The following is a 72,089-nucleotide window of genomic DNA, read 5'->3' as shown; positions in this document are numbered from 1 at the left end:
TTGCTTCAACCTTTCATATGACAAATAGACCTTTGGCTAGAGTAATTAAAGTGTTCTGGCAATAGCTAAAAGGAGCAGTGCACTTTGAGTAGGACATATTCTGGCTACTCTGTCAACGTGAAACTTGCCATGAGCAGCTGACCAGTGTAAATCTTATACATTATATCCCTTAAATCTCCAAATGCCTCTCTGAAGTGGGCATCTGGGTCCTTTGTCTCTTCTCAAGTATTTGGAAATTCCTGTCATGAAGCTTAGACCTGATTAATCCAAAACAGCCCAGGGAAACCATGGCACTACTGAAATCAGTAGATGTCTTGACTTTCCTGAGCCACTGTTCTACCTCCATGTGTTTCACAGGCTTTCCAAAATGTTTCTATTGGAAACAGGAGTTTCCAATACTTCTCTCTCTTCTCCAATAGGATATTGTATCCTTTGTCATTCAGCTGCCATGTGTGCTTCTATGGTATTTATTTATTTATTTCCTTGCTGATTTGTTTTACACTGGGGTCCAAGTCCTTTGACTGTAGGAGCTGTTGCTGATTTACCTTGATAAAGGGTAAATCAGATCCATAGGTCATGAGTAATGTAGCGTAAGGGCCTTGTCTTTGACTTACCTGGGGAATGTAGTGCTATTTAGGTGCTAAATAATAACTATAATAAAAAAATGCACTGATTCAGCTAATGAGGTGTCCCCAAGAAGAGAATTCCACTGGAGAGGAACAGCGGATTGAAAAGCACGGCAGTTTGAACATAGCAGTATTAGGGATGATTAACTAGTACTGTAGAAGGTCGTGGCAGAAGCATAAAAAACATGCTGTGGAAAACAGAGATCCTCTTCCATAAATAAAATAGCATTGTGATCTTAAAGAAGCAGGACTTGGAAACAAGCAGACAATGTAAATAAGTAAGTAGCAGGGGGAATGTGAGAATATCAATCAAGAAATTAAGCCGACAGCATAAATAAGCAGGCAGCTGTAGCCTGGGGGGTGGATGGAAAAAGAGGAAGTCAAGCAAAGATATCAGTGGAATAGTCAAGAAGAAAGAGAATCTGTGCTGCAAAGACAAATAGTGCAATGGAAGAAGTCTGAAAAGGAATTTCATCTTAAATGAAATGTTAAGCAGGGCCGGACAACAAACAAATGAATACAAGTAAAGCATAGGTCACGGTCAAAGAAACCATAGCATCCTTGCCACTGATAGAACTAAATTAGCCTCAAAAAAGTGATTGTATCTCTAAGTCACTGGTTTTATATCTAAGAATGTTTTTAAAAACTGCACACTATATAGACTGTAAATGTGCCTAGGGATGAATGCATTATGTATATAGAACTGTCAGTTATTCTTTGCATTTCTGAAATCCTTCACTTTGAAAACCCATAAATGAACTGTAGGAGGGCCTTCTTGAAGCAGGCAGCTGTAATTTTTGTTTTTGCTTTTAAGCTGTATCATTAGCAAATACTTTTCTTTTGCAACTAATAGTCCTTGTGGGATATATTTGAATATTAAAAAAAAGGGGGAGGGGGATCAAAAGACATATTTGCAGTAAACTTGTTTTTGTCGTTTGATATATATTCTTCTGATAAAATGAACTGTCAGAATTTCTAGCTAGTTCTGTTTGGCCCAGTGAGCCCACCTTACTACTTTTCATTAACTAAAGCTGCAGAATATATCACCAGTGAGAAATTAGGAGGTGTTTGAAGAGGTGTTCTCTGTTCACAGGAAAGCATATGCATGAAAGAACAGTTTGGTACAAGTTATATATGCAGTCAAATCACGAAAAAAGTTCCTTCTGCAAGACTAACACAAAAATTTGCTGAGAATAAAGAGAAATAGGTTAAGGTGGGCTAGACTGATAGACTATCCCCCATGGCCATTGAAAGTAGTGAGCATCATTCAGAATTTATTCAAACCCTTTTATATCACTGAAGTATAGCTTCAACGGTGTTGGTTTGACCATGGGCAGCCCCATGCAGAATGAAGCCTTTGGTTCTTTCTCCCAAATGGATTTCAGCGATTTCTCCTATTAGAGTCATGTGCCATTTGCAGCTGCGCTGGAAGACTCTAAACAATGGGAGAATTAAGTGATTTCTTAGCTTTTCCTCTTGCAAAACATTATTATATTGCATTTGCTTTTGGGAAAAGCTTGATTAGGCCTAGTCTGAGCCTAAGAAATTTCATGACCTTTTGGGGCTGGGCCCTGGAGTGCTCTTGTTCAGAACACAAAGTTTGCTAATGGGTTCTGAGGGCATTTGTTATATCTTTAGTTGTTAGAGGAGTTATGTGTGTTGGAGGGTAGGTGCCTTTAATCAGCGCTCTGGAGGCTCACTGCTCCAAGGCCAGCAATCTGCTTGCTCTGTTTACTGCTTTGCATTTTGTTGTTGTTGCTGTTGTTTGTTTTTTTCTGAAGAAAACAAAGTGAAATGATCACGTTATGTGACAGTATTGAGTTTTTCAAATCAACACCAGCATACTGGTTAGGGATTTTGTTTTCTACTCTTTTTCTTTTTCATGTGGTCTTTATCTCATCAACTTATTTGGCTTGGTTAGAAAATCCTCTGTTCTTCTACTTTGACTTTAGTTTCATTCTCCAGAGAATGCGAATCTCAGTGCTAGCCAGTGCAGCACAACTTTATTTTTTTTGGCTGCTTCATGCAAACTGTATCCCCAAATACAGACACAAAACAAAGCAGGAGATGGAATATGACATAAATTACAGAAAACAATCGCTCGGAGATAACATTTGGAGGGAATACGTGCAAGCAATCAATCACGAAACTCAGAGGTAAGCTCTCTGGGACACAGTCTTTTTTGTGCTTAGAAATGTATTCACATAAAAGCAAAGTCCTTGTCCACAGTGGGATTTCTAGGCCTACTGCAATACAAATAATAATAATAAATAAGGTGTTTTAATTCACTGCAATTCCAAACAAACTCTGTAGAGAATTATATAACAGCAGAAGATAAACAACTTAAAAGGAAAGCTACTGTATATTTGATTCTGCTTGCTCACAGCTGTGATAAGAGCTATTACCAATTTAGACTGGCGTATCAAAGAGGAGAATCAGGTATATCAATAAGTAACTGGGAAAGAAAAACATCACTATCTATTAATTAGCACCTATCAATTCTACACAGAAGACTTTGTTTGCTGAAGAGGCAGCCTTAGGGCCTGGCCTTGTCGCTCATCCTTTTTAGTTTTTAGATACTATTTATTTGCTTTACTTGAAGGATGTTCTTAAGGTCCAGATTTGCCAAAGGATTTCTTCAGTATCAAACGCAGCTTTTTCCTATTTCCTGTTCTTTTTTACCACCTCCTTAAGACTGAACAAGCAGGTTCTTCTTCCCCGTGACTTCCAGCTGCGGTGGTTGAACCAAGGGGCCTGAACAGAGACCTCTGCAGACACCACTACAGAGGAGGAAAGGTTGCCCTATGTGTTTGCTAGAGCAGCTGCAGGCAGACAGACTTACGGGTCAGTTCTGTGCAGGATAATATTTCGGTCCTTGTTGTCTTTAGTCCAATAGATTCTTCCTAACAAAATATGTTTTGTGTCAAACCGTTGGTTTTGTAGAAAACATTAACCAGCATCTTTCCCCTTCCGTTGAGCAAAATGAAGCTTCTTTGCATCCAATCCAATGGAGAATTTGTTTTAACCTTAAATGAGCACTTTTTAAGACTCCTCCTCATTGTAGTCCAGTCACTGTAAGATATGAGCTTTTTTAATAAAAATACAGTCAATTCGCCTTCAATGTTGCTAGCAAACAAAGATTGACTGTTTTTAATGTACATTTCAATTTACAGTGCTTTTGGAGGCCATAAGGGAAATATATAGTCCTAACCGCTTAGCTGAAAGTCGTTGTTATGTCAATACAAAATCATTATAATAAAAAACTCCTGTCGGCTTTGAACTTAAAAAAAAATCTAGAAATAATTTAATACGTATTTTATATAAATCCATAGCTTACCTCAGTAGGAAGTGGTATTATGGTTAGCTGCGTTGTCATTATTGCAAACTTATGATCATAATCATCGCACCCCTGCAGAAAGAATTCTGAAAGGCTCCACAGCCCCTCATTGCTAACAGGGCAGTTAGCACAGGGGCTTTAGATCAAGGTAATTGATATAGTTAAGGTATTGTTGAACTAGCAAGGACTGGGATGGAGCAGTCACTCTGTACACCTGAGCTTTCCACCCAGACAGAAATGTATTGAATCCTCTGACAAAGCAGTGACTCCTAGAGCAGTACAGGTGGGAAGGGACCCTGCAGGTCATCTGGTCAGATTCCCTGCACAAAGCAGGGCCAGCTAAATCAGAATCACCCAGAAATTGAGGTGAGGTTGATTGACCTGTAGTTCTCCAGATTCTCCTTTTGGCTATTCTTGAAAATGAGTGTGAATGTTGCCTTTTCCAGTCACTGGGAACCTCCCCTGATCACCAGGATCTTTTGAAGATGATAGAGAGAAGTCTTGCCATGACACTAATCAGCTCCCTCTGCACCTCGGATGAATCTCATCTGGTCCCACAGTCATATGTATGCCCACTTGGCTTAAGCAGCCCCTAACTCTGTGTGGTCCACACTCTTAAGCAGTGTCTTAACTCTCTTTTATCCCCTTCCTCTACTATGTATAATGGTTCGTTCCCTCATATTCTGCCACTAGGCTCAGGGACATAAGGGGACTGCGAGCAAGCCTTACAAGTGAGAACCGAGCCAAGAGAAGCACTGAGTACCTCAGGCTATTCTCTGCCCTCTGTCATTAGATCTCCCACCAGCAGTGGGCCTATAGAAACCTTTCTTGCTGCCTGTCACATCTTTAGCTAGTTTTGACTCCAGCTGAGGTGTGGCTTTCTTAACTCTATTCCTGCATGCTTGGGTGATATCTCTGTATTCTTGCCATGTAGCCTGTCCTCACTTTTACCTTCTGCAAACTTCCTTTTTGTGTTTGAACTCAGTCAGGAGTTCCCTGTTCATCCATGCTCCAAGGAACCATGATCTGGGATGAAAGTTCAGCACTCCACAGAACTTAATTACCTGGGGAAAAAAAAAAAAAAAAAAAAAAAAAAAAAAAAAAAAGAGTTTGGCATAGCTCCACATGGAGAAACTCAGTATTGCACTGGGGATGATGTCAGGCCAAAAAGCCTCCTGCTTCTGGGGGTGGACAGCTTATGCCTATTACTCTAGGAGGTTTCTGGCAAGGTGCCTAACCCCAAAAAAGAGAAGTCAGCCAGGTTTGGGAGATGGTGTGTGACAGGGTAGCGTGCAGTTTTCAAGCTGACTGGATCAGGTGATGTAGGAGGAGGGTGATGATGAGCTGCCAGTTAAGGAGTATAACAGGAGATTTCTAATATCTTTGAAAAGTGGGCAGATGGGTTTTACTTTCCAGTAAGGAGAGGCTGAATCAAAAAGCTGAGAGAACAAAATCCCCTATATTGCAGAACTCTTGTTGAAGCCGGAAACAGGCTCTTTTAGTAAGGAACTCAAAGAGATTAGGGAATTTTGAAGGCAGCATCCATCTCTCTCTGGATTCAGCTCCACACCTGACAAACATTTCTGCTATGATAGTGAACATCTGACCTTTCCCTTCCCATTTCTCCTACAACTGCAGTGTTCAGTCTGCTCATTAACAGTGGCTAGGTATTAACCTCAGGATAATCCAAGAGAAAAGCACAGTGAAAGCTGTAGCTTCTGTTGTTGTTCTCTTCTCTGTTGTAGGCTACATGGAACCGAGCAGGTACTGTGTTCCTCTGCCCAGGAGAGTTCCTATGCAGGCAACCCACACTGCTAGTATAATCCTTTTGAAAACACCACTGTGAATACACCAGCAAGCTTTTGGTTGACCAGGTAATGTCTGTGAGTAAGATGGTGTAGATCTTTAGCCTGACGTGGTATAACCAGAAAACAAAGAACGTCTTCCCATCTCCTTTCTTCTTTGCTTTGCACAGACACTCACTTAAAACTTGTGGCACAGTAAAAAGCATGGATTTGAATGGGAAGGCACTGGCAGGAGCATGCTGACCTCTGTTAGACCCCCTTGGGCACTGACTGCTCACTGCGGCTGTTGCAAGCACAGCTGCCACTTGTTCGGATGCTGTTGACATCCTACTGTTGCCAGTAGAGAGAATTTGTAGGAAACAGCGTTTCGCCATTCCAGTAGCACCTTGAGAAACTTCCTGAGAGCTGTGCTTAAACACAAATTGGAGTTAGCTCTGACTCCCAGAATATACCAGCACTTTTTGAATGACAGCTAGAGTAGAGGCTTGCAACTCTCTTAAATGAAGCAAAACTAGATAGTAGCAGTGACTGTTCACATAGCTTCACAGGCAATTACTTGTAATCCTGGAAACACTAAGCTATCTAAGAAATTGTTAAGTTGGATCTTGCCAGAATACAGAGACGTTTGGTTCTTTCTATCCCTGACTCTGGGAGAAATGCTGTTTTCTCTTCTGCCTTTCTCATAACAGTTTGGTTTGCAGACAACAAAATCTGCCTCCAAAATAAAAATAATTTCCCCCAACACTTCTAAGATCTTTTCCCTACTCCTTATTTTAAATCATGTTTAATTTGCAAGTTGGTTTAAAACCTGGAACCTCGCTGCTGTCTCCGGGAGGCTGTATCAAGGTGTGCCAGTACATCACTGTAAGTAAGCTAGTTGCTGGCACACTACTGTACAGCTCCCAGACATACTGATATGACTTGAAAAAAGCTCTGGAAGCCAGTTTCTATCATTTTACAAGGTTCTTCAATAAATGATCAAGTACAGTCATGTGCTCTCCAGTAATTTGATATTCATCTTTAGGCAGTAATATTTGTCATGAGCCACCAGTTTCATCTTCTGCAGCAACAAAGGCAGGAGGCAGAAGAGCTGCATGGATATTTCTTATCCTTCCTGATACAGAAATGTATTTCTTCTCCTACCTTTTCTATATCCTACAGTCACCTTCCACATTGATTTTGCCAGCTCAAACGAAGTAAGGAGGGCTAGTTCAGGTCATTGAGAAATAGCTAGTCTGCTGAAGTTGCTGTGTGATTCAGGAGATGACATTTTTCTCTATGCTGCTAAAAAATGCCATCTTTCAATAAGATGGAAAGCAAGCTCTTGAGCATATATTGTCATTAGAGATCTGATTGGGCTTGTGCAAGAGAAAGTCCCAATACATTCCCATTTAGGGGACTTCCTGTGAAAAGAAATTCAGGAAAAGAAATTTGCAAAAACATGCATCAAGATTTTTGTATTAATTTGTTTCCAGTGTGTTCCTCACCTGTTTGTATTTACTGTTTTTTCCACAGGCTTTTGTAGGAAATGGAATCAAAACGGTAGTGGTTTATTTGATCAAATTTGACTAAACAATAGTCATTCATTTAGCTTATTCATTTGTCAAGCTATAAGGGGAAAAAGTCCTGAATAATAATGTGTTAAACAAACTGAAGATATTTTGAATTGCCAAAATCCTACAGATAAACTGATTTTGTGATTTCTGCAACAGAATTCCTTCCCTCCCCTCCTACCATTCCCTTGTGACTTCAAATGTAAAATATGTTTTCCAATTCCTGTCAGGTGAACTTGGGTAATATTAATGTGTGTCACTACACAACTGTCTCACATGTGGCTGGATGCATGAACAGCGATGCCTCCAAACAAATTTGGGGGGATGGGGAGAGGTTGTTCTTTAATTCTCAGGACTATATGAGATGATCAGAAGAAAAGATGTTAAATTTCTGAAATCAGCCTGAAGATAGAGGGTGATCTTCTTCTAGTGCCTGTTAGAATTTACCACGCTTGTAGTGATTCTGTTAAATCACCCAAGCAAGGGATGCCCAACTCCCAGGGCTCAACCAAATGCTTCAGAAATGCTATCAGTGCATTCCAGATATACCTAATCCTTCTCATCATTTCTCACATGAGCAGTCTCACTGACTTCAGCTGGACTTCTCCCAGGCCTTATTTCAGGAATGGTATCTAAGTGTGCCTATCATAGCGCAGCCTCTTGCACCTTCATTAGCTGCTCAGCACTTCCTTTAAACACCTATGTCCTTGTTGCTTATTTTGGCCTTTCCTCCTATCCCTCCCTAATGAAGTGTAGGCCAGAGCAAGAAGGGAAAATGAAAGAGCCTCTTGTTGTACTAAGAGTGGTTTGGGATAAAAGGTGCTGAAGAAATGTGGACTCGAGATCATTATCACATAGCTCTAACAGCCAAGAATTCTCAACCGCTGATTCAGTTGAGCCTCTCAGCTGAATGTGGCCGTGATCGCCTGCTGTCCATCTGAGACCAGACCACTCCACCTATTCAGCTTCTCTGTCTCCCCCCTTTTTTTTTTTTTTGCCTATGAAAATAAAGCACAAGTTTTGCTTGCATTTTGCATCAACAAAAATAATTCTTTCACAGTTAGGGAAGTGCTTCTTTGCGTACCAAACATGGCAGCGTATGTTAAATTAAAAGGAGGAGGAAAAAGAACATAAGAAGATTTCATGCCATAAGGTAAATTTGAGGTGTTTAGCTTCCTGCAGGAAGTTTTGTAGCAGAAGCCTTTCTAGGTGCTCACTTCTGTTACTAAACTCATGTTTTTGCATGTGCTTATGTGGTTGAGCTCTCCAGGTTTTGCTAGAAACATGACCCTGTGTAGCTGGCAAAAGCTACATTAGCCCTAGGGGATAAGAGCAGACTTCCTTAGAGATCCTTTCTTAGAAGACCGATCAATGAATTTTTCAGAGATATGTTTTAAGATTTAAAAATAATAGTTGAGCTTGCTTCTTTCTGCAAGGGGTATCAGAATATTAGAGTGCTAGAGTTCCCATTGGGAAAGTGGCTATCTAGCTGTGTTAGCTCTATGGTGGTTAAGTCTCTTAATCTCTTGTTTCTTGGAGTGTCACTGTTATTTTTTTATTTTTATTTTTTAAAGCTTGACAAAACTCTTTGTGCTCAGCTATTAATACACTACACCCTAGGCGCTACTGGACACCAGCACCTGCAGGTACATTTCCACTGGGTACTCTGTCCAACTTCCCACCTAAATGCAGCTGTTTAAGGTAAATAGGCATCTACAGAGTCAGTTCCCCATGTAGAAGCTCATCAGCAGAATCAAGAGAAAGCCTGGAGGTGGTCTCATTAAAAACAAATGGTGAGTGCTATAGAGGGGCAACTAGTGATTAAAGCAGAGCACAGAATGCAATAAAATTAAGTTATTACGATGAGAGCTTTATTCTTTCCTGTGAATGGTAAGGAAAGGACATATCTCAGCTCCAACATCAGAGAGCTCCTTGATCATTCCATCATGCATCAGAAAGCTCCTTGATCAGCCCTGTGATTGGTACATCAGTGCTCAATTGTCATTTCTGTGAATGTTTTCTTGTTAATTTTCATTTTACTGTACAGAAGAATCAGAGAGACAACAATTACAGCAAGGGTCCTCTGAGGTTAGGCATATTAATGCAAAGGAGCATCAAAGCACAAGGTCATTTTGCTATGACCAAGGCTAATGGTCTCTGTTTTGGAGACCCACGTCACTCGGCTTTGCTGCAGCCTTGCCATACCTCTCCCTTTCCCCAGCTGCCTGTGCTGGCAACTCCTGGGCATAACACAAAGTGGAATTTGGCCTTGTACCTATTCCTGCAAGGCTGTTTTTGTTGTTGTTGTGGTGGTTGTTATCCTTTTGTACCTGAGATGTTCAGAAAAAATGCTGATATCTTGGCAAATATCTGGACATCTTTGCTGTTAAGCGAGCAGTGATTAATGTGCTTTTTTGTTTTTTCTGATTAAATTAAAACATGTATTCTAACATGTCCTGGAGACATTTGTAATTGTCCTTGTGTAGCCCAGCTTATCAGGATGCAGTAGCAGGTGTTGTTAGCTCAGCCAGCCAGGATTTTTAAACCTGTATGCCAGCTTCTCTGCTGAAGGCCAAGGCCCAGATGCCACAGCCCTTTGCTGCTAAGCAGGTTTTCTACAAGCAGATCTGTTGCCTTCAGTGGAGGCTGGGTGACTTCTAAGGACTACAGCAAAGCCCTCTTCCAAGCAGCCCCTCACATGCCATCTTGCAGGGGTCTATTCACATTAACCTGCTTGGCTGCATGGGAGATTGGGGAAGTTGGCTTTTTTCAAGATTCCTCAGGATCTGTGAGTACTTGAAACAAACTTACTGGCCTTATCTTAAATAGAGGTTTTTGCTAGTTTATCTCAAAGTGTGTCTCAGTGGAGGCCAGGAGCAGCTTTAATGTGGGAAGAAAGCACAGTTTCTGGAGGAGTCCGTTCTATGCTGTCCTCTTTGCCTGCTGATGCACCTCCAACAGACTAACTGTAAGTGTCCCCCTCCAGCAGTATTGCCCTTCCCATCAGACAGGCCTCATCTTACAGAAGCAACTGAACCCTCCAGGGAACAGATCATCTGTCTGCTGACCAAACTCTTTATATGGAGTTGGGGTGAGCTTTGTGCTGATTAAGTTGCCTCCCTGGTGGATTTTAGGCAAGTACTGCACAACATTCCTGGTATTAGCCCCTTTCTGGCTAAAGCAGTGGGAGCACCTAACCCTCTGAACAGATGGTTTACAGATTTGGAGGTTATCCTTCTCATTCTAGAGCAAAGTCAAGATAAATTTCCTCTGTGCTTTTGTTATCTTTATGCAGGAAAAAAGAATAAACCTATTGATACCATCTGCAGAACTGCAGGAGTTGTACATGGAGGCTCAAGATTTTTGTGTCTGCCATTTTGTAATCATTTTTCTTTAAGAAAGGTTAGATCCATGGAGGTGCTGGCAAAACTACCTGGATGTTTGAAAAATGAGTATCAGAGAGAAACTCTACAAGGCAGGACAGTGTTTGCCTCGATGTCTTCGAAAGCAGGAAAGAGAAATGTGTATATTTGCATTGTTGTACTGTTGCAACAACAACTTGTTAAGTTCTTCTTGCATAGAGTGAAGAACTAACAGTCCTGAAATATGATACTCAGTTGTAGGTTTGGGGGGAGGAGGTGGGGGAGAGAGGAGGGATTGCACTTGTTAATTTGTGTTAATTTATATCACTTAAATTTCCTTTGCCCACCATCCCTGAAGTCACACTAAGTCATCAGTTATGTTTTGGAAATGTAAATCTATCTGTTGTTCTGAAATGCCCATAGATAGGGATCTGGTAGAAGCTCTGTTAAGGCATTCATCAAAGAGCATCACATAAGCTGTGTGGCTGATCACCGTAATGGACATTCAGGGTTACCATTGATTCAGAAGCAGATGTGCAACAGACAACTGAGATTTTTATCAAAGCTCTTGTGGGCAGTGAGTTACCATGGCAGTTGCAGTCAGATAAAACACGGTGGGATCTTTGAGGAGTCTATTATAATTTTGCAATTCTATGGGGAATATTGTCCAAAAACTCAAAGCACTCCATTATGTTTCACTGCACTATTGTAAGATTGGTAAACATGATTAGATCCTTTATTAGATTGGCAAAATGAGACACAGAAGTGATATGATTCCCCCACTGTGACAGTATACCAGTGGTATTGACTCAGTTTTCTTTTCTGTCACGTAAACCTGACACAGTACAGCAAGGCAACTGTAGCATATGTGCTTATCCCTTCGTGTATTTTTGCAGTTTCAGGTGCAGCTGTGTTTTTCCAGTGAGGTCTGTTCCTGGTCTCTCAGAGATCTACTGCTTTAGTGAGTGTTTTATGTATTTTACTTAACGTATTTAGAAAGAGTGTTCACTTAGCAGTCCTTAAAAAAAACCTTACTACACAGTTCAGGGTCTTCATTAATGTTTCTATACTATCAGTGCTTTATCTGCCTCCCCACTACTTGAGTCGTTACCTCCATCCATTGACTCCCACAGAGTGAATTCATGGCTCAGACCGTATCTTCTCCCTCCCCCATATCCTCGTCTGTTATGGCCCTGATGTTGTACTCTCCAGTGTCCAAAACACAGTTCCTTTTGATTACAGAGTTGCAGCAGCAGTCCTCCTGGGAGCTTCATACAGACAGGTAGGGGCCAGAGCTTTCTCTTCAGATGAGTACTTTTATTAAAAATTACTCCCATAGGCTGATAGTTATTATTATTCTTTTTAATCCTGCTATTATCTCCCTTAGGCCAGTCAAACTGAGAAGAGACAAACTTTAATCTGCAATTGCTTTTACACTTGCTTGTGTTTCACACATGCTGGGAGGTGCTAGGCTTCGGCATGTTCTCTCCTGGTGTGCTGCTTCATTACATTCCTGAGGTTCTTTTTGCAGTTGATTTTCTCCTTCTAAAGGTGATCTGCTCTCCAAAGGGGAAAACAACTCTTTTTTCTTAATCCTCTCTTCCTTTCTTGTGTTGCTCTACCTTGGGCAATGCATAAGATTATCTGGGGCTGTATGTTAGCTGTGTATTTCCAGAGGAAAGCGTTTTGGATAAGGAAGGCACCAAAACAGCCATGTTTAGCTTTAAAGCCAGGCATTCAGCTTTTTCTGAAAAGAGCTGGTTGCATTATTCTACATTTGAGCTCATACCAGCCCTAAGATCCTGTCTAATCTACAGAGACAGAAAGTTCAGCTTGGTTGGGAAGCTCAACAGTGGTCCTTCAAAGGAAGTCTCATTGATCCACCTTCCAATGCCAGCCCACTAAGACAATGTCTCAATCTGCAGGCCAGCTACAGCTATAGATTTGGATCCAGCAACTGTTAAGGTATAAATACAAGCTGAATCTGAAATCATGTATAACTGCAGACTTTCAATTTAACCCAATAGTCTGCTCTCTTGGAGCATGATTATATAAGCTCTGGCAATGGGAATATGCGTCTGTGTATATTGTGGGCCCAGAGCTTAGAAACTGCGAAGAAAGCTCTTTGCTTCATGCTCTTTTTCAGAGGAGGATGGAGAAGGGAGCAATCAATATATTAAGGAGCTTTCTAGCTGTTTAATTAAAAGACCTTTTACTAAAAAGATTTCATCCCTTGGAACCTAGGCTACCCAATTCCTTATCATTTCTTCAGTTACCAACTCCTCTTCCCCCATGTGTAAAAATGTGCCGTTGTCATGCACTAACCTTGCAGTAGAGCAGACTGCAGCTTGCTGACATGAAGCAAAGCACAAGGAACAGAGTACCACCACACAGCAAGGTCTAACAGAGCTGAATAAATGTTTGTGCACCCCCTTCTTGAGATTCCTGACTCTTCCCTGCTAGTAGTCCCATAAGGAGGGAGACACTTCTGCCTCAGCCTTCCATTTCCTCCATTAACATCCTACAAACTCAGATCCCTCATTCCCAAATCTCTTTCCCTCTTTGCTGTTTCATTGCTGTGCATGCCTGGACACACACACTCCCCCCCTCCCCACCTGAATGCCTGCATCTTGCTGTGAAGCTCTAGCTACCCTTTGCTAGAGCTGGAGTTCCCACTAGTCCACACAAACTTAAACATGAGCTATACATGCAATTAACTGACTGCATCAAGAGCTAACTGCCACAAAGAACTGACTCTGTGGGCTGTATTCCAAGACTAAGTGAATTTCTTAGCTTTCAAGCCAAACCAGTGTGTATAAATTCATAAAGCTATTATCCCCAGCTAAAACCAGGAAAGTTTCAATCCTTTACATGTTTTTAGTCCACTCTTTCCCCGTGTGACTACCTGAGCTAACACACCAGGAAAACAGTGCTGGCACAGTATTCATTCTGCTCTTCCAGCCCTGCTGCCTTGTATGTAATGGCATCCCTCATCCAGAGGTGCTCTCTGAAAGTCACAGCACCGAGCAAACCCGCCCACCTGCCCTGCTTCTTCCTCTTGTGGCATCCAGCTAACATAGATACCTTGTCTTGTCCAGTCTAGGTCCACTTAGCCATAATTTCTCATCTCGCTCATTACTGTTTTATGAGATCCTGGAGGCTGACCTTCTGGCCACATGAGTTTCAGAGTATGCTAAAGGCTTCCTGCTCAAACCTTCCCCCAATCTGTTCTTTCTCAGTCCTTATTCTTACAAGGGACTTCTGCAGGAACCCCTTTCTTCTCAGTGCTTTGTTTCACAGTCCTCTATCCCAAGTGTCAAATATTCTATTGTAGATCTTGCTGTTTCACCTATTAAATTGAGCAGCATAAGTCAGTTTTTAAGAGTAATTTCAAATGCACCTTAAATCAGCCCTAGTGATTCTTCCCTATCATGTGGCCTCTGTTAGGTGTTTTCTGAGAAGGGAAAAACCATCACTTTTGCCCCTTTTTTGGACTTCTGGCTTTTGTGGCAGCACAATATTTGACTCCCTTGCTCTTTCTCTTGCTCTGAAACAGTTTATCAAATCTCCTTCAACAATTACTGTCTGCTGCTCTATTATTCACTTTCACTAGCTTGGTTCTTTCCTATCAATCAGCTGCCTTTTCCTTTTCTAGCTTGTGTTCTGTCAACATTAAAGTCTCCCTCCTTGAACTGCAGTCCTAGAGTAAATGCAGACTTTTAACCCTTCCCACGAGTGCCCAGCACTCAGGACCTTAATGTCAATGTCAATTAATTTCCTATCTCCTCAGTTCAGCTTCAGCTGTTAGAGTTCTCCATCATCTGCTCTCTCGTTTTCTCTGTTTGCTAGTGTAGGATTCCTAAAATGATAAAATGGTCTTCTTCCTTGCCACTGCAAAGATCTTTCAAAAAAATTTCATTCACATTTTGCTGTGTGCTTGAACTAAAGCAAAGCCTACTTTAGCATCTCACTGATTTCCATGTGCTTTGAATGAACCCCTGTCAATGGACTCCCTGTGCTGTGAATATATCCTCCCTCTATGTAGCTGGTTACAAGTTAGATTATGGGGAGGTTGTTTTGCCACTGAAAGAGAAGGTTGTCCATTAGTTACAAATGAGGAACTGGATTTTGTTCCTAGATGTGCTCTGGCCTGCAGCAAGTTCTTGTCTTCTTTCCCTTTGAATCTGTGAGTCTCTGTCTCCATCCTCCCTCCTCTTAGTTTCACTGTCTGCAGTGCTAGTATCAAGGGGTGTATTCACCTTAGAGCCTTCGTATGTTTACATTTTAAAAGCTCTGAGAGAAATAGGTTTTCTTAAGCAAGAAGAAAAATTTTGGTTTTATCATAGTTATTAATAAAAGCAATTAATTTGGTCTGTGCTTTAAAAAAATTGCAAGACCTTTGGTAGGTCATGCTTAGAAATACAGGTCTTAGTGAAGTGATAAAATTCAAAGGGAAATGAGAAATATTTTCTGCTTCTTACATGAAGTGTGAAAAAAATAAGAAATTTGCTAAAACTTTACTGGGTTATAAAAAGAAATGCATTGGGGCTATTTTTGTCATATTAATGATATTCAGCCTCAGAAGAACATGTGAAATATATTTTTTTTTTTTTGTCTTCTTGGAAAAAATCATTTTAATTCAAGAAAACAGTGTTTATGAAAATCATATTTTGTACAACCCCAAGCCCTCATTCACATAACCATTCTTATAGTGCCTGGCCACCAATGGCAGCAGTCTGGGAGTATCATTATGAAACTGGTGTGAGCAAGTGGAGAAATGGACTCCTACATTCTGCATGTTAGTGTCTGACCGTATTGCTGATATGGAGGGAACTGGAAAGGGAGTAATTATATCAGTGCCTCCTATGTGCTAGAATCAAAGCAATTTAATTGGCTTCCTCTGAAGTCTCCTGATTCACAAGGCAAGGTGCTCCTCCTCTTTTGGGCTTCTATCATGCTTCTCTTCTCTAATCTCTTCCAGAGTTACATTTCTGTAAAAAACATTTCCATTTCTCCTGCTTATTTTAGTTAAGTGGAAAGTCTCCTTAATGATGGTTTTCAGATTCAAAAACTCCTCAGCTAGGTCAGCATTTTTAGAATGCCAGCTCTCATTCATTATATTGCTACTAGTTAAATCCTTAATTTTAAACAATAAAAGTCTTGTAATGGTTCTCGCTTTTCTTTAGTTTCTCAGAGCTGAATTTTTCCTCTCATCATAGTCTCCACCCCAGCTTCAACCCATTTATCAATTCATGTCTCACTTCTTCCAGAATAGCTTTTCAGATATATATTTTTAGATGAGAGCTGTTCCATCTTTCCAAAATGATCACTTCAACCTCAGCTACTGGAGCTCAGACATACAATATTTAAATTATTATTTATAGTACAGGAACATGTGGAGGCTTTCATTAAAGATAAGGCATTAGGCATGTGCCTAGATGAGTGAAGGCAGTGAATGATAGTCCCTGCTCTGAGCAGTTTGCTCTTTTAGATCAGGGTGGGAGAATTTAAGGAGAAATTTGACCCCTAATACACATATTAGCATCACCCAGTGCTGGTTACAGTTGCCAAGTCTTGTAAGAGTTACTCAGCTCTGCCTTCCCCACCAGTACCACCCTATCTCAGTAAGGAAGGAAGATCAGACAGCAGAGAAACAAGGGAACTGACTGCCGTGAGAGCACAGCCACCCATGGAAGCTCTGATGGACACATCCGTCCGTGCTGTGCAGTGAGATGCAGTAAGGGGATCCCCAAAGGCTGTGGTGGTGGTCATTTAGCTCTGTGGCCTTGTGAAGAAATACCACCTTGAGATAGCAGATTATGTATATAAGCATGTGTAGATGACCTGATTCCAGGTCTTCTTCAGTCATTGCTAGCGATCCCTTTTCTCCAGGGTGTCATAATTCTTTGGATTTCTCAGCTAGTACCAACTTATGATCTGTCAGCATTTATATTGTGTCCGATGTATTTCTGTAGTGAAAGAAATCTTTCTGCTTGGATTGCCATTTATAGCTTCACTTTTTTTAACTAAACGGTGTAAATTAATTCTGTGGGACTTGCTGAATTCCCTCTCCCTTGAGTAAGTGCTAAAATTTCTCACCCCTTTCTGAGTGTTTGTAAAACCAAACATACACAGTCTAATTGGTTTAGGGCCAATCTTTTAATTGCTTTACCATTGCAATGTGGGACTGAATGCTTTAGCAGTCTTGGGGACTGACTGACAGCTTCATAACATGGGATTTGGCTGGAGAGGGGTTATCACCCTCTACAGTCATGATCTGAACCTCTTGGAGTAGGTAGGATGTTGAGGCCAATTTCTGTTGGGCAAGCATTTGGTAAAGAGCTTCTGAAACTCTTGCGCTCCTGCTGAAATGTCCAAGTAAAATGGTCTTCCAAGCTGTGCTTTTACAGAACTGAACACTGTAACAGATAAATGAAGATTAACACCAGTGTTCATTTGTTTTCTCCACTCGCAGTTGCCCAAAATCAGGCCATGTTACCTGACCTAACAGGAAGGAACACAAATCTGTGCTGATTTGGGGAAGGGGATTGTTTGTGGATTGCTCAGAATTAGGATTGCTAAACAAAACCCATACCTGTATGCAGGACATTTCCAATCTCAAAGTGCCTCTAATTAATTCAGGGCTTTTTGCCCTGGACTGTAGATCATAAAGTCTTTTTTAGCCTTTCAGAGGCAGCACTGTTTTAGCCTTCTGTTTGTGCTGATTAGTATCAAGTCAGAATAATTCTTTTTTCCCCCAGAGAAATCCCCTGTGTTTTGCTCATAAATAAAAAAGAAAAGGAAGAAACATTCTTGATGGTATTTTTGCGATTTGACTTTGCTATCAGAATAGAACTGCACACATACAGCACTTGTCTTCCCTAAAACTTACATTTTGAAAGTTCTTTGAAGATGTAAATTACAGATCTTTCATATGAAAAGTTAATGAAGGACTCTAAACAAAATAAAATAGAAATGATGACATGAAAGAGCCTTCTTATGGCTTCAATAACAAGATAAACAGTTTAATATTCCACATATTGTGTTAAAAATAACAGCTGGGCTCTATGGAGATGGATCCCCCCTAACTCAGGTTGCATTAGTTTTCGCATTAGCAGAGGACGGTTAAGGAGAGTGATGATCCTCCCTTAATTGTCACCTTCTTTTGGCCCCCAGAAACACTGAAAGCAGGCAGCACCTGCTAAGTTTTAGTAGACACCGCAAGTACTTTAACAAATAGAGTAGTAAAGTGCCATTACCACCAACACTTCAGTAGCCTTCGAAGTGATAAGACATATCCTGTATTGACAGCATAGAATTTTAATGAGCAATAGCTATTTCAGACTGTATTGATTGTTCTTTTTTTCTCTTCCTCCAATTCAGGCAAGAGGAAACAAAACCAGCATTTCAATAAAAGGAGACTTTTTCCAATGATTCATATTTCATGAACACTTGTGAGTGAGCATGTCCTGTGAAATAACCAATTAATTCAGCCATGTTAAGACTCTGGCTGAAAACTGAAAGCGATTCCATTTCATTTGCAGAACCCCAGCAAAGCATAAGGCTCAAATTCTCCTACTGTTTAAATTGTTCCCAAACAGCATTTTGATCAGCATCCCTTGGTTCACTGTGCTTTTTACTTTCTCAGCTTTTCTGACAGCTTCTTCCGTGTGTATTGTTCTAAGTGACTATTGTACTGTGTTCTTCACAGCTCAGGGTGCTTCAAGATACAATGCCCGTTTTTCTGTAAGCAGTTTTTGGTGGTGATGGTTTTGACAGCATCACAGATTCAAGTTACAAGTGACCGAATGGGTGGGGGGAAGGCGTAGCCTGCAATAATGATGTGCAAATTGTGTTAATTTCATAGTGGGATCCTGCTTTTTGATAGGATTTAATGCGTAATGAGCTCCTGAGACGTTATTTTTGCTTCAAAGCTTTGCTGAGTACTAGATCCTATTAAATTCTTGCAGTGAACACACCAAAAAATACTTTGAGCTAATTTTAATAATTTTTAATTGAAGGAATATTTTTATTCCAATTTGAATTTTCAAGCAGTTTAAAAGTTAACACATTCTCAAAGTATTCATCAGTCTTTCCCTTCCATAATGTCTTTTTTTTTAAGCAGCCCTTGGCTTTTGGGGGGCTTTATTTTGTCCTGGATTTGTGTTTCAGACCAACAGAAAAAGATGTTTTTTGTTATTTATTTCTTTTAAATTGCCTGCATGCTGCTGTTTGGTCTCAATTCTTTTTATTGCTGTTTTATAGTCTGCCATCTTTTCTTTTTTCCTAAAAACAAATTACAACAACAAAATCCAAATTTCCCTGCTAGTCCTTTCTTGTATCATAGCAGGAGCTAGATTTCTGTGTGTCATGCTCAGTAACGTATGTATTTCCTTGTTAGTAGCATTATTGCATTACATTAAATCTTATTGACTCCAACAGAGATTGGCATCCCAGTTTGCAAGGCAGCCAGTAGGAAAACAAATATCATAATCTAAGTATGTAAGTAAGAAATGTGTTCTACTTCTTTCTTCAGGAAGGGAACATAGACACAGAAGGATTGAGTGACCTGGGTCAAAACCTTCTTAAAGATCTGGGATTGGTTCTCTTATCCATCGTTTCTCTGTTTGATTTATCTTCTCAACCTTATTCCTGTTCTCCAAAAGCACATGAAAAGCTGGAGGACAGCTGGCAGTCGTGTGGCAAATAAAATACAGCTGTGTCGTTTGTCTCTTATGCAACTCTACTCATTTTAAGCATGAGATATTGACTAAGAAATTATTGTTAGAGTAAGAGCTGTGCTGAAAGTAAACCCTGACTAAACAACCTCTGCGCCTGTGGCCCTCCTACATGATGACCTGCCAAGCTAAGGCAGGCATGAAGAGGTCCTGAGTCACACAACTATATCTGCAACAGGATTTGGGGCTGTAGAGCTGAGTATTTCCGAAGCTGGTGTTCGTGGTCACAGCTTGTCCACAACTTTCTTGTGAGTCTCACCAGAGAATCTGCAGCCACACTCTTTGGTGACAGAGGTGTGGTGTGGTCCTGCTCTTGTCTGGGCTTCCAGACTTACCTGTGAGGACCAAAGTCTTTGTGTTTGCACCTGGGCTGGGCACTCAGGGCTCTGCTCCTGGTGCAGTCTGCATGGGGAATGACAATGGCCTTTCTAAGTCAGGCAGTCTTTCTCTGTCCCTCTCCATGTTCATGCTTAGGAATCAGAGACAAACGAGCTTTAAGATGTTTAGGGTGACCTTGGGGAGGCCCTAACTACAATGCAAAATTGTAAATGGCAAATGCAGTAAGCAGATTAAGAGCCTGGCACTTTGGCAAATCTCAAGACCTATTCTTATGTTGCTATTTTTCCCCCATGGCAAATTTACAGATTTCAAAATGACTTTGCTGTGGCAGTAACTTGAAAATTATAGTGAGTGAGTGTTCCCTTTTAAATAATGGATTATAAAGCAAAGATTAATTTTTGCTCAATTTTCACACTAATTCTGTGCCTTGCTGCCAGCAGAAGCACAAAGAAGGACATGAATTCACAGTGGCTTTCTTCTCTTTCAAAGTCTGAACATGTTTTTATTGGATAGGACCGTTTGTAATGAAGTCCTGTCATTCACATCTGGCTACCTATCTACCCACAAGACTTTGACATCTCTGGAACATCCTTCAGTTAATGTTATCAGCTAAGATAGTCAAACTACTTCTCAACTTGCTCAACAACTGTCTAAAGGAAACCAGTCCTCCTCTTCTACAGACAGAAGGTCATATACCAACAATCCCTGTGACAGCCAACGCTCTGCAACTGCCAGGCAGCCACTTACTTTTAGGCCAGTTGAAAGGGGGAGGAAGAGAGAGAGAGAAAGAAAAAAAAGAGAGACAGACAGACAGACAACTGGGAAGAGGTGAAACTAGAAATGCTATGTCCCAGAGGCATTTATCAGCCCAAATGAAATGGAAACAGTGAAAGGGAAACACTGCTTTGCTTTTCTCAAAATTGTATTTCCAGTTGAATGAGTCGAAAAGAAAATATCCTTTCCTTTCCCTGTGATTTTGAGAGATCTGTTTGCTAAGTCTGCAGGCTTAGTAGGAGAGACAAGGAGTATTTATTTTCAGCATATATTGGTAATTTATGAAGTTGTTGTAAATGCAAAGTTTATGGAAGCAAAATCAGGCCATGAAATAGAAAGAATTTTATTCAAATAACCTAGCTTATTAATTCTTTCTAATTCTTCACAGAGAATGAGATGAGTGAGGATGTATGTGCGGTTTACTGAATTTTAAGGAGGAGAAGATCCAGTAAAAGTAGCAACGCAGGTATATTTTAAATATAGAAAAAGGGGAGAGATAAGGGAATTTTATTAGGGTTTGAAATGTAATTGAATTTTTCTTTTCCTATTTTGCCATCAAAGATGTCAGAAAGAAGTTTACTGTTCTGGGAAAGAGACTTGCATTACTAACTAGCCTGCGTAAAGTGGCTTCACCTTCTTGTGCAGCAGGGTGTGACTGACGGGATGTAAATGCAACTCTTATCTATGACACATGAATGGGTGGTGAGGAGATTTAGAGCCTGGAGCAAGAAATAAGATGGTGCAATTGCTTTCACTGGGAATTAGTGTTCCACTGGGAGCAGAAATGGGGCAAACACATTGTTCTTTATGAGTCATTTTAGCTACTGGTTTCACTTAGTGCCTGTCAATATGCATGGCTGTGTGCTGTAATACTGTACTGCCCTGACCTCTGGAAGCCTCCAAGAGGACAAAGGGGTGGGGAAGGATCCTATTGTATGATCTGCTGTAAGAAACAGAGGAAGATAGAGATGTTGTTAAAGAGTCACAAAGTCTAAGGCCAAGATGATGTAGCTGAGTTCTTCAAGGACTTTAAGAATTTTATCATCTTAAAAACCCTTTTGAGAGGAAGTCAACATAGCCATGAACCTTCAGTATCTGCTGGCATCATGTCAGTAGGCTCTCCTTGGGCATGCCACACTTCCCAGTGATTGCTTCACACTGATACTTGAATCTGGAAAGCAAAAGCGCTTGAGGGTGAGAGTTTATTGAGTAGTAGAGTCATATGCTAGCTAACATTGATCTCACAGAGCAGTTGTAGGGAGGCTTTCACTGAGTCAGGCCTGTTCTATAAGCTACACTTGGAAAAATGCAAATGTCTTTGGAAACAGCTCTGTTCTTGGCCATCCCGGAGCCCATGCCCTGCCATTCCCCACACCTTATCCTTGAACTGTGTAATGTCTGTCTACATGTAATATTTCTCAACTGTCTTTAGGGGAGCTTCTTTTCCTCTAATTGCCACTCAGATTAGGGTACAAATAAATCCCATGTCTTTTATATCTGAGCTGTTTTCCTGACCAACTAATTGGAGCAGCTAAGCCCTAGAGTGTCAAATCAGCTGGCGATAGCAGCCACCACCCAGAACACTGGATTAAAAGGGCTAGGGCTAGGGAGGACATGAATTAACATGGTTTGAGCTGTGTAGTTGAGACAAACGACGTAAAATGAGGAAAAAAGATCACTGCAATGGCTGTGAGTGGAAGCATAAGCCTCCTTCCCATCTTGGCATTTCCTGACCTTGCATGTCTGTCTCAGCTACTTGTCTCTGCAGGGGTGAGCTGTGAACTACAGTGTCCACATGCGTGGAGCTCTGGCAGAAGGTGTATTTAAGCTGGTCGAGTGTTACAGAGAAGCAACCCTGCTCATGGAGGGTCAGTGGCTGGATGGATGACAAGGAGCAGTTTCACAAGGCAGTAATAGACTGACAAGGCAGTAATAGTCTGTGATGAGAGCATGGGACAGAGAGGTTTAAAGAAAAGCTGGCTCTACAGTTCCTAATCCAGTGGTACCTGGCAGGGGGGCTGTGACTGGGACTGTGATGGCAAGATGAGATGGGCTGCCGTTTGCGTAGATGACTTTGGTGTCTTTTTTTGGAATGCTTTTGATAGCAAAAATGGCATATGACCTTCCACATTTGAGAGCTGATGGCTCAGGAATCTCTGGCTATGCTATTGGCCATCAGTTCCTATTCTCATATTGCCAAGCTGAGGAAAGCCAGCTTTTCTAAGAAGCAATTCCCATTGTTATGTTCTGTAACACATTTGGACCCCTGAGGTATACAAGGGAGTGTCTGAATTGTAAGTATCAAAAAAAATTAATTATTCTATATTATAATTAAGACCTTTTTAATTAGCTAATTAGAATTTTTCTGGTATTACAGTGCAGCTTCTTATATAACCAGATAATTTAAAACTTTAAAGCTATTTACCTGTGTAAAAGAAATTTCTAGCATCAACAATTTTCTTTCTGTAATAAAAAGTAGCAAATAACAGTTCTACTGCTGCTGCAAGAAAGGCAGTTCACTTTAAAAGATGTCTGTCAAGTCAGACTTGTCCCTCAAAATGTATGTTTTGTAAAAGCCTTTAGAAAATTTTGGGTCAAAATGTTTTAGTGTTATTGTGAGGAAATCAATATTTCCCTGCAGCCTTTGCAGCCCCCCAAATTGTAGCATGTTGTTTGTGCAGAGGAAGCTGAAAGTGAAACTGTCTAAAAATGAGAGTGAAGTAAACTGGCCACATTTTATTATTTGGGCTGAATCACACATGGTAAACAAAGTGGCACACTTGGGAAGTCAAAAATGAAATTTTCTCTATTTGAATATCTGAAGTGGAGAAGTTGGTGGTTTGTTTTCCTTCCCTCATCCTTCTCATCTCCCTTGATGCCCCCTGACTCATACACTGTTCCAGATACTAACATGCTGCCTTGTCTCTCTTTGAAAGCATCAAAGAAGGCATGCAATATCCTCATGTGTTTTGACTTGGCCATTTAGATCACAAGGATTTATCCTCCCTGTTCTTCCATGGGTAGGGTGTAAGTATTGGCAAGAGATTTGGAAGGGAAGTCTGGGTTTTTGGTCAAAATGTGGCTGTGAAAGAGCTCATGGTGATCAAAGCAGGCAGTTTGATGCAGATGATTTAATTCAAAATAGTCAATATTCTGCATAAAATAGGACCTTCCTCATGACTCAGTCTTCTCTGCTTTTACAAAGTCTGATTATACACGGGCTCTTTGTGTCTCTTGGAATTTTTTGCTAAGAATCCTGAAGAGGAAGCAAAAAGTGATGAACAGTGATCCCCATCTAAGTTTCAGCTTGCCAAGTTTGCAATCCAGGTCTTTTTTGCAGCTGCCTAGGAGGTAACTGAACTACTGTAGGCAGAAAGTGTATAGGCAGGTTTTTCTGTTTACAGCTTTGTGACTCAAGGAGGCAAAGAAAAGGCTGGCTCCTTAAACAAGTAACAAGCAAACTCATCATTGGGCCAGCAAGCAGGAAAAGCTCCCCTTCCCTTAGTCGTTGTCCACAGCTAAGCTGTTGAGTTCTTAAGCACTGGGTATTCAACGAGGCCAACTATTGCTGAAATCAGTGAATGGCTTCCATGGTCCCCCCATCATTGGAGAGAAGAAAAAGCTTTTCATATTGCTTTGAAATGCCAGCAGTGTACATCAAGCGGCGTTGGGAATATGGGATCCATCAGATGGCAGGATGCATTTGGGACCATCAGTCAGGCAAAGATCTGGACAAACCTCCCATGTCATCATGAACTCCAGTTGTGAACTCTGGCAGGTGACATGGCTGTAGGCGAATGGCTTAAGGCTTTGGAGGGTTACAGTCCAATCTGATAATATGTGGAGGAGCAGCATATCTGGTCTGGATCTTTTGGATACTATGGCTGCAAATGGATATTTTAAGCTGCTGAAAATCAGTTTAGAAGGCAGTCATATCAGTTTGGGGAATTTGGTTGAGACTTCTGTCAAGAAAATGACCTAGCAATCTGAGAGACACATAATTTGTTCACTGGCATGGATGCAGTGGCATTATAATGTCATATGTTTGTGCGCATCAGACAGATAGAAAGGTTAAAGGTTGGTTATGAGCCAGGAAAGCATAGAGCAAAGGACCAGGAGAAAGAAAATGTTGTGCCTTACTGGCAAAGAAACTGCTCTTTCTGTGTTCTTTGTGGCTCAGACTGAAGCATCCTCCTAGATTTTTTCTTCACTAATCTAGAAACAATTCTGATTTATTTTAACCCATCTATTAAGTCATGGAGCACTGCCTGGTTGTCAGTAGGAAGTTGTGTGTGTGCCCATGTGTGCACATGCGTATGTGTGTGTAAGGATGTATTTCTAAGGAATGCTGCCTGCTTGCTTTAGTTGACATTGCAGTCAATTACTGTGTTTTCAATTATATATAAAAGGCAATGATGGCATTTTGCAGCTTTTATAGTGCCACAAATCATGGAGTCCTTCACTGTGCAAGCAGCATCGCAGCTACAGTGTATCATGGCAGCTCACAACTCTCAAATGCAAGCCAGCAGAATAACCAGTGCCTTTGGGGGCCCGCAAGGCTCCTGCTGTGGCCTGCAAGAGGAGCACCATATGGCAGGCCATCCCTCCCACACAGCTGCTCTTCTGCATGGTCCCTTCAGCCACCAGACCTTGTCCAACAAGAAGGATGGGCAGCAGAGTTACTGGACTATGCTGTGGAAGGGCACATGTTAACAGCACATTTTTGACGATTCTAGGCAGCTTGGATGAATGATGAAGGGTGACTGAGGCCAGGTGAGGAGAGTCATTCATGGGGAGGATGATGATGATATAGAGAATTACACTGAATACTGCTACTACACTGCTAATCATGAACACTTAGCCACACAATGTTTCTCTTGCCTGCCCACAATAACTTTTTGATCTAATACAAGTAGGTTGCAGAACCATTGCAAACTGAAGGCCGTCTCCCAGAATGCTCTTTCAGTTGTACATGATACAGTCACCTACCCACTGCTATATCTGGAAGGCTAACTCTAGAAAAAAAAGTGGTTTGGACTAGCAGATTAGGAGCTTTTTTGCCTGGAAACTAGATTATGTAAAGAATAGCATGAAGATATAATAGTATGTGGGCACCATAATCCCCATCAGCAGCCAGAAGATGCCACCTGCCATCCAGGCATCTGAACAAGGACTGATCACAAGGTTTTGGCGTACAGCATGTTAATGGGCATGTAAGTGACCAACAATTGTCTAATACAAGGGAAGTGGTAGAGCTGTCAAGTTTTTCCAATTGCGTTTAGTAAAAGAAACACTAGCCAAGTCGTGTTTATTCTGCTGTGCTCTGGGACGGGTCTACATGTATAATCAGCCTGCATTTTACTTGTAACAGGTTGGTGGTAACACAGCAATGAAGTTTATGAGAGTGAGGCCGTGAGAATTTGAGTGGAGCAGGAAAGAAATCAGATCATTGCCACACAGGGTGAAGAAGAACGCTTGAATTCTGGGACTCCAGTAAGTGGATGAGTGAGAAACATAAACAGAAGTTCTCAGCTAAAATGAATATATTGACTGCAGTACAAACTGGAGAAGAACTAGTGACCCTGATGACTGGGACAGATACAGCTGGGATGATCTCAGTCCACCTAGGCCATACTCTGGAGAAATATGCTCCAGAGCTACAAGCATACAGGCAAGGTGAAACCCATAGTAGTAAAGAATACTGTTAAAACAGGGAGACAGGGACAAACTTGACAGAGAGAGACCACTGAAGGTGACTATTGAAATGGGGTTGGATACCACTCAAAGCTGAGCTTTAGCTAAGGAATAGGGACCTTTAATAAGGATCCCTATTCCTTATTAATAGGGATCTGACTTTCAAAGCTTCTGACTTTCAAAGTAGAGCCTAGTTAAACCAGTACTATTAAAATCCTATGGCTGAGGCAGCCTGTGTGCCACTGACTGGGCTGTGCTTAACACTGAGCTCCAAGAACCCCCAGTGGTCAGAGATAACAGACTATGCTGGTTATGCTGAGTACTGAGATCATACAAAAAAACTAGATTGGTGTCTAAGCTGCTCTATTTGGGAAGCAAAACAAAAGATGAGGAACTGGAGTCATGTAGTGCTAGAAAACAGCTATTGGGAATAACTGCTGAATTGTTGTTGGAGGGGACTGAGGTCCTCTTTGTAATGAGCTGGGATTCAGAATTGCAGGACTGGAGGTTCTGCATGATTGTGGGACCTATAAACTCTCCTAAAAAACTGGGTGGGTTTGCAAGGAGATGTTGAAAGGGCCAGAAGGAGTCTCTGGAAAGAAAAGAAACTAGAAATAAACCCAGTTAGTCAAAAAGGCAAAGTAATCAGTGCAAATAATAATCACTTTCACTAACTGAGGTCCTTAGGGCAGACAAACCCAAAGCTCTGGAGGATGAAAGAGACCCCTGTAGACCTGCAGTATGGGGGGATCTGCCTTTGGGAAAAGAAAAGGAGTTGTGGCTGGACGGACACTTGGAAATGGCATTTGAAGCAGAAGTCAAAAAGAGTTTGGAAGGAACTGGAGAGCCTGGGAGAAGATATGATTAGGTACAACATAAAATCCACTAGTGTCTCAATACATACACACACTAGAGGTTATTAGAAGGTTAATCAATGGGGAAGACCAACAGTGCAAATTTTACTGCAGGAGATGCAAATGAATATGGAAGGCCCAAAATGTTCCTAGATTCTGGTACCTCAATTACTACTTACATTTCTATTTTGTGAGAGTGTGGGTACCCGTGAGGCACACTGTACAGGCAAAGGTAGACGGCAGGCTCCTATTCTGGAAGGAATATATCAGCTCTGCTCCTACACCCACTCCCAGTGCAAATTGCTCACTGGAGTGGGTTCAGGTTTTCTTTGTATTCAGCATCATAAGCAGGGAGAAAAATGGGCTTTGCAGCAGCCCAATTCCTTAAGCAAAACAAGTTTTCTTTAGATCTGACTAATTGTGGAGAAGCAGTACAGAAATCAAAGGACTTATCTTACCTGCACAGTGGCATACGTCCATGAGGGATCCTGAAATAGTCGGAATAACTCAGGATGATGGTGAGTTACCTTTCTGCAAGTATAAGCTTGAGATAAGTTAGCATATGGAAAGATTAATGTCTTTGCTTTAATAACAGGTCTTGATCCAAGACCGCAGAAACAATGTAAATACTGAAGCAAAGCTCAGAAAGGATTGTTGTCCACTATTAATAGCCTGGTTGATCAAGGAGTGCCAGTGCAATGACCCAGTGTGTGTAATTCCCCTGTGTGGCTGGTATTAAAGACAGATAGAAATATGCATCTGACTGGATTTCAAAGCATTAAATGCTGTAACTCCATAAACATCACCTCTTCTTGCTAAAATGCCAGAATTTATGGCTGCACTAGTAAAAGAATCTAAGTGGTTTTCAGTAATAGATCTAGCAAATGTATTTTTCTATAGCCTTCTAGCAGAGAAATGCTAGTAAAAGTTTGTTTTTACATTTTCTGAGAAATAATATAATTTCATATGAGTTTCTCATGTGTTTCATAAGTTCTTGTGGTCTGCCACATGCACATCACCTGAATGTGGGGAAACATGTAATATCATTATGTGTATCATACCCAAATTTGGGGAATTCTGAAAAACAAATGTGTCAGCAGACAAGAAGTTTTGGCTGCAATACAAGAGGAGGGATTGAAAGTCAGCAGACAAAAGGTTCAATTAGTACAACAAGAGGTAAAATGTTTAGGAGTAATACTAGGTATTGAAGGCCAGACTTCTGATAAACAGTATGTGGAATTAATTCAAAAGCTACTCAACCCCACTGCTCTGTCTAGCTAAGAGCACTGTGAGGCACATTTAATTGTATGCAGGATTTTATTCTGATGTTCACTGAAGTGAGTCATCCTCCAGCTAAGCTTTTAGAGAAAACTAGACAGTGGAAGCAGGGCACAGAAGCCCAAGAAGCCTGGTCCAGCTGAAGCAGGCTTTAACTCAAGCTCCTGAGGTGAAATACTTGGCCCCAATAAACCTCTTTGTGTGCAGTTTGCCTCTGTTAACCAGGAGGTAGGTGCAGTTTTGGGCCAAAAGAAACCACGTTACAGGCTATTGTCTGTGCGCTACAGATCTTGTTAATACTACAACAGGTATTTACCCGTGGAAAAGAAAATGGAATGTGTACTTTTAATCTGTTAATCAGAAAAACTGGATTATATCATTGGAGCAAGGCCAAAGGTACTACACACACCAGTCATGCTTCCTTTAAGTATGTTGTGTCTGATATAGCTCAAGACAGGCATGTATCTAGACCTGGACTGGCTGAGTGGACCCTAGCATTAGTGGCAAGGGAAATTATAACTGGGAAAGCAGCTCCTTCAGCCTAATGGTGGAGGTTGCTAGCTGTTGCAGCCTCATGATGTGCAGTGGCTCCTGCAGGTTTAACTGCCTCAGTCAAACGATGCCACATAAAGCAGGTGGATTACACAAGATTTACTACCGTCCATGTAAGCAAGGGCAGGAGGTAGTGGGACGGATCGACAGATCTCACTTTACTCAGTACAAGTGGCAAAAATCCCAGCAGTAAGGAAGTTAGCGCAGGTGAATAGCAAAAACTGGGATGTGGTGTTCCCATCGTAATGGCTGTACAAGGGACAGACAGCTGTGGTTCTATTCCCTTTAAGACCATGACAGGAAGGGAGGCGCGACTCCCACAGCATCACTGGTTAAATACCTCCACATCGTATGAGTGGGAATTGAAAGCCCTTCACAGATTAATGGATAAAAGAATTAGACAAACACCTACAGCAGGTTAATTGAAAAGTAGCTGAGCAATTAGGACAAAATGCTTGCAGAATGGATAAAAGATAGAAAATGGTAAATAACCAGCATAAAGAATGGCAAGTAGAGGATCAATGTATCATGAATTTCCTCGAAAGAGCAGGGGCTGTAAGTGGGATGGATCCAGCACTATGATAGATAAAGCCATTCCCACTGTTTGGGGCTAAGTTCTGAGACTATGAGGGGGTTTCATCAATCCTGGCCAGAATTTTGGAGAGGAGAAAAAAAAGCTAATCCTTATGAAAAGTGGTATTTATTTTCCAGAATCAAGTAAAGGAATTGAGTGTTAACCAGTCACCAGAACTGGATCAGCACAGAAATATGAATTTGCTGTGGTGTATAAGAATAGCTCTTCCAACAACTCTTGTTTTAGGCATAGGTATAACCAAGATTGGGAACACAGCTGGGCAGTGTTGAGAGCCGCTGGGAAGCTCTCAGCTTGTTGGGCTCTCTCTTTTCCGCCTACCCCACAATAGCAGGGTCTGCATGCAGCATAATGTTGTCTGTGTTTTGTAGCAGTGGGAACAGGATCGCTGGAGTAAGTCTATCAAGGAGACTGCCTGGGATATGCGCATCTGCCTGCTTGCTGGTTTACGCTCTCTCTGTCTAAGCAAAGCATTTCCTGCAGTCAGTATGGGTGGTCAGTATGGTAAAACCTCAGTATTCCAGATGCTGAATAACGGCATGGCCCATAGACTCCGCTGTCTGGCCTGTTGTGGCTTAAATCCCCGACATGTCAAAGTTCCTATCCAGAATTTCAGGAGTGCAGAGACTTAAAGCTGCATTAGCCCTACTCTCCTAAGCACACTATTCCTTGCTGTGGCTGTTACAGAACAGGGTCTCACCCGACAGTTCAAAGGTCCCCACATTTGGTTTCCTCTGCTCTTCCCTCCATTTTGCAGAGTCTCAACCACTTTATTTTGAAAGGACCTTACTTAACAAGAGACTGTCCTCTTTCCTGAGAGGCCAGCGTGCAGCTAATGAGTGGTGTAGACTTACCCACGCTCTGTTGTTCTTGACACATTTAATCATGCTGTGATTACCATTACACAAATCCCTTCCTCCCATCTACTGTTCTCTGAATTACATCCAATATACCCTCATCTGTCAGCGCAGCTTGAGATTCTCTTTGCTTTCTCCCTCTTTGACCCTCTCCCCTTTGCCTTCTACCCTTTTGCCCAGGCAAGCGATCCAGTAGCTCCAAACACAGAAACGGTCTCATTATGGTGGAGGGTCTCTTACTCATTAATTTTTTCCTATCTGAGAGACTAGTTTCTCCTCCCGTGAACTAGAATCCCCTGAGTAAAAGCAAGCTAAAAAAGGTCTGTCAGCAGCCTTTTCTGTTCTGCCCTCCTGGTGCAGGTTGAAAGTGAGAAGAAAAGGGGGAAAGATTAAAAAAAAAAAAAAAAAAAAAGAGGCAGAAATCTTCAAAAAAGAAGACTGTTCCAGTGCCCAAACAATCAATCTGACAATAGAAGATAATGATTCCACCTCTGCTCCCTCCTCCTGCAGGATGGGAATGTTTAAAACCAGCATCTGCTAGAGGTGGTAAAAGACCCAAGTGATCCGTCTCAGCTCTGAACATGGAGCCTTGGTGATGAGCTGAATAGCTTGTTGCTCACGTTGCAAACAAAGACTTAGCAGAGGGCAAAGGTAAAGCCAACTGGGACCTTCTTCTAATCAAGCACATGCTGTGAGCTCATGGTATTAATCCAGCAGTCAGTGACATCAAGGCAGGAGGCCTGCATGACCCTGAGCCTGTCCGACAGTGGCTTGCACTACCTAGTAGCACACATTCCATTTAATAAACTCCGTTGATATATTTAATAAGAACACCGCACGCTTCCACAGTTTCATGTGTGACCTCTCTGTGGTTGCTACCAAAAACACAAAGCAGGAGAGTCAAGGATCATTAGCTGACGAGACAAAACTGCCCCTTCCCTTGCTCTTCTTTTTGCCTTGTGAATATCAGCTGCTTGGGAGGTAGTGATTGCTTGTAATTCTTCCTGTGTCCATTACTGAAGATACAGGTTTGTATGAGAGCTCAGGAAGAAATTAAATGTAAGTCCCTGAAGTCTGGCCGTCATGCAGTGCCCACTGCTGCCTTCAGACTCATCATACCAGTGCTCATCTTCTGCACAGAGGCTGTGCTGATGGGCTCCTGGGAACCTACAGGGGCTCGATCATGGTATCATCAGGTCCCATTCTTCTCTGTGGAGAGAAATGAATATTTTCAGGCACCAGTGCCCAGAGGAAGTCTGTTAGCACCCTCCAAGCCTCCCTTTGAGGCCCCCAGCCATGCTGCAAACCAGGAGAGGTTCGACCCTGTTAAAGGTCATGGGCTCATGTGCTTCATCGGGGGAAAAAAAGATGGATTTGGACCTCTGTAAGGCTTTCCTAGGCAAGCTAATGAAAAGCTTGTAGGAAAAACATCTGTTTTAAAACCTGAAGATAAAAAAGTCTATTTGGTGAATTTTTTGTTGGATTTAGGTTTTTTTCCCCCCTTTGGTTTGGGCGGAGCTCAGGCTTGGCTGTAGAAACAGTGTCAGTTGTCAGACAAGACTCCTAGTTGGTTTGTTTGCTTATTTCTAGCTTTCAACATCCTCAAAGGCATCTAATGGTTCAGAACATACTGAATATCTGCACTTCCAGAAATCAAGCCTTGAGTAGAACTCCCCTGAAAGCAGGACACCGGGAAGCTGAGATGAGTTTTAGAGGGTAAGTAGTTGTCGTTTTTCACTTCTCGAGGATTCTTTAGAGGGCCAAGCAGATGGCTGGAAGACTAAGAGAAAGGAAACCTGAAGTTCTAATGGAAGCAGAGAGGGATTTTCTGTTTGGGTGGAGGGGGGTTAGTTAAATTGTCTTTTTGTTTGACAGCTTTTTCATGCCAGTGCATTTTTTATGTGAATAAAATGACTCTTCCTTCTCAACAAAGGACTGAGGAAATTGCCACACTAATTCTCTGAGCTGCCTAGCAGCTCGCAAGCATAACCAGAAGAGCAATTTGTAATGTAAAAATACAAAGATAGAACAAAAGAATAAAAGAATACACCAATCATTTCAGTGCAGAAAGCGCCTTGAAAACTTTAGGTACCTACGACTGTCTTCCTGTTGCATTTTGAGTGGAGTCAGGGGGTGCACTGAAGCCCAAGCCAGCCCTAGCGGCCCCGCAGGCCTTTTGCAAAGGCTCGGCACTGTGTTACCTTCTAGCGCAGCCTTACACGCTGCGGCATGCTGCTGGAGAGGCCCTAAATGCTCACCGCTGGAAGGTGTGTTAGCTGTAGGCCAGCTGAGCGGGGCTCCTACAGCCCGGGACTTGGAGGCACCTAGCCTCCAAGCCTGGCCAGCTGAGATATGGCAAAGGTCCCTTCATAGCCACATATCTGTACTCTGTGAAGTGGAAACAAAGCTGAAAGCCTGCGTATCTAGTGCACACCATCTGGGCCTGCCAAAATGCTTCGTTACATTAGAAAAATGTTACTAGTCTTCTATCTGGAAGTCTATCTGGAGCCCTGAGTCTTACCACAGGGCTATTCCCTTTCCTTGAGCAGACCCATACATTCAAGGAAATCCTGAGCCTACTTGAGCATGGGCTTGTCTGGAAAAGCACGCCTACACGCACACACATACCCCCTCTCTGTGTGCATGTGTGCATATATTTGCCGCATAGCTGTCCCACACAATTTCCTTGCTAGTTTGTCATAATCATTACTAAAATATGCTTATCTCATATATGCAAATAGTAGGATATTTATAAAGTTCTTTGAAATCTCCATAATTGTGCTGTAAAAAAAAAAATCTCTTTGCTTATCTCACAAAGTGTAGTAACCACAATGTTACTTTTATTGAAATCCAAAAATCACTCAGCAAAATAAGGATAGTTAAAAAACTGACAGTTTTTCATATTTTTGAAATAGAAGGGAAAGAAAAAGAGCAAACCAGGCTTTATTATTTTAAATTAGAAAGTTTAATGCTCACCAGAAAGGATATAAACTGTAAATGTATTTTAGCAGTTCCTAGAGAAAAAGTGAGAGGTTTTAATAATAATACTTTGCGCTCCTATATCATTTTCATTAGAAAAATCTCAAAGCACTTTCTACTTATTAAAGAATGGAGTGCCTATGAACACTCTTGGGATATACTGTAGAAAAGTAAAGTAACAAATATAAATCCACATTATGCTCCATGCAGTAATTACTTGGAACTTCCCAGCTATTTTGGGGATACAGCTCCCCTGCTGCATTTGAGGACTACAAGTCTCCACCTGCTCAGCACAGCCAAGCGCAGTTACGATTCAGGGAGTGCAACGTGAGTGGCTTCACTACGTATTTCTGGGTGATGGAAGCAATGCCTGGAAGGTGTTTCCCAAACTCCAAGGTGAGGAACAGAAATGAGCCACATAGGTAGGCCAGAAACGTAGCTGTGCTTGCATGGGCTCCTGCCACCTCACATTCTGCCCTTGTAGGGGCGTGTGAGGGTCTCAGTTGGTGGCAATTCCTCTGCCTGCATTGGGAAATCCTGGTTGCTCTTTGGCTTCCCGTTAATAGGTTATGTATCAGGTGTGGGAACTTTCCCTGGAAGACTCCTACTACTCATCTTGGGAAAGATCTGGAGAGGCCAGAAAAGATATCCTATATTTAGTAAGAATCATAAAATGTGTGCTAGAACAACAAAAGGAGGAAAAGAAGCTGTAAAGGTAGAGGATATTCCCTGGGCTGATGAAAAAAATAATATTAAAAAATCCCTGGTGTTTAATTTCAGAAAATACAATAGGCTGACTGAGTGCCCAGAAGAGGAGCAGAATGTTAACATTTCTTAGATAAACAGGAGCCAAACTGTCAGACGGACAGAAAAATGAGAAAGCCCATCAATACAATGGGGGAAAATAATAAATTAAAAAACAGATGGTTCAAAGATGTGATTGCATCTTCAGCTTCTGTGAGAGGGAAGAAGAGGAGTACATATGTATTACAGGCAGGCTGGGAACACAAATGCTGGAAAAATGTACGTGAACAGAAGAGGCAGACTCATCATAATGAAGTTAATTAAAATAGCAGGACCTCAAGTTATTTTAGATCTCAGTGGTCAAAACATCAGAATTCCAGGCCACATTCTTTGTTAATACAGAAAGTTTCCTATTCCATCCTTGCTCAGAAAAGGGGCTTCTTTCTTTATGTGTTTGATGGTGAGTCAAGGCAGATGGGAATTATTCTGAACTTGGAGAAAACAAAGAAGCACAAATTAATGGGTTACAGGCAGATAGGCAACTTAAAGCACTTTGCTAAGATACATTTTAGTCCTATGCTTATTCTACATATATATTTTTTCTTTAGTTCCGTTTAGATCAAAAGTACGCGTTCAAGCGGAGATACATATCTGTGTTTTGTACAGGTTGGAGTAGGCATTAAAAAAAAGCAACAGGCAAAAGAAAGACAAAACCAATGTAGAATGACTGATACGGTGATTTGCTTCATCTTACTCAGCACAAAATAAGTAGAACAATTCCAGCTTGCCAACTTGCAGTGATTCCACAAGTTTGATGTCAATATATATGTATTTGTACCTCTGCCAACACACACACACACGCGCGTGCGCGCACACACACACACATATATATATACACACAAGTGTGTGTGCACACCCACACACATTACAGTTTCATACAAAGGAACACCAATGAGGTGGAGTCCTCATGGCTGTAGGAAACGTAGCCAAAATCATTGTTCTGTCAAAATCAGTAGAAATTTTGCCTTTGGCTTCAGAAGTAGCAGAGTTTCACTCACACACAGATCACACAGAATGGTTGAGGTTGGAAGGGTCTCCAGAGCCCACTGCAATGTTAAAGCTTTAAACCTGTAACTGGACTTTTTCCCCCCAAGACTAGACTTACTTCTTCAACCACTTCTGAGAGAAATCTGGAAACAGTTTTACTGTGCAAAGTAATCGTGCATAAACAATTTAAGATATGATACAAATAACATATCAGCTGGAATTTGGCAGATTGATGGAGGCAGCATCCCAAAACGTACTTGTGTTTGAATACTGCCGAGGCTTTCATAACTATCAACTCTCAAGACCTCCATTTTATATCCCTTGGGAAGAGAATACTTCCTGTGCTTAAAGGTTTAGAAACAGGAGATCAGGAGATGTAGGTTCAGTTCTTGCTGTATGACTTTCAGCTGCTTTCTTAACTTCCTGCCACCTTTTTTTCCCTTGCGTATAATTAGGATAATGACACTTCTTCGTATGTCAGCAGCCTAATGCATTTATGTCTAAAATACTCAGGCAAAAGGTGCTATAGATTTCAGAGATTATTGTTTATTATCACAACAGTTATTACTGCCATTTCTGAGAGTTTCACTCTCACACATATAATAAGGCTAAATATTATGAGCTCTTTGCCTTATTTTGAACTTAACACCAATTTTATTCTGAATTAATTCATTTGAATAGAATTATTCTTGAACTACCGCATCCAGGGACTAGCTGCTGACCCCATATGTTTAAGAACTACAGATAATCATGGATGAAAAGAGACAAAAATACATTTTATCTAAGAAATATCTACTGTTGTGATAGAGACTGAAATTAAAGTATAATCCAGAGAGAGAGAGGGAGATAGAGTATTCTTTAATTAAAATCAGCTACCTCAAAAGATGGGTATTCTCAGGAGTGAAATTTGCACTGTGCTGAAGGCTTTCCACTTAAACCCTTGATGATGCAAGGCAAAAGAATTCTCAAGGAGAAATACTGGCATTAACTGATAGCCACTTGCCATTGCATGATAAGGCAAAGTTTCCAGAGAAAAAATGTACGGACAAGGGAATGGAAAGGTGGACAAAATAGGAAGCTATCTGAAACACCAAACTATGATTATCCAGCAGCAAATGAATGATTTGGCAAAGAAAGAAACGTAAGAAAGAGCCTTTCAGATAAAGAAAGAAAAATTAAACCAGAAGCAGCAGAGATCAATGAAAACAATCAGCACTTTCTGCCAAGAGATGTGTTAAAAAGACAGAACCCGGGTCTGTTGATAACACATTCAAAGTGCTCCATCGTCCCACTGACCATCCCCATAGCAATCAGTGGTCACAGCCAAGGACAAATTATGGTCAAAGGAAGGGAACATCTGTAAGCCTCCTGTGAAAAGCACCGGGTGAAAGATGCAGCATCCATTTAGGGTAGTTGTGGGCCTTGTGGCTGTAATGTCTTCCTCACCTTCAGATAGAGACTGCTTCTGGCAGTGTGAGCATGCACTCGGAAATGCTTCTGATGAATGTTTCATAGTGAATCCTATTCTGTTCTTATTTTAGTTACCATACACAGATGGCTTCCTGCAATACAGAGAAGGTTCCTGGCAAGACAGTTTTCTGGATAACGTTTGAATCGGATGTGATGGAGGTACTACCTCACAGAAGAACTGTTTGCCAGCATTTATTTCACTGTAGATATGAGCAGCTACTTTGCACTGGTTCTTATGCTGCTTTTACGTGCTAATCCCTCTTGCATGAATCTTGCCTAACAGTTGTCTGCAACCAGGTGGTTTTTTCCTTTTTTCCCTTTCTTTCTTTCTGTGTTTTTTTTTTTTTCTTTTTTTTTAAAGCTATGACTGTGGTAATATAAGTGGAGGAGCTGCTGTGGTGGGATCAGAGACTCTCTGGCTATGTCTCTGGGTAGCACGGGCCGATGGTGAGCAACAGCAGAGTACAATCTGTGTAGACACTTTATTGCTAGGGAAAGGATGCACATAGTTTCATTGTCTATAAATCCTTTACAGCTTTCATGTGTGTGATGCAAATGTCTTTCTAGACAGACCCTAGAACCACATCATTTGCATAGTATTGGACACATGATATTGCAGCACGGCAAGATGGGAAGTGTAGCAGGAGACTTGTTTATGCACTAGACCCAGGAACTTTCACAAATCTTGTCTGAGTCCAGATTCACAGACAGTCACTCTGAATTCAGCACATGTTTCAGCTCAAGCAGAGTAGTTGGCTAATCATTAATATATAACACACAGGTACTCCGGCTCTTACCCCCCAACTGTTGAAGATACTTTAGCATCTATGTACTTTAAATGCTAAAATAGCTTGACCAAGCTTGGTATTAGTTACTGGCATCTCTTGGAAGGAAAAAAAGAAGTCATGGTTGTAAAAGAGTTAGGCCTTCTTGGTGGTGTTACTTACATAAGAATTTGATGGATTGTACTGAGCTGGGTTACAACTAACTTCCCAAAGTTGTTGTTTCTCATGGAAGCTCTCATCACCCCTTGCTTGACCAGTGCTAGCAGTCTGGCTTACATAGACACCATGGTTCTGCAGATCACCCCTGAGCACTCAGGAGGCTATTTCATGGGAGAAGATAAGGAGCGAAGGTCCAGTGATGGTGGTACATATTTATGAGCTGTATTCATGTATTAGCAACTTTCCACTCAAACTGGCAAATAAGAATGTATATGTTAGAAATGCTGTGTGAAAGCCAAGGCACAAAAGTCAAAATGTGCATATGAGAATATGTAGTACACACAGTATATGTCACAATGTTTACCATCACTTCAAAACATGCACCCGCCCACAGTTCTTCACAAGCAGCATCCTGGAACTTCTCCAATTGAGATTCGCTATATGCAGCAAAAGTCAATTAAAATCAGCCATCATTGTACAGATCATGAGATCCATAGTACAAGATACCATACTTGCCCCAGATGCTCATAAATAACAATGTGTTGCAACTCCGTCTAAGACAATTGCATGGCCTTTGTATACCAGGTTTTTCAAATTGGGTTAAAATTTGTAGCAAATAGCAAATTCCCCAGAAACAAAATTCTGTTGCATTCTGGAACTACTGTAAATGTAGGTCAGAGTTGCTAGGTAGGTTCAGCTGATGAAAACAGGGGAAAAAAGGGGGGTTTCAGGAAAGGGGAATTATCTGCTAGAAGACACCCTATTCATACCAGCTAACCCACCTTGTTCTGCCAAAGAGCCTGCTGCTGTACAGGATATGGTGACTCATCTCCACATCATGCTAGTCCTCCATTTTTAGCTTATAAACTAACCACCTGCTAAAAGCATGATGTGTTTGGTTGGGTTCCCTCACTCTCTTGTGCAGCTCTCACATGTGGTTAAAAAAATAATTATTCATGGAGGTAAACAGTGTAGTCTCATGTTCAGGAGCTCAAATCAGTTACATAAACCTAAAGACTGGTCCCTGCCATACTTTTATTTGTAAGAAAATTATATTTATTGGACAGATTCAGAGAAATCTATGTAAGGATGCCCTGGAGCCTAGGTCAATCTCCTGGGCAAATAGAGGCTGGGAATCCTTCAGAGAGGGCAGAGCACTAACATGTATCTCACAGCTCCTGAGTAATGCCTAACCAGAATTAAAAACTAGCAGTGAAGCAAACCTTTCATTTCCTGCTTGAAAGTAAAACACATAGTGTTTTGGGGTAGTTTTTTTTTGTTTTTTTTTTTGTTTTGTTTTTTTTTTTTTTTAAACCCACATTAATTGCACATCAAAAAAACATCTTTTGGGGGGGGGAAGAAAATACACAATAGTGACGAAGATCAGTCTATCCCCTTACCCGTACTTGCACAAACTTATTTTTAGGGTTGATTTAAAAAACAAGAAATTTGTAATTGGCACAGTTTTATTTGTATTTAGTGTGAGTAAGTTGTTTGCTTTAGTGCCAGTATTAGCAGCAGCGGAAGTGTACTCACTCACTCTTTTTTCTTCTTATACTTCTTCTTTATATTTTGTTTCAAGGTGAGACCAGTATCTGGAAACATGATGCAATTTATGCTGTTATTATTTCATGAACTTCAGCAAATCTCTCCTGATAATAGATGATAATTATAGTGATGATCAGAACTGGACTTGAAATGAAAATGCATACAGACTGGCATCAACTGCCATTATGTATGTGACCTGATCAGAATACGGAAAGAAGTTACCAGCATCTTTTGTCAGAAGAGCTCCCATTCAGTTTTGTGGACAGATATAGACTGTAGACATGAATGACTACTCATTTTATTTATACTTAATTTTTGCAGATTTTGAGACTCGCCTCCTGCTCTCTGTTATGCTTGTTCCCGTCTACTTATTCCAACGATATCCCTTTAAGAGAAGCTCCCCTATGCTGAAGTCAAATGCAGTATTCCCTGCTGTGATGGATTCCTTCTTTTTCCTTCCTAATTGGAGCCATTTCATCAGATCGAATTTTGACAAAGATAGTAATTGTCATCCAATTTTAAGGCAATGACAAGATCAATATGAATTCCCAGATGACAAGTATTATTACTGGGCGAGCACAAAGAAACAAAGAAAATAAAAAATCCATGTTCCAGGGATCAAAACAGTTTGAGGCACATGCTTCCCTTGGTGCACGTGTGTGCGAGTCCTGATGACAACGATAGGCACCGCGCATGTGGATGGATGGGGTGGAACAGATGGCCCTCGCCAGTCAGACAGCAAGCTGAAACGAGCACCCAGTGCTTTAGTACGTTGCAGTTTTGGTAATGTGGGAGTCAATTAACTTACCACCAAACAGGCTTGCGGGGAAAATTACGCAAAGTCCCATCTCAGAGAATTCCACTTCTTCTTAACATCTTGGTGTTCCTTCTGTTTCTCGATGCCAGGATTAAATACCCATGAAATCCTCGTTCTTCAAAGTAAATATTTTTGACATATTTAGGTAGGCAGAAGTACTTGATTTTTTTTTTTTTAGGACGTTGTTTGAATGAGATTTTCTGATTAGGTAATGACCCAAAGAGTTCAGATGGGGTTTAAATGAGGATCTAAAATGTGCTCCAGCACCTTTAGAGGTTGTCCCCTCAATAGTGGTTTTGGGAAGGATTTTGCCATCTATGTGCAACTGTTGCCAGATTCTGTCATTTTAAATAATAAACCAGTAGGTTTATTCTGGAACAAGACACTTCTCAGAGGGATTTTACCCTCAAAGCTCAGCTCTTGTTCCACATTTTCTACTCAGTGTATGGTAAGGTTACCTTTATAAGCTGCTATACGTACATACGTTCATTTTGCTGTTAAACCAGATTTCCTGCTTTCCCACTGCTAAAATGTATGAACCAAAGGGAACACACTCTTTTCTTTTCTTTTGAGGTATTTATATTCAAAATACAGTTTAACCAAAGAAGAGGATTTTGGCAAAATAATACATGGTTGTCGTACTAATTGGCAGCTGCACTGATAACAACTGTGGCAAGTTTTAGCTCTGTCCACTTCAAAGCAGCCAAGTCATTAAAGGTTTCCAAGCAGAGAATTGTGTTATGAAGCCCAATAGACAATGTTAGCTACATTCGTATTCCTGCATTGCTAAATACAGTTTTAACCACCCAAATGCAAGTTCAGTAGGGTTTTGATCCATTGAAAGGGCCTCAGCCAAGCGTTGAAAAGACATTCATTAGCCTCCAAAATATAAATAAAATATTTACAAAGAGAATAATTGACTTCTGATGTTTACTTCAGGCTATGGTTAAGCAGGCAGTGTCTGTACTAAGCAATGCAGTGACCACCTGCCACAAATGCTGTGATATTTGACAGATCCTTTTCTGCCAAGAACTATAATTCCTATTTAAATCTAAATAGGAGAGCCATGAATGCAGTTTTCTCATCACAAAGACACTGATGTTAATCCCCAGTACAGAAAAATAAGAAAAGCCAGAACGTTTTATTGGATTTTATATGGAAGATAATTAAACAGTATTTCTTCTTTACTTGTTATACAGCATCCCATCAACATTTGTGCTCAAATTTGTTTGTAAAGAAAGCCAGAAAGTTTATTACATTTTTATGTACAAGAAAATTAGCATTTTGTATATTGATATTTCAATAGAATAACAAAAAGCAGGTAAACAAAAATGACCAAAGGCTGATGCAACTAAAGGAAAAAATGTAAAGAAGCACAGTGTTCTCGTGCATTTAATTTTGTATTCTAAGCATGCAATCAAGATAAATGTATATGTGCATATGTATGTATCATATATATTGAAGTACCAAACAGATCTGAAAAGCTGAGTTCCCAAAAGTTAGAAAATTAGCGAGTTAAATGTGCTTGCACAGCCTTAATTTGGCCGTTTTGATTGTATAAACTGTGTTGCAGTCTTTAATGACATGAATGTGTGCTTTATTTCCCCCCCCCCCCCACATGCACACCATACAAAATGGTGCAGTGTAGGCAGCAAATTGGCCGGGAGTATGATGTAATCTCTGAGAACGAGCTTTGCAGAAGCCTGTTTCTTTCCTGCCCACAACCCAGTTTGGTATTTTGGATGTACCCAAGGAAGTTATGTTAGCATGTTTCCCAGCAGGTGGGTGCTGCCAATCTGAGGGTGTACGAGAATGTGTCTAAGCGTGCTTATTAATAGAGGAGAGGCGGGGGGCGGGGGGAGCTGTATCCAAGGTTGCATCCTCGGTATTTAAAAATGTTTCAGTTCAGCCTGAGCTGCCATTTACTGCATTATGTGATGCATGTGGATTTTCCAAACAAAAAGATGTTTATGAGGAGAGTATATTTTAAGATTTCTTTTCATGACTGTACAGACCCCTCTCAAAGCAGGGCCTTGGCCTGACAGTTGCAAGAAAACTATTCATAAGCCAAAAGTAGCATTTAAAATTCCTTTTACAAGACAGTTTGTTCTCTGTATACACATATATTTTAAGCAGGTACTAATTCTGTTAGCAGCAGCACCTTCCTTTCCAGTGTATTCCAGATCTGACAGTACAAACTGAAAATTCCCAGGCTGGGTGGAGTGAAGCCTTTAGCTTTAGCAGCAGTACAACACAGGGCTGCCGTGTCACATCAGCACGCTGGGCTGCTCTCTCTGCCAGGCTTCTTTCAGCACGGGTTGATACAGAGGGGACCATCAAAATTCAGCCTCCACTCACTGCTACCTTGGAGTAATATTGGAGATACAACAGTTTCTCTTTTATACTCAAAATAGGTTATATCCACAGTGAAAATGTTTACTTAGTATTTACAAGTACATAGAAACAAGTAGGATTAGCAAAGAACTTTGCAAGGACACGAATACATTTAATTCCGTTTTTATTCACAGCCTTGACTGTAGTTGAAGTTCCTTGGGGAAAATAACCAGCTGAGAACAAAATAACTAAATCTGAGCCACTTGACCATTACTAAGTTTATGTATTCTGGAAGAAATCTATTGGCAATGACCTCATACATCTTCATTTACCAACCTTTTTAATTGCCTTCTACTGTACCTCCTGCTTGAAGGAGGAGAGCACTCCCCTATCAAAAACTTGATAAATAAGTAATGCTGTCCCTCTGGGGAAAAAAAAATCCATCTCTAACCAATCTAAGCACAAGCACAGGGACTAACTCTCCTTATGGTTTGGGAGATTTTTTTTTTCCCCCTTATCCTAGGTAACCGAGGCTGAATATTCATAGTCTTAATATATTTAGAAATATTTCTGATAAATTTGCCTAATATCCCACAGAAATGAGTTACATGGCTGGTTATACACTTCACAAATGTTTTCAGAATTTTGTCGGCACCTTTCCATGGGTATTTGTTCTTGAGAGAAGACAGAATAAATAGCCCCTTCTCTTTACTTCTGTTATATCACCTTTTACTCTTGTGTTCTGCAGACTAACCAATGCTGGTATTTTTAATCACCTTTTAGATGGAAGCCTCTTTCCTCATGTGTTTAATCATTTTTGCTGCACTTTTTAATGCAGAAGTACATACATATGAGCATATACACCCTGGAGCAATCAATAAGTCTACTAAAATCAGGTTTTAAAGCTTAGCAGAGGTTTGCTCTTTGCTCCCAAAACAATCCTTGTTCGTCTTATTCTAAATTTGCTTTAAAAACAGAGTCTCAAGGCACAGGTGCTGAGATGTGTGTGTAGACATGCAAGTTAAATACTAAAGAACAGGACAGAGAGGGCAGGAGGACTTCATCTTGCATTCATCAGTGTGGTTGCCGAGCTACTCCTTGCTAGCTGCAGAAGTGAAGCCAGAGACGGGTGCTGGGTAAGAAATTATTTCTTCTGTATGAGGATGAGCTTTCTTAAGCCTATACTTTCTCAGACATGGCGATTTATAGATGATGCTCTGTTTCATCTTCCTAGGGCTCACCTTTACTCCTGTCTGCCTTTGTCCTTCACTCGCACTTTGCAGTCCTGAAATCTGTCTTTGAACAGTGATAGCAGTTTCAGATCTGGCACTACAGCTCAGCTCAGGCCAAACGTGAACATAAGGAAGACGTGTGAAGCTGGTGAAAAGCCTGCAGGGAACAATATGCTGTCAAGGTGGGACCAGCTTATTTATGGATTAATGGTGAAGGAATTTGTTTGCTATTTCTGTTTTGACTGTCTTTTGTTTTCTGTCTTACAGAAGATTTTCTCTCATTGCTCTCTGGATCCAGAGTGCAATCTTTATATTAAAAAGGCCAGTTTTTCTTCCTGGGGGAAATGAGCATGCACTCCATCACAGGGAGTGATCTAGGTGCACGTAGATTAGCTGAGGATCAGCCTGAAGATGCCTTGGGTAGGGTTCCCCTTATCTAAATTTAGCCTTCTGAAACTTAGTCATCTACTCCAAGCATGTTGCCGAGTCTTCTCCTGCATTCAATAGAGAAGTCAGTTCATTCCTTCATAAAATATGGCTCCCAGATAGGTGGGATGGTTTCTGTCCCTGAATGTACTTCTCTTTCCATTGGCACAAAATTAATTTAGATGATGAGCTAGGAGCTTGCCTTCGTAGGCTCTAGGTCTGTATAACTAAAAAAAAATCCAAAAGTGCTTGCTCACAGATCCTACTCCTTGTGCCAATTAAATCACTTTTACTGGTCTTGATGTGAGCAAGACCATATATAAACAGTGCAGGAGAGCTCTGGGATGCAAGTGACATCATGGAGGCCCCATCAGCACTCCAGCTTCCTTACAACGGTGTCTGTAAAGAGCAATTATGGGTAATTCCATTACAGACCTATTGTAAACCACACTACATTTCAGAAATCTTATCCAAGTCCTCTGGACAATAAGCTCTGCAGAACTGCTTTTAAGCAGGTCACCCCCAGGTTGTACTGGTGCAAGGGGTTATTCCTCCTCAGGTGCAGGACTCTGCACTTCCCTTTAGTGAACTCGTGAGGTTCCCCTCTGCCCATATCTCCAGCCTGCTGAGGTCTCCCTGACTGGCAGCACAATCCTCTGGTGTATCAGCCACTCCTCCCGGTTTTGTATCATCAGCAAACTTGCTGAGGGTGCATTCTGCCACTTCATCCAGGTCCTGAGGAATAAGATGAACAAGACTGGACCCAGGACTGACCCCTGGACACCAGTTTCTACAGGCCTCCAAGTAGACTTTGCACCACTGATCACAACCCTTTGAGTTCTGCCATACAGACAGTTTTCAGTCCACCTCACTGTCCACTCAACTAGCCCATGCTTTATGAGCTTGCCTAAGAGGATGTAATGGGAGACAGCATCGAAAGCCTTGCTGAAGTCAAGGTAGACAGCATCCACAGCTCTCCCCTCGTCTACCCAGCCAGTCATTCCATCATAGAAGCCTATCAGATTGGTTAGGTGTGATTTTCTCTTTGTGAACTCATGCTAACTACTCCTGATATTCCTTGGAAATGGTGGCCAGGATGGCTCCATCACCCGTCCAGGGACTGAGGTGAGGCAGACTGGCCTGTAGTTCCCAAGGAACCTTCTTGCCAAAATGGCTGCTGGCAGCAGTGGGATTCGAACCCACGCCCCCAAAGAGACTGGAGCCTTAATCCAGCGCCTTAGACCGCTCGGCCATGCTACCACTGTTCTACAAATGCATGCACAGGGTTATGTCCGTACGTAAGTGTGTCACACACTTACAAAAGCAGAGGAAAATTATATTCATCTAACTTCACTGATAGAGGGAATGGAGACATTAACCCACCCTATCTTGGAAACTCCTAATGACTCATTAGAGATCTGTAATCACAATTGTCCTCCTCTTAGTGAGGCTAACTGAGCATGTGGGACTCAGATGTTAGGGAGAAGACTCAACAGATATAAAGAGGCAATGGATATAGACTCTAGCGCTTGACAAGTAGAGTCAGCCATTCTTAGTGAAGCTGAGCAGTGCTTTACTGAAGCTGGTAGGATCACTCCCAGAAAAAGGCCAAACTGGCATAGTTAAGGCAACCAAAAAAGGCTGCAGTTGGTCACCCACCTCCCACCTGTACTGATTGTTGCAGCAATTGCAGTAGAAATTAGAATGGAAACCTTTTCTCCGGTGTTCTCATGCACTCCTCAATCAGCATGTTTAGGTTTACATTGCAGTGGTGATATTTGCCCACTGCATAAAGCTTTGTAATATTCAATATGGGGTTTGGGAGAGAAGATTTCATTTTTTTCCCCTCGGCTGGTTGTAGTCTATCTCCCTAACCCTCTTTTTTAAAACAAGTTAAGCCACTGAACTTTCCTTCTGGTCTTAAAATTGAATCAAATATATCTTGTCCTTGGAAAGGTCTTTGTTAATCTTGTTTGTATTTTTAAATGCTATGCAAACATTTTCATTGTGGATTAATGTGCTGTTTCAAAGCAATAGCAATTGAGATTTTAAGATTGTCGTTAATTCAGAGAAAGAGACTTCTGCTACTATTCCATTTCTTTTAGAAACTGATTTCATTCAGTGCCCTTTTTGAGGCTTTGCACTGGAGCTCTAAATGAATACAATCAAAGGCCATATTAAAGAGGATTTTATATAGTTGACCAAGGTTCATACCAGGGACTAGTTTTAGACAGTGTCTTACATTGAAAATATGATTCCTCAATTATACCTTCTATAGCAAAAATGAAATTACTTTGAATGCTTGGTCTAGTAGGCTTATTTCTCAGAATACAATAGTAAATGGTCAAATTCCTCCACACAGTAAAACATATCTGATTTTAAGAAAAATGAAAGAGAGATACAGCTGTGAAAAGCAAAGTTAGTCATAAGAGCCTTGAGTCTCAGTAGAAGGACAGCTCACACAAAGACTCTCCATTTAAGTAGGCCTGGTAATTCCAGGACCATCTGAACGCTTCAGGCGGGAATGTCTAAACTTCCTAATGTTCTGCCAAGTGTTTCTCATTCAGGACACAGCAAAGAAGGGTCTGAGGGCCATGATGAATATGCAGAAGCACTTAAACACATTTGTACTATTCACAATTAGTAATAAAAGTGATCTGCAAACACATCTTAGCAAAACTTAACATCTTCATGATCATGATCACAAAAAATTATTGATACAATTGGGAGACTGGTGCTATGTTTGGTGTCACTGCAGCAATTCATTTTTATTATATTTTTAAGTGTCTTCTTGTCTGCTTTCCCAAGTTATAATGCCCATCTGATTTATCTGGAGAATAATAGTGATTTGCAGTCACAGTGCTTCCCTGTTCTTTCTTTATTTTATGATCAGTGAACAAGTTTTACATGTGACTTCACTGTGCATAGGATCTGACCCTGTGACTTCTCTGAGGACACACCAGCCCTTGGCAAGACAGCGCTGCCTGGCAATGTTGGCAGCTTGGTCTTAGCATTTATTGGAATTGAGTGCTGCCTGCTGCAGAACATGCAGACAACTTCAAGGCTACCTACTGTGGTGATCTAAACAGTCTGTTCTTCTAATTCCAGGATTACAACGCTTAAAGAAACATAAGGCTGATGAACATGTGCAAAGGATCTTATGTCCTTACATCCACAGGGAGTTTTGTGCCTCTGTCCTGTTAGCATTAGTCATGTAAACCTCTCATTCATCTACCTTGTGAAGACTGATTTCCTTAGTCTTTGGTGTTTTCAGCTGTTTTTCATTTGCCAGCTGAACTAACTCAGTGACTGCTTATGTGCATGGGAATTTATTATAAATTTTGATTACATAAAGCCATCTTGTGGACTCATACTTCATTAGTAGTCTGACCAGTTACCCACTACAATGCTAACGCACATATTTGCACTGCAGATACTATAGCTAACACGCAGTGGACATTTATGTGGAACACAAGATGCAGTGTTTCACCAACTCTTTGCATTAAATTCATAACATCTGAGTTTACTTTTCTCTTACCAAGTGAGCATATGATGAGAGAGCAGAGCACAAAATTAAGCATTGTATAACCCGCTGAAAATTTGACTTACATCAAAGGATCTGTCAGTGTATTCTGCTGGAGAAAGCAAACTGCTTGGACTGCAGCTGTCTAGCCTGCTGGACATGGACTTGCACCTTGAGACTCTTGGGTCCTTACTTTCTTCATAGCCATAGCAAAATGGTCCAAGAGCTACTGCTCAAAAGGATAACATAAGAACAAAGTGTTGGCATTATTTTCTTCTTTTAGCCACCCTCTTCCTTATCTTGTTTGAATAATTAAAATAATTCTTAGGAATGCACAACACATTTTGAAACCTTGACTCAAGCACCTGTTGAAATTTTATTGTTTGCCAGAAACAAATCATTTTGATTTTTCAAAAAAGCCCTGAAGTGGACAAAAAAAGAAGCATTTCTGTGTGGTATATCTTGATAAGAAGGATTTAACAGTCTGTAATCTTGGTCAGTCTGATTTCTACAATTACGGAAAATTATGAAGATTGATGTTAGTTGCAATATATCTTATTACACAAACTAGTACAAGATAAGTCTTCTCTTTGAAATACATATTTCACTAAAACTAGCATATATAATATAGTGATTTTCTTTCTTTCTTTTCCATGTCAGATTGATAATAGACTGTGTAGGAATGTGCTGAAAAACACAAAAAGAAAAAGTTGCAGCAATTCAAATTGTCATGGCAATATCCAGATTTTTCAAAAAGTTCGGTTCTGTTTAGCTAGTCACTTTAATTTTCCTTCTCTAACTTGTCTCCATTCTCTACCATAATGATAATTCTTTATATGACTGTCAGCCCTTTGCATTGTGACAGCTTAAATTAATGTTTTGATATTTCTCTCTTTGTAAGAATACAACAAAGAAGACAACTGCCAAGGATAGGACAGAAACTGTATGAATGTAAAACAGACATTGTGCACCAATAAAGCCAGAAGGAATAATTTTCATTTTATTGCCTTGTTAATAAGGTTTTGCAACAACTAATCCTGATGGCTTTGGGTTCTGTAGGCCTGTGTAGCCTTCTGCTTCATCTGGATCACAGTAAACTTCTTACTGATGATCTTAGATGCTTCGGGGAATAGTTAGTCCATATGGGTCAGGGCAGTTTAATACCTAAAGAAAGCTGATGCAACCTCTAGTATTGTATTAGCTGTACATGTAAGCTTTGGTGGATTAACTTGTTTTACAATTGTAATCATAATAACTCTTGTTCACAGCTGAAACTCTTTTATAAACTGATATCATCTTATTTTTACATACTAACTCTCCAAAAGTTAAGAGGATCAGTCACCAGAATTCCAAGGAACGTGCAGAGAGAGCTGGAGTGATTTGGGTTAGCAGGTATGAAGGATACGGTGGACAGGAATTGCCCCAAGATTTTATTAAGTTTTACACCAATCCTTTCAACAGTTCCCAGCAGCTCTCTTGATTTTATGGCCATGCTATCGCAGCAGTGAAGTAATATAAGGAATGTAAGCCTCTTCAGCTTGCAACCCAAAGAAATACTGCCATGTTATATATATATATACACAAATCCTGCAGTCAGAGACAAGAGAACAGATATATGTATGTCCTTGTTTTTGTCCACTAAAATTCTACTTATCTAAGGTTAAAGGCCTTTAGCAGCCTTGTTCCTGCTCTTAATATATAATTTGAAAATCCCAACTATAACCAACATTGCCTTAAATGAAGCTTGACTTCAGTGAAGGCAGAGTTTTTAAATGTTCTTTAAAAAATCCTTTAAAAAAGATTTGAGATATTGAAATGAAGTTTAATGTTTCAGCTTAGCTGAGGTTTTCATTACTACCTTCTTTCATTTTTATCATTTTCTGTCTTATTTTTCCTCTCACACATTCCTTCAGGACTTGGCCTCACCTGAGAGAACAGGAATTTAACTGAAAGTAGAACAAAAAAATCAATTAATCCATTCTTTGTGACAGAAGCCACCAGATGATGCTGTTACTCTTACAGCTTCTTAGCATGTGAGCAAGATTTCAGTTTTTGAAGGAATGCTGCATTGCTATTAGTTTAGTTTTACAGTAATCCTCTGAGAGAGGCTAGTAGCAGAATGTGTTTTCTACTTTATTCTCTGTATTAGAATGCAGTTCTTGGGACAAATTACTTTCCTTGGAGCTAAATTTCAGTGCAGGAGCCTTTGTGATAACCATAGCTTCTACTGTCACAAGGTGAAAAAAAAAATCCATAAAATAAAACAAGTTTCACTTTGCAGACAGTCCACATAACTTTCAGTTCCAGCAACAGATAGATACGCCAAACCCCCAGATTGTGTCACTGTTCAGAAAAGAGGGACAGTTGTCTCAGAAGGAGAACTCTGAAGAAGCAAAGGGCCCTCTACCTCGGTGGATGTGCTGGGCCATATAAAGAAAGCTGTAAGAAGAGCACTCTTTGGATCACAGACCATCCTTCTGACTTGCATCCTTCTGTGTTTAATAGAGTGCTGGTCCCAGGGAGCTTCAAAGAATAGATCAGAAGTGTGAGACATCCTATTTATCTTAATGGACCACAAGTGCTGAAAGCTAGGGATGAAAAATTTAATATCAGATTTGTCAAATATTTCACTGCTGATGGGATCATTTTAGCAGAAATGACCAATGACAGTGCTTATCCATCAAATTGAAGGTTTAATATAAAAAATAAATAACACAGGAGATAGGGCATTCAGTGGAGAGTTCATTTATGCATTTTAATTAAAAATCTTGATTGTTTAAATGCAAATGAAGCAAACACAGAAATGCCAGTGCACTGCATCAGCATACTTAGCATCAGAGCAGCAGCAGAGGTTTGGTTCAGCCAGGTATGGTGATGATAGGATGCTGAGTGAAGGGTACGAGGGGAAGTTGTTCTGTGTCTGCAGAAGATACTGCCATCGGCTGTGCCTTCCTTGCTTCTACCAGAGAAACAACCCCCACAGCTGTCATGAAAATGAGAGCTCGTGCCTCATCCAAGCTCTTAATGGACAGTAATCTGTTAAACTAGAAAGTTTTGCTGAGGGACTATGTCAGTGTTCAAATATCTCCAGATCTAAACTAGGTAAGATTAAATTATTTTGCTTATGCTAGGAGGAGAGGATGAAGTGGCATGCATGTACCTGAAATTATCTTTGCCCTTGAGTTTCTAAGCTTGGCTGCCATTTTATGTAAAAGACATTCTGTTTACTTTTTATGGATTTTATAAGAAAGTATAAGCAAGCACGTACAAAAATCAAGCAAGCACATTACAGAGCTGATGCACCCAGACTTTGCTAAGCCAATTAAGCAATTGAATCAAGGTCACAACTGAGCGGGACTCAGTAGATCAATGAGATTGAATGGCCAAAATTAATACAACAGGAAATTAAATCAAAACAAGGAGATTGAGACTGAATTTGTTTTGTTAGTCTTTGGCTGGGGATATTTAAGGGGAAGCTGGTTTCTTTTCATTCTAAAGTCACAGCTTGTATTCAGCTCCAAGTTTATGCACATGGGCAGTAAAAGATGCAAGTACTCAAAGGATATTTGTGTCCATCAGGCACATGGTCTGTGCTGGCCCTTCCCAGGTGAGACTGTCTATAGTAAAGGGCGATCCTGGCCTGTTTCATTTAAGGAAGTACAGCAACTATAGTGCTCTGAACAGCTCTGCTTAATTATTTTCTCCCTTAAATCTCACTGTTGTAGCAAGTTATTAGCTTGCTGTTCTGATTTTCCCCTTCTAGAACAGAAGGAATCTTTGCATGGAAGTGACACAGATGACAGCCAAATCAAGCAGCAACAGCTTTGGGGGAAAAAAATAATAAATCCAAAAGAATCTTCCTAATTATACGCAAGATTTGCAGAGTTTGGTGTTTACTTTTGCAGACCTGTATGTAGTGCTGTTTCTCCATTATAGAGTGCAAATATGCAAGTGTGTGTTTGAGATAAGGCAGTATCGTCCTGGTATAATGGAAAGAAAATGAAACGAAAGAGTTCAAAATGTTTTATTTCTCAAGATCCTTCACTTGTGGTGTTGTCAGCAGCTGTAACACAGTTTCAGATTGAATGCAGCTTGCAATTCATATTGAAGATCTCAGTGACAGTAGCATAGCCAGTAACAAGTCCCTTACTGATTTTTTCCCTAAATTGTGCAGTCACAGGAAGCTTTGTGCCCAGAAGCCGTCCATGCTGGCTAGAAAGAAATGCTCTTCTTTCCATCATGATCTTCACTTCTTTAAGGGTCCTGCTCATGGTGATAGAAGACCACAGCTTCCTGTATCTGATGTTGCCTACTAGAGGAGTCTGGGGCCATGTGGCCGCCAGGATGAGTGCTCACCATCAAGCAACACCTGCTAGGCTAACTGCAGGCATATATTTGTCCAAAACTAAGCTATGGAGGGCAGGCTGGGAAAATTTATGTTTACCCTCTGGCTTAATTAAAAAAAAAAATCAGGTAGACACCATAGTAAAACACTTTAAAAAATATTTCTTCATGAATACTTTTGTCGTGGTTACTTCTTTACCCTACATTAGGGAACTAAATTCATAACATATTCCTATAAGTGGATTCGCATCATATTCATATAGGTGAATTCATATACTGCCTTAAAGAAACACTCTGCTTTTACTATTCCATCAGGCTAAATTTCACTCATAATTAAAGTTTTTCTAGGTCCAATTCAGACCGATAGCAAGGAACCTTTGTTCTAAAGGAACAGATTTTCTCTCACTTGAATGTAGGCTAGAGGACCTTGAGTACAGGGAACTGGGTTACAAGGGAATAAAACTGGGCGCTGCCATCCTGCTTCAGCTGGAAGGAAGCCCTGAGTGGGGGCACGTGGGGCATCTCCTCACCTCGCGGCCTGCAGGGAATGGGCTGTTGACGCACCAGGTCATGCCAGCCACCCGGCATGATGGTGCGGCACAGGTGAGAGTCTGGGTTTTATTTACAGCGGGGAGAAGGAGGGCAAAAGAGCTCTCGTGTTTGTTTGTTTGCGCCTCCCACAGGGATCTGCAAGCCCCGAAGCATGCTTTGCTGACCGTTTCTGTGGCAGCTCGGCGCAGAGCATGCCAGTGGCTGCTGAGCAACTTGTGTGACTGTTACTCAGCATGAGCAACGGGTTGCGGAGCCAGGCCTTCTGTTTGGGCAAAACCCAACAACACTGCTGAATTAAAGACATAATTGAGGTTTTGGCAAAATTGCAACACAGCTGCCCAAGGTCATCTCCAGTGAAAGTAGCCGAGGAGGTTTACACAGAAGATGTTAATTGGATTTTCGTTTTCTCTTTAGAAAGGTTCAGAGCTATCCAATCTCACCACACTACATGCTGCATGAATATGTCCAATGATATTGTGAGCTGATTATTGTTCATTCTTAACGGCTTTCCATCTCTGTAACAACGGTATTAGCATTAATATTGTGCCCAGGGCTCTGAGTATGGATACTAACGGAACTCAGTCAGCTCTTGAGGAACAAAGGATCCCTTTTACATGGCACCCGGTGACAGTTAGAGGATTGGATTAGCAACTTGTCAATCCTTCCTTTTGCAGCTCTTTTTTGATGCTTTCTTGAATGCTTGGTACTATGTAGAATTGCGTTATCTGAAAAATTAATACAAAATGTTAAGTGAAAGCTATATGCTACTCCCTCCTGGCCTGATTATTCTAGATTATTTAATTAAGTAGCCAGGATATCCCTAATTTAAGCGATGAATTTCTACAACACAAAATGCTATCGTTTCTCATAAAGGAAGCCCCAAAAAGAGCAAGCTCAATTGCCAATTATGCTTCTTCCATGAAATCTCTTCTATCCCCTTTAGGATAGGCTTGGGTAAAAATATAATTGCAGTGGATAAGGAAGCTTAAGAAAAGATGCAAATGAAAAATGTTTTGTGTTGGCATCTGATTGATCCATTTGAAAAGGAATAGAGGGAGAATTTGATGAGATGGTAGGGAGCTGATAGTTTGTTTCGAAGGAACCCGGCATTTTTAACCTGTGCAGGGTGCTGAGCTATAATTAAGAGCGGCAAGTCTGTGAAAAATCTATTTAAACTCCTGACAGCTTCTCTGCATTAGCATTTTTGACATCTACATTCACTCTGGCAAATCACTAATGTGATTTTTTTTCAAAATCATATTTTTATTGGCTTTCTGCATATAATAACAAAGTAACAATGATGTTAAAGCCTGGACAGGTCTTTAACTCAAAAGCTCAGTACTTACAATGTGCTTAATTAGCTGCCTGATTATTGTTTTATTCTTAAAGAAGTTTTGTAAGTGTGTTTTCATCTATAAAGCATCTTTAAAGTGAAAGCAACTGTTTGATTCCATTAGTTTATGAAAACTATAGCATACCCTGGATAACAAAGCACTGTGATTAATTGATGTCAAGATACTCATCTTTGCATTTTTTTCTCTGAGATGGTTGAAGAACTGAATAACAAAACAAATATTTGGGTGAACTTTGAGTTATATAAATCTTTCTTATTTATAATTATTCTGCGAGGGAAGAATAAGGTTCAAACCTGGTAACATGGATATAGGTATAATATTTTAAAACATATCAACATTCTTCCTCAGACTGTGAAGAACTTGCAGTAATATTTAAGTCAGATGCACTATGAATGTGCTGGTTTTAATTTGATAGCAAAGAAATACCATCATTAATTAGAATGCTTTCAGATTAGTGTTTGTGTTGCATAATTCAACATTTGCCAAAGTTCAGGAAAGATATGCACTAAGTAGAAATTATTACTTTGATAATGCTGCTACATTTCCTCTCCTTATTTTTAATATGGCTTTTTAATTTGGGTAATGAGTATATATCACTAATTATTGTGAAAGCCTATTACCAACACCAACCAATCCATCAGCTTGAGTTAATAATTTGCTTTATTATAAAAACTGGAACTGGACACAGCTGTAGAGGACTGAAGGAAACTAAAGAAATGCCTCCTTAGCAGATAACCTATTTTCTTCTGTGCACCAAATGCCACTGGTTCTGCGGGGACTTGTTTCCCCACTGCTGGAATTCCAGTGGTTACCATTAAGTTCTTGCCTGAGACTCATTCCACTGCAGGGCATTTGGAAATTAAATGCTCAAGGAATTAGCAGAAGACGGTCTTCTCCCGTACTTAATTTTCCTGTGTATTATTAGTAGCAGCCTCTGCACTGCTAATGCCCTTCTCCCACTGTGTAGGCATGAGCTGGCAAGGTCATTTATTTTTTGAACGTGTTTACTGGAAAAATGCAGTTGCATCTGAATGATTGTTTTGGGAAAAATAAAAATCTTTGGATGAGTCATAAGTGAAGAAAAAAAAAGTCATTTGAGAAGATTTCAGTAGGAGAAGAAATTGATAAAGAATATGGAAATGCATTCTAATTAGACTGAAAAGTTAGAAGACAGCACCCTGTAGTGAAATTAGTGTCTGCAGCAGACAATGCTCCTCATTAACAAATCGGGACCTCAGTTTTATTACACTTAAACCACGATTCGTCACTATGTCCTACCACTTAAAAATATGCATCAGTGACCACAATGCCCGTGCCTGTGGTTATTCTTAACCCTCTGTGCTCACGAGTAGAAAGAAACTTTGAAAGAAGCACGAGTTGGATGAGAGATGCTACTGAGATACAGAGTGTGTTATGCTGAAATGGAATCTTCCTTTGAATGGTGAAAGAATAATAAGGACCCTGCCTACTGAATCATGTTAAACTGCAGCATTTATTTATTTTTAGGACAGTTTTATCTGGTGACAATACAGTCATTATAGCCCTTTGTTGTTAAGGTGTGTGTGTGTATTTCTGTTGTAAAATCTTAGCACCAGAAATGCATAAACAGCAGAGCTTTTAAATCAACGCCCTCTAAACAATCACAACTTCAGTCCCCTCTGAGTTTTAATATTTTCTCATTATGACGGGTCTTATGGGAAGGAGAAGAAGCAAAAGCTTGGCCCCGGGAGCCTCTGTGCCCTGCACCGTACCTCCACCTTCCTCCTGCTCCCAGCGTCTACGTGGCTCAGCCTCCTTAGGGCCAAGGTGCCCCTGGAAAACAGAGAATCGCTCATGGAAAAGAACAAAGATTTTTACAACCCAAACAGCCCAGGTGAGTGCAAAACCAAAAACAGACCAAAACCAAATTGCTCCAAGTCAGTAAAACACTTTTTCAGGTTTCCCAGTGGAGAATTCCACCAAAAAAATCAATTATTTGCACATAGATTGGTGCAAGAAAAGAAAAGAAACGGATTTCCATTTTCCAGCAGAAAAGTATTTCCCTGAAATGTGGCGAGCAGCGTTTTACGGCTGCACGCAGCCCACGCGGGCGGGAGGCAGAAGCCGCGGCTCCAGCCGCAGCGGCCGCCCCGTCTGACGCAGCGGCCGCGTGGCGCCCGTCTGTCAGCCCGCCGGACGCTCCCGGCCCCCGGCCCGGCCTCGGGGGCCGCGGCGAGGAGCGCCGCCGGCCCGCGGCTCCGCACGTCACCCGGACCTCAACGAAGCTCTCTCCGGGGGGCTGCAAGGAGGCGTGCTGCTGAGGTGCCGTGGGCTCCTCGGTTTGAAGATGCCACCTGAGCAGCACGGCCCCTCGTAGGTGAGCTGGGGCACGTGCAGGTGTGCCTGCGCAGTGGAGACGGCCGGGGGGGCTGCTGGAGAGCCGCAGCTGATTACAGTCAAAAATCATAACTTCAGACAACTCTAATGTTTGCAGCTGGAAAGACTTAAAAGCTGTTTGCCTCTAATCTCCCTCTGACAATCAATGAATTGAACAGTAAATGTTATTAGACTAATTTACTGTTCATCAAGAGTAAGAAATGAATAGAATAATTTACTATTCATACATCCAACTGTGTGACATGTGTGCAGATCAGTTTGAAAGAAAAAGCTATGTTAGGGTTCCAGTTCTCCTCCCATACCTTTTCTGATTCCAATTTATCTGCATTCTTATCTGTAAAGCTGCACTGGATTTACCCCAATGGCAGAATGACCACATCTGTTTGGGTACACATCTGCTTCGGGACACAGAATATTTGCTACCTCTCCGTCTTAGTATTTTCCACTGGGTTAGGCAGTCACGAACTGTACAGCTCTCAAGGAGGCCCCTGCCATTTCTCACTACCCTCTGTGGCATTTACCTCTGGTTTATGGGCAGTTCCCATAAGGTAATAATATAATATATTATATATATGCTGCAGATAATTGTGCTACATCTTGGGCATCTCATCTTTCTGCAGAGGCTACCCTGGTTATTTGGGAGTTTGGAGCATACAAGAAAACTGGATCAATTGCATTTTCCAGGCCAAAACTGGGATAGTGTTGAACATTCAGAAATGCTGAACATACACATTTCTTACAGAATCCAGCTAAATTCATGTGGAAAAAATCCAGGCCTGTGTCATCTGCAGTCCACAGAAAACTGCTAGTCCTCAGTTTGATGGTCTCTAAATTTATATTTTAGGTATCAGAGAAAATGAGGGCATACTGATCACCTCCTAGCCACTGCAGATTTGAACACAAGAAAAGCACCAGGAAAAACTGGACCAAAACGACTAGAACTGAGGTCATCAGCAGCATTTGTGTTACCTGCTTGAGTGGACACCAGTCTCCACTGATAGTTACTGGGGTCAAAACTCAAGGCTTCCTGCTCTTTTAAGAGATATGGCATCTTGCTTCCTAACCTAGCACTCTGTCCTCCCTATTAATTCCACTTTGGCTTAGTACTCTTTTTCTGGAATTTGCACCAAAAAGAAGCATTTTTTTTTTTTAGTACAAGCAAATAGCTGGTAAGTGCACGCAGCTTCTCACTTCAACAGTATAGTCTTTCCAGCACCTCAAGAGAGCCCACATTTTTTGTTTTGATAAACAAGATGCCATCTACCATCTGCCATGTTCCATTGCCTCTGTCAGGAAGTGTGGTTTGGAGAATTCTTCCAACTGGAAGAGTCTCAACTGTCTCTGCACTTCAATGGTATCCTTTTTTGTAGTCTCTAAAGATCTGTCCATAGGTCCTCAAATTTAGTATTGAAAATCAAATCTGGGGGAAAAAAGAAAGATCTGGCCTTGAAGAATTAGGATCAATTTTACTTTTAAAAAATAAACTGCAAAAAATACTAGCAACAAAGCAGAAATCACATTTTTATCTTTTCTCCTTGCGATGTGCATTTCCCCAGGATCTGACAAATAGGCTCATTTTTATCCTTCTCACACACTAGCATCAGTAAGAAAGATCCCACCAGCCAAGTGCAACAGCAAGTCTCTGAAGCAGCTCTTTTCTCTAGTTGTGTCCTTTCATCCATATGAAATTTAAGAAGTACCCAAGAAAGTATTGTTTCTCAGGAAGAAAGCTTTCCTCCCGAGTTCTCACCTGTATAGAAAAGCCCTAAAGTCAGGGCTGCTCCAGCAGAATTTGGCCTTTTGTACAATCAGTAAAAGGGATGCAGCACAACTTCCAAGCCAAGCTGGAACATGCCCCAAAGAGCTCAGGTTCAGCTGGGACCACACATCTTGCAGTACTGTTCACACGGTTGACCCCAGTGTGGACAAGCTGCCAACTCCGAGCCAAGTGAGATGACTTTTAGTATGATTTTAGCAAGAAATTCTGCCAAAACTGGTCTGCAGTCATGTAAATAGTTCCTGGAGAAACACGGGGACTGTCATCTGCTTGTGCTGGATTTGAGGGAGAGACAACTGAGAAATGTTGCTTGTGTCTGTGTGGAAGAGCAGTTGTTGCCAGGAGGGACATGGGGCTTGGGTGCAGCTCCTCCCCTGGAAGGCAGAAATGTTGGACCGCATGGGGCAGAGATGACAGCTGGCTGTAGCTGCAGCCAGCTCTGATTTCTGTGCTAGGCAATGTTTAAAAAACAGAATCAACACATCAAGTGATGTGTCATGCAAGTTTTCCATGTCAAGAAAAATAGCCTAAGGCCCTTCTTCCCACATTTGCTGCTATGACAGTTAGACAACCTGGTCCAAAAATTTAGTCTTTAATCAGGAAAAATCGCTGTGATCTCTGAGGTTGGCCTTCACAGTTTTTGAAAGAGATTACATGATTTAGTAGAAAGAAGGCACTTGCCCACTGTCTTTGTGGTCTGTGGTCACTGCAAGAATCGTGCATGTTTTTGCACTACCTGCTGAATAAGTGGAAATATTCTTGTTTGCCTCTGTCATCTCTGTGCAATAACCATACAGTGTAGCAGCTTCAGAGCCATTACTCATGCTATGTTTCCTTCTGTATACCCATAAGCAGGCCCTGCCCAGCAGCCAGATGACCCCTGAGTGCTGCATTTATTCTGCGCTGGTTTTGGTTTGTTTCTTTTTTTCCATACTCTTTGTGTTAAGGATTACCTTGCTGCATTATTATGTTGCCTGAAGAACAAAGCTGGTCCTTCGCACACTGGGCACAGTGATGTGCAGGATGCAATGTCACTCCTGGTCTTGACTTTTGTTCACAAATTTAGGTCCCAGACATACTTTCCAAGTGGCCAGAGTGAGATTTCTCCTCCATGCCCCTACCATCCTTCCCCTTCCACATTGCGTAGCTATTTGGAAGATGTCTTTTTATTTGGGGTATTTGGTGAGAAGTCAACTTTGCCTTTAATTAAGGACAGCAATGTGAATGTGGGTTCAGCTGACACAGACTATGGTTACTTCCAGTTTAAGGTGGATTAGGAACATCACAGTGCCAGTAACAGTTTCCATTTCAGGTTTTCAGGACTTTGAATCATTCAGGTCTCTTAAAAGAACACCCTTTTCAAAAGAGAGGAGACATAAAACCTAGATATGAGCTAGGGTTTAAAATGGAAAACACAAGCCAAACCCTAAACAGACACGTTTTTAGACCAATGTGCAATTTCTCTGGCAGGCAATATGGTTTTCTTGTATATAATAAACCCCAGTAATCAGACTTGCTCTGAGCTGCCACAACCCACACGCTCCCGTGGTGCAACTCTGGTCTCTCTCACTGATGTGTGCTATTTCTGAACTAAAGCATAAGGTTTATCATCCCTGCTGTTCTACCCTGCAAGCAGGAGTAAAAAAGGTCGACTACTGTGTTCAGGCAGCATCAAATTACTGTAAAACAAGTGAGAGACTACAGCGATATATGGTGAATCTCAGCATCTTCAGTTTTCTTTCAGGTTTTTATTATAAATAGGTCACAAACTGTTGCATTCTTGACAGAAGCAAGAGCCATCAACTCACGTCACATCCCTTCCGAATTAATGTACAGCATGGATTTGTAGATGAAACCCTTTTGCAACTGGACATGCTGAGGAGCACCTGGAGTGCTTTGTCTGAGCTATGTAATGAGTTCAGTGTCTTAAAACAACTTCCAGACTGTCTTACGGCTTGATATAATAAAAAGACAATAGAAAGTATGCAAATCTATGTAGGGGGTAATAGCATTACACAGAGCTCTGGGGCAGACATACAAAAGGAATTAGACCCTTCTTAACCACCTGTGCCGTCCCTCAGTCCTGCCCAGGAGTTCCTCAGGATCCTGCTGGGTGCCACCTGAACCTGAACATGTGAAGTCACTAAGGTCTGTGATCCCGTTCCTGCCCTGCTGCTTGTTCCTAGACATGCCCCAGGCTGCCCAAACCTTGGCAGCATGGCACTGCTCAGTTCATCTCGGGGCAACCCCCACCTGGGCGGGCGTTGTCCACCTGCTGCTCCCACCATGCTCTTTCTCCACAGCGAGTGGAGCTGTCTGCGTCTGCAAGACAACACCGATGTCAATCCTTCCTCTGTCAGAGAAGACACAAACTTCTATCTTCTTAGTCTGGAGGGGAGCCACTCAATATTTCTGCCTCTATAGACTGGCAAACCTCCTTTCATCCATCTATTGAAATGTGTGGGCATGACTGCTTCTGAGTCCATGGTTTTCCTACTGTAAAACAATGCAGTTCTCATTCCTCTGCAGTTTTTTGGCCAGAAGCCAAATAGGTAGAAATACCACATGAAAGCCAGAGCTTTCTTGAGCCTGGGACAATAAGGGAAGGTTGAATAAGCCTGTAAACTTTTGGAGCCTGCTGTTAGCCTTGGGGGAGGCTTTGGGAGGAGGCTAAGGCCTCAGGCATTCTTCCTTACCACCTGCAAGCTGCACGCCTTGCACAGCTGCTGAACGCAGGCTCACAGAAACACAGCGGCAGAGAGAGGGCCCTCGCTGCTCCCGTGGCCCGCCGGCTGGCTGGCCTTTTTGGTGATGGTGCAAAGGGTAGTAAAGAGCAATGCAAGGACCGTGCAAAGGTAAATCAGGCGCGGGGGGAGATATGATGCTGAAAGTTACGTCAGTCAGTTGATATGAGAATAAATGAAAGAGTAAGAGCATGAGATCATGGCAGCGGATGAGCTGCAGGAGTTGAAAGGCGACGATCTTGCCCTCATCCTGGTACTGCTGCAGCCTCTAAGACTGGTCCTGCTACCTGCACTGGAGAGGCCTAAGATTGGTGCGTACGCTCTTAAACCCACAGGTACTGCCAAATCCAAAGTGCAAATCATAGCATCTGCCACTAACTGGTTAATGGAAGTGGTGTGGACTTGGCCCTGCAGTCTGTCCGGGAGGAGGAAGAGGAGGAGGAAGTCTTCATCGAGCAGGAATCTTATGGCACATTGCAAAAGCTCTTTCTTACAATAGTGAGAAACAAGCTAATTTCTTAGTAATTATTTGCCAAACAACATGTAATCAAATAGTGCAGAACTGTCTACGATGCATCTTTGGGTCTTTAGGCCTTTTTTTTTTTTTTTTTTCTGTTTGTGGCACACTCCTCCAGTGCTTGAAGGCTACTGCATACTGCAAAACAGTGGAGGAACAGAGTGATAATTGAACAATTAACAAGTGATGTCATAAAACAATGTACTTAAAATAAAATGCATAATTAAAATAACTGAACCACAGAAAAGATGCAACAGAATACAGAAAAAGCACACAAAAATCACTGAGAGTAAGTCTCATGTAGGAATTGAAATATCCAATTTAAAGAAAAAAAACATAGCACCAGAGTGATTAAACAGAGATGTGGAATAAACCAGCAAGAAATAAACTAATTTGCCAAACAATAGAGTAAAGTTGCAGAACAACTATTCTCTGTAGTGAACAAGTCCGGACCATAAAAGAGTCCTTTGGTGGCTCCCCTTGTCATTATTTGCCACCAAGACACTGCATTGATGGGCTCATGGGGGATCCATGGATCCACAGTTAGATCAGCAAGCAGGAAAGTGGAGATCCCACTGGACTTCTTGCCTGCAGAGCTGTTAGGATTCATGCTCATTCTTTGAAGAGCAGAACTGTGTACAGTACTGCACTCAAGATGACCCCATTAGGAATATAATCTTCTGCTACAAATTAGATGTTTGGGAGTGGGGGGAGAGAAACCCACAGGAAAGCCAAAAAAAAAAAAAATCAGGCCTGTTTGAAGTTTGTGCTAAAAATGCATTTTTTTAGGAGCCTGGCATGCTGCCTTGTATCTCTGCTCCTGGGAAGGCTGCAGAGGCGATTGAACATTGGCGTCCTCCTTAAGAGCTTGTTACCCCAAAGCTCACAAGTTGGGGGGGGGGAAGAGAAAAAAAAAGAGAGAGAAAAAAGACAGTCATAGGGCCGCTCAGTTTGGTTTCAACCCAGCTGGCTGTAGCTCTGAGGGGATGTCCAGCACCCAGCCAGAGGCTGTCATGAGGTACACATACCTGCAGTGATATTCAGTCCCAGCATGTAGAGTCCTTTACTCCAGCTTCTCTACTTTCTTCCAGCACATTTTCAGACTGAAGACACTAAAAAAGACTTGAAAGTGTGAGGCAGACGTGCTTTCCAAGAAAAAAAATCACTCTTTGGCTGATGCACAGGAGCTCTGCTCATGCATTTCTGGGAGATGCTTACAGACTACTAACTGTTCTGGAAGCCTTTCAGCCTTTGCTGCCTGCAAATGGCATTATTATTCACTAATAGCCTCAGCTCCCCATGTTGTCTTTTGGTTAGTTAGCAGCTATTCTGCAAGTCAGAGACAGGGAAAGGGGAACATATGTTTAAGCAGTAGCCAACTTCTGACCTGTTAAAAAACCTGGAGGGTTTTCTCAGAGCAGTCCCCACTATCAGGCTGGGAGGCGTTTAGGAGGGAATGTGTCAGCCCCGGGTGGAGGTGTCCATGCCAGCCTCCCACAAAGCAGATGCTGTTTCTAAGAGTGGTTTCTGGAGAGGAGGATCTGGAGGATGTTACTGTTGCTGTTTCACTAACCCTAATATGGCTGCTAACATGAGGTCATTGGGAAGCAGGAGCAAGGACTTAATGGAGTGAAAGAAGGGGAACTTGAGCTGGAGACACACTGCTGCTTGGTCCTGAAAAATTCATTGCTCCACATTTCCAGACTCAGATGGGTACCTTTTTCAGAGCACTTAATGACAAAAATACGCATAGCTCATTAGAAGATGCCTTACTAGTAAAATCCTGGCTGCTTTGTTCTTTTCTAAAGGTTAGTTTAGGTTTGGTTTGGTTTGGTTTCTTTAAGGTTACTTGTTCACCTGCTCATTTCTTTTTGGATTCTGTTATTTACTGCTCAAGCAATTCCAAAAACTGCTCTACTGACATTTCACGGTATTTAGTATTGACCAAACACTACATGATAAATCTTTATAATACTCCAGAGAGACCATCAAGGGAGCAGTTACAAATATATACATTGCAGGATGTTGTGTTCTGGGTTAAACGAAATATAAAGTAGCATCGCCATGGGGCTATCAGTATTCCATTGCACTTCAGCTGCAGATACGGTGGTTGCCATTAAGACATCAACAGTCAATTGCTGCTGATGGTAGCTGACGGATCACTCTTTCCCTCAGCACGCAGGAAAGGAACTGGGAAATGTGGTAACACTGGTATGTGCCCCATCAGCTGGTCAAACCTCCCGGGGAAAGGCGGGCACCTGTGCAGAGAGGAGGGCTGGCACGCTGGCACAGGCAAGCACTCTCGGGGATTCGTGCTTTCTCTGTCTGCGCTAGTACCAGATTACCAGTGGGAGTAGTTCGGTTTCCACACATGACCATGGCTGGGACGTGTGGATGCCGATTTTATTATTCCTGCTCACCCAGATTTGTGGCAGAAAGACTCCTGGACCCCGAATCCCATGGAGCGGCAAAAAAATGCTTCTCAGCAGTGGCCTAGCACTTCTCAAAAGTCTCTCCACAGAGAGCACACCGTGTGTGGAGGCACGCAGAAGGATGTCCAGGGATGCTCTGAAAGTGGCTTGTCACTGTTAGACATTGCCATCCTGTGTGTTACATTTTCTGTTGCATGAAACAGAACATTTTCAAGCTTTCGGAAAGTTCCAGATTAGTTTTGAATTTGGGGTAATTTATTGCCAAGTTGATTTCACCATCATTAGCTTTTATACGTTCAAACAAGCTTTAATTTTGTTTGGAAGATGCAGACGAGTGTACAGCTAGATAATACCCTGTTTATTTTACTGACTAATTCATCACTTAAAGTGCAGGACTATAGGTTGAGAGACCAAGACTTATGCACAGTCCCATACCCCTAAATCAGGCCAATAAAAGTTAAATTCACACTGTTTGCAAGCACTTTATGCAGATGGAAAATGTCACCTTGTCTGAAATACTTTATGGCACAATGCAGAAGCAAAAAGAAATCCCACAGTGAGAGATTAAAAAGCTTCACTAATGCTTAGCTGGGAGGCACATGGTTCTGCACTGCCTCCTCCCCGTGCGACGCGTAGGCTTTTCCAAGAAGCAAGCATCCCCTCCGGTAAGGCTCCGCATGCACTCACAGGAGGAGTTGCGAGCCAGCTCATGGCTGGCCGGTGCTGGCCCTTCCTCCCGCTGCTGGAGGAGTGAGCTCCACCCAAGCAAGCAATGGCCAGCAGCGCCGTATCCATGCTTTGTCCTGGGAAGAGTGATGCCCAGGGTTGCCGAGATGGTGAGCTGGATTCCAGGAGTGGCTGGGGCTGCTCCGCTGGGTGCTGCCAGCACCCACGCCTGTGCTCGCCTCGTGCAAGCAGCTGCAGGCGGCAGCGCACAGGGCTCATGCTCACAGCATTGGAGTCCAAAGCATGCGGTTCAACTCATTGCAGGCCGATTTGTCGCCCAGTGCTGCTTTGCAGTCGCAGCACTGACTGGCCAGACACTGACCCTGGGCTGAAAGGAGCTCCCAGGCTCTGCAGCAAGCTCATCCCTCCCTCTGAGCCACTGGTTTCCCGCAGCTGCAGAGCCCACAGTGCCCTGGGTCACCTGTGACCCTCAGTGCTGTTTCTCCACGTTTGCTGCAAGGTTGCTCCTGGTTGCAAAGTGCATTTTAAGCTGGCCTTACTTAATGCTCAGCCTGGCTAAACTGAGCTGGAAATATAGCTAGAAGTCCACTGAAAGCAAAAGCAGTGCTTGACCCTGTTTGATGGCAGGATTCACAGCCTGGCCGTGGTTTCAGTATAGACTTTCCTGCGCTTCTCATCAAGCCACAGTGATCCACGTGTGAGCACTTTCCAGATTTGATTTTCTTGCTGTGCAGTGCAGAGGGCCACTTGGGAAGGCCAGACGCCAACATGAGCTCACGGGCACCGCGACCGCCTTCCCTTCCCAGCCCCCCGAGTGCTGAGCTCTGCTGACTTCCCAGCCCAGCTCACGTGAGACGACCCGCGCACTCGGGTGCAGCCCCGCGGGGCCAGCAGCGGGAGGATGCAATGCCCGAGCCCCGGCAGCCCCCCGGAGAGGGAGCCCGATGGTTTCAGGCAGGCTGCCCGGTCTCTTGTGCTGACTTGGGTTTTCGTCCCAGTTTGTGGCATTAGTTTATCTTGTGGTTTGTGCAGCCAGGTTTCAGGGAATGCTCTGAAGCTGACCGTTAACACTGTTTTGTTTATTTTTCCAGCACTTAGTTATTAAGGGCCTTCAAGCCATCTTCAAGCTGTCTCCTGCTACCCAAGAAGTTGCTGCAACTACGGCGGGAAACCTTTTTAAAAGCAGCTTGAGAGTTACAAAAAAAGACCTGCTGACTTGCCCTAGGAGCTCCTGCAGACTGAAGACGTTGCCAGAGCAAACTGGGCACAGTCCTTTGAGCAGCTCCAACCCACTGGAGCGAGCTGGCCGGCCCAAGAAGGAGACAGAGAAGCTCAGCCCAGGAGAAGCCCCGTTGCAGCCCAGGATCCGCGTGAGCAGGAGGCTGAGCCGCTGTGGGCAGCAGGTATGTGCCAAGACACCAGTTCTCCTCCGCTCACCATGCACCAGGCAAGTACGAAGCCCCTGGAGATCAGCATGTCCAGACCTGTTAAGCTGTGCAACACTGCATGTGCTAAAGCAAAATCAACAGTCTCAAAAGCCTGATTCCCAAGCGGCTTGTGCTTTCCAAAGGAAAGTTATAAATCGTGGGTGGAACCGTGGCCCTCTTGCCCACCAGCGTCTGCCAAGGCTCGTCACCAGGGTGAAAGAGGGAACCAGCTTTATATCCCCTGCAACCGTTGCAAAGCTGCTCCAAAATGCTTCGCCCCTCTCCCCGCCGAAAGGCAAAGGGATTGCCTCGCGCCCAGGGCTTCGGTGGCTCTGCCTACTGTAGGCACAGCATTAAATGCTCTGAAAGTGTTTTTACAGTGGGGAAGTGGGGACTCTGCAAACAGCTAATGGGTGTATTTCAATTCCCTATTACTTGCATATTTATTATTCGGCTGCTGCAAGGAAGCATCATGTTACGTTGATTAAAGCTTTGCAAGCTGTACAGTAAATATTTTAAACAAAAAAGGGTTTGATCTCTGTTGCTGTTGGGAAGGGTGGGGGAAAGCTGCCATTAGAGCTGCTATAATTAGCAGGCTCCATTACAGACAGTGTTTCCCACAGGCTCTGCAACATGCTTCGTGTGTGCATCGGCATGTATTTAGGCAAAATATTATTTTATGTATGTGTGTGTATAAATGATATATATATTTTTATATATTTTGTGTGAGGGAAAAGGAGAAAGCTTATGCTGCTATCTCGCACCTTGCAGACAGGCGAGATAAAAGACTTACTTATTCAAGTAGCAGGAAAGAAAAGGGGGTTATGTGCACTGACTGAAGTTTGGGGGGGGGGTTAAGTGACCAAACTGCTAAGCCTGGCTGCCTGAATAACATGTGTCTGATTAATCAGACCCTTGCCTGTACATGGTTATCTTATTAAATATGTGCAAGCCTTTGCACATATGCTTTTGGTCTCCCTCACTTCATGGTGTCAGTAGTGGACTGTATGTACATGAAGATGCAGCTGCACAAGCTTTTGTAAATTTTATCCAGACCCAATAAGAGAGTTCAGCCACAGAAATCCAGAACTTTTTTTCTCCTAACCATCTGTGTGATGCTGTCAGTATGGATCGGTTTGGTTTTGGCACTGGTCCTGGCAGCACCCCATGGGCAGCGGTGGCCCCTGAAACACACGTCGTTAAATACTAAAAACTCGGGCCTTTTTTGCCCTCTGTTTGCCTCTTGCCATGGAAGGCTGCAGGCGCAAGACCAGCCACCGCTCCGGCACCACTCCTCAGGCACCGGCTGGGGCAGCTCCCGTACCGTGAGCTTCTTGGCAGCTGACATCAGCTAGAGAGGACATGAGCCATGCCCAGACAAATAAACGTGGATACCTACCACAGGGCAGGACAAGCTAAAAGGACACTGATGTAGAAGAGACGGCTCCAAACTAACAGCCAAGTGATTCGCAGCTTGACCTGGAAGCACTGCAGGCGAAGCAGAAGGGGAGTCTTGGGGTGCTCAGACAGCCAGGAGAAGGACCTCCCCCTGGAGCTGAGACCTGCCCTAACACAAAGCTGTGCCAAGCTTTTCTAGCCAGAAGGATAAGCCCCTTAAAGCTCCACATACTCTTCAGTGCCCAAATTCATTACTAGCTTCAAATCTGATTTCTGTGATCCTCAATCTGGACAACACTAGTTGTGGAGGGACATGGGCCTCCAAATACAGCAAATGGGAGGTGATGCACCCACGCCACGGGGGGGGGGGGGGGGGGGGGTGGAAGTTCAGAGGTGGCCACATCTATGTGCAAGCCTATCTTCAGCTTTTAGATTGTGTTAGCAAAGATTTGGTCACCTAGTGCAGGTGTGCAAATATGGAATATTTAATTTCACTGAGTACTGCTTAAAACAATTGTGCTGTGCTATATTCCCATGTTGTTTTCTCTGGTTCATAAGAGCTACAGGTAAATCGATGGGCAATTTGGGGGAGAAAAATGTTTTGTCATTTCTTAAGGGTTTATTAAACCTCAGTATTTGGCTTGGCTTATTTTCTACAGTGGCTTTTCTTGGAACTGTATGATTGCAGGAGAGGCAGCAGTTATTAACAGTAAAACAAGTTTCAGTCTCTTATGGTGGTACACAAAGGCTTGAAAGTGTGAACCTTCAAAGGCACAAAACGCAGAAGGCAAAACAGAAATTATTCAAAATTTATTTTTTTCAGGAAGGTTTTTGAAAAACATTTCAAAATTCAAGGGACTTTATGTTTGATTTTTTAAACAAAAGTTGGCAATATGAAAACTAAATGAGCCATATTTACATCTCACTGATTTCTGTGAATGAAAGGGCGGGGGGGGGGGAGGACTTCCATTTGGCAAGCCCCAGTGCAGAGAAAAGAAATTAAATAAACAAAGCAGGAACAGAGTACTTTCAAAAAGAATCAAACAGCATGGACCATTAATGTTTTAAGAGATAGGAGCTGTATGTGAGCCAACCATCCCCAAGATACTTATTCCCTATCTTTAAAATAGGGAATTGCATTAGACCAGGTAGAATCTTTCAAAGCAGGGAAAATTTTTAAGGGCACTCACCATACTTTAAAGAAGACTTCAAAAACCATCTCCAGCATTGAGCCAAATAAGTTGGAGAGATTTGTAGGTTATAGCAAGGGGGAGTGATGGGAATACATATGGAGCAAGCTGCACAGCACTGGTTACTGCAGTAAACAAACCTCCCCCGAACTAGCAGAGAAAGCTGCAGCTCAGGAACAAATGGCTTCGCATCTAGAGGTGCTTTTTAAAGCAAGACAAGGAGCTGCGTAAACACCGGTCTGGGGCTATAAACTATTGTTACACTAAAGCAAAAGCCAAGTAGCTCTGGCCATTGGATTGGTGAGGAAGAGCATAACTACGCACTCAGTTCTTCACAGACTGAGATGTAGCCTTGAGGAAGCTAACCCCTGAAGGCTTTGAAATTAAAAATGATGAAAAAGGAGAAGTTTTCATTACAAAGGAGAACAGCATAACACAGCTATAGAGGCAGAGCTTCAAACAGCGCTGCTTTAAATCTGCAACAAAGCCAGCAACTGCACGGGAAGAAAGAGAACCGGCGCCTCTATTCATCCTGCACCATCAAGGGCAGCATGCGGCTCGGCTTTCTGCGCATCCCGGTCCGTTTGTAAGAATGAACTATTTTATCTCAAGGAAAGAGACATTATCATTAATTGACTTGCATAGTGCTTTTCACTAATGTCTGGGTGCTGTAAAACAGAGATATTGTAATCATGCCGAGAGTTTGAAAATTAGCAAAGATTGCTGGGCTTTATTTCCCCTGAAAAATTTGTAAAAAAAAGAGCCATCCCTCAGCGACCACCACCTAGTAGGACCATGCAGGAGTGACCGGCAGACTTCAGCACCGGGTCTCACCAGCTGGCTGAGACAAGGCCAGCAGCTCGCTTTTTGCCCCAGGTTGCCTCACCATTTTAAACGTGGTGCTCCCTCAGGCATTGCTCCCCACCTGCATCATTGCAGAGCTTGGCGCGCCGTCCAACCCCTCCACTCTGCCGTCAGTAGAAAGTGCCTGCAGGGGGACCAGGGCACTTGCAAAGCACAGCTACTTCCCACTCACAGCAAACTGTGCGGAGAGCATTCCAGCTTTCCCTCAGCTCTCCTGCGCATGATCCCAACATACAGCTCTAACTTTAACACCTGCGTCCTTGCAATATTGCCACCACCACATAAGGATTTATTATTGGTATTTTGAAGAGCCACTGGCCTCTTTTTTTGAGGTTTTCTTATTATTTTATAATGATGGTAATTCCTTAAGATCTCAGTCTGCTCTCAAGGTTGCATCAGGGATGGACTGAAGGATTCAAAGGCTTCCTAGTCTGCTCACAGGCAGGGGCTGATGAAAATTGGAGCAGCCCCAATGCTGCTGTAACTGAATCTTGTTTCTTGTTACCCGTCACATGACCTAGCAGAGAGCACACCTAGAACAGTGCACCTGGAAAGCCTCCAGCCCAGCTTGGTGCCCGTGCCCAGGAGCAGGGCTGCGCTGGAGCCTTAGTCTCACCCCAGCTCCATTCAACAAGCTACTGGCACCTTGTGTGCTTTCAGGGACACAATTCCTGCCCTCCCTAACGGCCAACATGTTCCCAAATAATAGCATGAAGGGGCTTTAGTATAATTCAAGATCAGGTCCAGGACACTCCATTACCGAGGAAATACTTAACTAATGCTCTGCTTGTAGTAGAAGGTCACAGGAGATTTATCTATCATCATCTGAAGGGTTGCACACAGAAAGAGCAGACAAGCCATTTCACAACCTCTAATATCCTCCACCTTTCTTGGTTGCTCAGTTGAAATGCCTTAAGGGATACGTTTTACAGGAGCTCAAAGTGAACTGGAAACTGCTTAGATCACACAAGTTATGCATTTTAAATAGCAGTGTAAAATACTGTGCTTTACAAAAGCACACTGTTGTATGAGACGACATACACATGCTTTGAGTAGTGATACTGGAAAAGTTGCAGGAAGCACAACTGAAAAAAACCCCACACAGCAAAACAAATCTGTGACTTACTAAAGTTTATGATTAAAATTTAAAGACTGTTCAAGTTTTATTCCCCATAGCTGCTGCTCCCTGGACAAGAAGAGACAGAGAGAGACTGACCTTGAATAATTAAGCTGGTCTGTGGCACCAGATCAATTGCTGGTATTGGCAGAACTCCACAATCAGGCATTTTGAAATGCAAGTGTCAAAGTGCATGTAACTATGGGGCTTTTGGTGCAAAGCAGCCAATATAAAGGAGAAGAGGTGAAGACTGAGAAAAAATAGAATGTGGAGTTTTGAGTCTAGTTGTGGGGGAGGGATGGGAAAAGTTTCCATTTCCGAATTCTAATAGGGTAAAACTTGCAGCTGACAGAAAGCCAGCATGTTCTTTGCTCATGTAACCTTGTAGAAGTTACTCAAAGAAAGCTGAATCTCTACTGCGTGACTTAAATCCATCACCAGTTTTGGAACAGACTCTGAGCAAGTACCAGTCAGCAGTTTAATTGAAAATAAACTTTCTAAATCCAGGGAGGCATCTCTGTTCAACATGAATTGCTGAGCAATCCTGAAACAGCTTGAATCCAGATGGGCATTGCCAGGCATTGGGCACTGCCTTTGCTGTTTCTGCACTCGCTCTTCATTCCTTATCACAGCTTAGACAGCACTGAGGCAACCCACTAGATTGGGACATGGTGATTTTTATATCATCCCAGAAGGACTTTGATTCAATTCGGAAGCCATGTGGACTCCTGTTTAAATCTCTTCCAAGTCCCTTTCGCTACAACCTCTTGCATGCCTCCTGCTGCAAGGGACGTACATGGAAGAGTGGCATCAGGTAGGCGAGATAATCGTTACAGTCTCAGAGCAATAAACCAGGAAGATGCCCTTGATGTTGGCATTTTTCCTAAGGCTTTCTGCCAGATACTTCTGTCCAAAAGCCAAGCTGTGTTAGGTGGTCTTCCACTGAAAAGGCAACAGATACCATACAGAGATACCATACAGAGATGCCATAAGGACTTCAGCTCTTTCTACTTGAAACGTTAAGTCCTATGCAGCCCTGCCCAATGGCTTGTTCTCTAGCAACAAGGAAGATGGAAAGATGTTGGCACAGCTGTCACAACATGTCAGAGGACTTTTGTGTTCCCTCTAGCAAGGCAGCTAGAGGGAACAGGGGCTGCCAGAAGAAAGAAAACCTGTTAACAAGGGATGGGAGAAGACACAATCATCTCATTGCCAGTCCCATAGATTTTATGGCAAGTTTCATGGTGCCTGGCATTTTCCAGGAGGCTCCAGCCCATGCAGTCCTGTGATAAGACATCATCTTCCCTTTCAGGTTTAGTTTTAGAGTTCATAGTGAGTTACAATTTTCAGGTTTTTTTGAGTATATCCTAAGGCTTCAAATTCCAGGAGGAAATCAAAAGCAACCCAGATATATTAAAAAGAAAAAAAAAATGAATTTGAAATGATCATCTAAAACACTTCCTTTTTTATCAATACACAGAGTGGCCATTTCATAGGCTCAGAAGACCTGACTTAAGATGAAATCTGTGGCAATGAAGAAAGAATCATTGTGGACAGCCTGTAGCCACAAGGGCAGGGAAGGAAGGAGGAGGAAGTCTTCCTCATTTTCTCCCAACCCACGATCACTATTTCAGAGTCATCACCCTATACTTACTCCAGTGTGAATATAAAGGAAGCGAGGAGATGGGGAGACAGGAGAAAAGAAAAAAAGAGAGAGAGAGAGAGAGAAAGACGACTTTCTAGGGACTTCCTGGGCCTGTTCCCATACCGTCTCTGCGCTACTCCCCGCTCACACTAATGGCAGCACATTACAGGCCTTCGGCTTGCCTTTGTTCTCCTCTTCCCGTTTCACGGGCTTTCGGTTCATGCAGCTTCTACGACAGA

At 42.0% G+C, this 72,089-nt stretch overlaps 1 long non-coding RNA gene and 1 other non-coding gene across 2 annotated transcripts; one reads left to right on the top strand and one right to left on the bottom strand.

Moving 5' to 3' along the window:
• The first annotated feature begins 25,908 nt into the window (after positions 1–25,908).
• Positions 25,909–48,398, top strand: LOC134145293 (uncharacterized). Its single transcript, XR_009959579.1, has 6 exons — positions 25,909–26,027; positions 31,952–32,077; positions 36,673–36,760; positions 43,222–43,380; positions 43,479–43,658; positions 47,011–48,398. It is a non-coding gene; the product is annotated as an uncharacterized LOC134145293 (long non-coding RNA).
• TRNAL-AAG (transfer RNA leucine (anticodon AAG)) lies at positions 45,081–45,162 on the bottom strand. Its single transcript has one exon. It is a non-coding gene; the product is annotated as a tRNA-Leu (tRNA).
• Positions 48,399–72,089: the final 23,691 nt, after the last annotated feature.

Source organism: Rhea pennata, chromosome 11 (genome assembly GCF_028389875.1).
Source record: "Rhea pennata isolate bPtePen1 chromosome 11, bPtePen1.pri, whole genome shotgun sequence".
Classification (NCBI taxonomy): domain Eukaryota; kingdom Metazoa; phylum Chordata; class Aves; order Rheiformes; family Rheidae; genus Rhea; species Rhea pennata.
The sequence above is the reverse complement of the archived record's forward strand: the minus strand, read 5'-3'. Positions and strand labels throughout refer to the sequence as shown.